This window comes from Gossypium arboreum, chromosome 13 (assembly GCF_025698485.1).
Source record: "Gossypium arboreum isolate Shixiya-1 chromosome 13, ASM2569848v2, whole genome shotgun sequence".
Classification (NCBI taxonomy): Eukaryota; Viridiplantae; Streptophyta; class Magnoliopsida; order Malvales; family Malvaceae; genus Gossypium; species Gossypium arboreum.
In genome coordinates this window covers 1,876,362-1,948,450 of record NC_069082.1, presented here as the reverse complement: position 1 = coordinate 1,948,450, position 72,089 = coordinate 1,876,362, and the positions used below count along the sequence as shown (strand labels likewise).

Here is a 72,089-nt window from a genome sequence, read left to right as displayed (position 1 = left end):
GTCTGAGCAAACTCAACTAGAAAAGGGAGATAGTATAGCTATGGGATACGTGTCGGAGCTGTCAGATTACACTCGTATTAGTGTCACGCAGAATAATCTCCAAGAGCTTAAGGAAATTTGGGATCAGTGGGGTAAAAAGACCAAGCAGTTATTCTACGATAATTACGGAGACTTACCTTACTTGCTCGATGTTCAGGTAGACGAGCACTTATTCCGGGCCCTTGCTCAGTTTTGGAACCCAGCGTACAGTTGTTTCACTTTTGGGGAAGTAGACTTGGTACATACTGTGGAGGAATACACTGCCTTACTTTGTTGTCTCAGGTTTCAGAACGATAGGATCTATTCTCGAGCTGCTTGTGTCCCTACCTTTTGGAAGAAATTGATGATTATTATGGGGATGAGCGAGCAGTGGATCACGGCCAGAATTAAAGAGAAGGTTGAGTGCAAGTGCATCTCGTGGGACGCTTTGAAAGATCTGATTCTGACACACCCTGATGAGACAAAGAAGGTAGATGTTTTTGCTTTAAGTTTGTATGAACTGATGGTTTTTCCTAGGGCTTTGGGATATGTGGACGAGGCAACCACGTATCTTTTTCATCGACTCAGTAAAAGGGTCACTTCTGTCCTTGCGATTTTGGAGGAGACATTCAGGTCCTTAGGCGCATGTAGGAGGACTGGTGCTAGCAGGTTTATAGGGTGTGCTCAGTTACTTTTAGCTTGGTTCTATAGTCATTTCAGATTGATAGATAGGGTGGTTTGTCGGGTTTTCTTCGAGGATTATTCACCGTTGAAGGACATAGTAGCTTTAACTAGGAGAGTTAATGTTCCAGAAGAGAATTGGATAACGCTACTTCAGAACCTTCAGTCGAAAAATGTTGAGTGGAGGGCTCCATAGATGATTCCTGGTGAGATTCTTTATCGATACGGCAGTTTCAATTGGGTCCCCCTGTTGGGGATTTGGGGTGCCATTGGTTATGCCCCTTTGCTTGTGCTGAGGTAGCATGGATTGAGACAGTTCGTATCGGTGACTCAGGGGTTAGCTCAAAGTGAGTTTGTATATAGAGGAGCCAATTACAAGAGGAAGGTTAGCAAAGTTTCTAGTGCTTGGAAAAAGGCTTATCGGTTGAAGGGAGTAGCTATTAGCCCTGCTACGACACCAGAATACGTCGAATGGAGAGGCAGAAAGGTTAATGATAATATCCCTAAGCCAAGCGAGGAAGGAGCTCGACCGATAGAGGAATATTTGCAAGTAATGCCTTCAGAGTTAGAAATTATGAAGCAAGAGTTCGAGAGAAAGAACTTGGAGTTCGAGAAGAGGGTAGCAAAGCTCGAAGAAGAAAAGACGTACTTGAGCTTGGACGTCGACGTTCAAAAGATGGAGGTCGAGAAAGAGAGGAAAGAAAAAAAGAAGATTGAGGAAGATCGAGATGATCTAAAAGAGCATTACAAAAAGGCACAAGTATCCTTGAGGAGAGCGAGAGTAGGAGGATCTTCAGATCAATTGCAGAAAGAGGTCCAAGAGGAAAAGGCTAGAGCCGAGTATTGGGAGAGGAAGTTCCAAGAGATGTAGTCATAGAATTTGGCGTTAGAGGAAGAGAATAAAGAGTTGAAGACCAAGGTAACTGAGTTTGGAAGATCCCTTCATTGGCATCGAAACCATGACTCTACGGTCAAGCTAGAAGAGCTAAAAAGTAAGGTTGAAGATTTGGAAGTGGCATTGCGTGATGGTGAACTTCGGATTGAGCAGCTCGAGGCGTAAGAAGATTGGCTCAAAGAAGAGCTCCATCAAGTTAAAGGTCAAGTCAGAGATAGGGATTACATTATTGGGGAGGCTATAGCCCGGATCAGGAGGTTCTTGAATATGTTCGAGACTTAGCGATCGAGTGATGCTTTGAGTATAATGTATGAGTCAGCGTCTGATAAAGGTCAAGAGTTAGCCCTTTTATTAGATAAAGTTAAAACTTTGGGCCTTAGGGCGAAAGCGTATTTGTAATCCTCTTATATGTAAAGATATTCTTTTTCTAAATAAAGTTTTCTAAATGAAGTTGAACCAGAATCGATATCCTTTTTGCATTCATGCATTTGCATCTCATAGCATTTCATCGCATCGCTTGCATTCAAAGTTATAGAAAGACCCTAATTAGTTAAAGTTTACTTACAAAGGTAGAAAAGAAAATCTGGAAGTCACACATCCTTACGGCACTCGCACTAAAACTAAGAGTATGGATCAAAGGTTCGAGCAATTACAAAAGGATATGCAAGACCAAATACAAGAGCAGTTGGCCAAAATGCAGAATAAAATGAGGGAGCAAATGCTAGAGGCTCAGAGGAACATGATGGCTGAAATGGCTCAGCTGCTGAGAGCCACTGATGAAGGAAAAGCTCCCATGGCAATCACTGAAGAGGAGAATAAAGGTCCTCCTCTGGGCTTTACTCCACCTCATGTGCCACTGAAAACCGAGGTACCTCTTAGAAGGTCATCTGTCACCGTAAGGCCTCTACATGGGCCAGTTGATGCTGGAATCCCTGTGAATTTCCCATCTAGGTTGGGAAATAATTTTGGTGATAGCTCGATCAACCCTATCACTCCTGATCTAGATCTGATGGAGAAGGAAAGAATGGCAACCGAATCCGCGAAACAATTGGAGGATCATTGCAAGTGGTTGGAGGAGAAGTTTAGGGTTTTGAAAGGTGCTGGCAATCATCATGAGATTGATGCCAAAGACTTAAGTTTGGTCCCAGATTTGGTGCTTCCTCATAAATTTAAGATGCCAGAGTTTGAAAAGTACAACGGGACTACTTGCCTAGAGGCACACGTAACAATGTTTTGTAGGAGAATGACTAGATATGTGAACAATGATCAATTATTGATCCATTGTTTTTAAGACAGCTTAGTAGGAGTAGCGACTAGATGGTACAATCAGTTGAACCGCGCAAGAATCGGTTCATGGAGAGATTTGGCGCAGGCCTTCATACAACAGTACAACCATGTGACTGATATGACGCAAGACATGATCACACTTCAAAACATGGAGAAAAAGCCTAATGAAAGTTTTAGGCAATATGCACAACGATGGAGGGAGGTGGCAATGCAAGTACAACCACCATTGTTGGAAAAGGAGACCACCATGTTATTTATCAACACTCTGAAGGCACCATTCATCACTCACATGATTGGAAGCACCACGAAAAGTTTCGCGGATATAGTTATGGCGGGAGAGATGATTGAGAATGTCGTGAGGGGCGGTAAAATCGAGGGGGAAATGGTTAAGAGATCGGCCCCAAGGAGAAAGGACAACAAGGTGAATAATATGAATAGCCTCAACTCGAGAGCAGTCATAATTAGTCAGCCCAAAGTAGAGCAACAAAGTACTCAAAGATAGGAATCGGGAACAAGACACAATTCGGAGAGGATACAATTCACGCCTATCCTTGTGACGTATCGTGAGCTTTATCAAAGCTTATACGATGCACATGCTATTGCTCCATTTCACTTGAAACCGCTACAGCCACCATATCCCAAATGGTATGATGCAAATGTTAAATGCGAATATCACGTGGGAATACCGGGGCATTCGATTGAAAACTGCACCGGATTCAAGAAGGTCGTGGAGAGGCTTATCAAGATGGGGGTGGTAAATTCGACAGTACCCCTAATACCGAAAATCCTTTACCAGATCATGGCAATCAAGGAGTGAATGCCATCGACGAAACAAGGGAAGGAAAAATCAAGGAAGATATTGCTGAGGTGAAGACACCCATGAAAGTAATATGGGAGGAGATGGTGAAGAGAGGTATGTTGACCTCTGGAAAAGGTAGAAGAGGAATAGAGAATTATTGCGAATTCCATGGAGAGATGGGTCATATGATCCAAAATTGTGAGGAGTTCAATGCCATGGTGCAAGGCCTTATGGTTAACAAAGAGCTACAGATTTTTAAGGGTAGTTCTTGCGAAGGACAAATATGCGTGCTGGAAAATGAACAACAAGGAATCAGCTGACCAAGAATTATTATTTCCTTCCCGGGGAATAATGAAGTGGGGACGCGAACTGGGCCCAAGGTTGTCATCCATAAACCCATTCCTTTCTCTTACAAGGATGACAAAAGGGTGCCATGGAGCTATGACTGCAGTGTAACAATACCTGAAGGGGAGAGCATAGCCAGTGCATCTAGGAGCGAGTAAAATGAAGGTTCCCATAAGCGAAGTGGGAAGCGTTATGATGGGAGGGCATCAGAGTAGAGCCCACGAAAACAAAGGATGTTGACATTGAGAAGGAGAAAGAGACCGAAATACCCATCAATGAGCCGGTGAAGGAGGAAGAGGCTAAGGAATTCTTAAAGTTCCTTAAGCATAGCGAGTATAGTGTGGTCGGCGATTGCGTAGCGACCGGTAGCGTATATCGATATTAGCCCTACTTCTGAGTTCTGAGGTGCATCGGGATGCATTATTGAAGGTGCTTAACGAAACATATGTCACCCACGATATACCCGTTAACAAGTTGGACCGGTTGGTAAATAACATCAGTGCTGACAATTTCATCTATTTCAATGATGATGAAATTCCACCTGGGGGCATAGGGTCAACCAAAGCCTTACACTTCACTACTCGGTGCAAAAGATATATACTGCCAAGTGTACTCGTTAATAATAGGTCTGCTTTGAATGTCCTGCCGTTATCCACCTTAAACAGATTACCCATTGACAGTTCGCATATGAAAACATGTCATAACGTGGTAAGAGCCTTTGATGGAACTGAAAGGAAAGTGATGGGACGAATTGACATCCCTCTGGAAATTGGGCCAAATACATATGAAGTTGATTTCTTGGCGATGGATATCAAGCCCTCCTATAATTGTTTATTGGGGAGGCCATGGATACACTCAGTAGGAGCGGTGCCTTCCTCATTGCACTAAAAATTAAAATTAGTGACAGATGGACGGTTAATAACAATCAATGCGGAGGAGGACATTATAGCAGTAGTCACTAGCAAGGCCCCTTATGTCGAGGCAAATGAAGAGGCTATTTAGTGTTCTTTTCACTCTTTAGAAATCATCAATGCAACCTTCATTTTGGAAGGAAGTGAAGTGCCTATACCCAAAATGTCTAGAGCCACAAGGATGGCCCTACAAATGATGATGGGAAAACGGGCATTGCCAGGAAAGGGACTAGGAAGACAGTTGCAAGGAGGGATTCAAATCCCAAAACTGTTTGAGAAGAAAGATCGCTTTGGTTTGGGCTTCAAGACAGACCATAAGCACAAGAGGCAAGAGATTGAGAAGCGCCAAGCGAGAAGAAAAGCGCGTTTGAACGGAGGAGAAGTGGAGTGGGAACCAATGACATTCTCACCTATATCCAAATCCTTTAAGTCGGGAGGATTACTGATAGAAGAAAGTCATCAAATTAATGCTGTACATGATAAGGGATTGGAGCAAGGAAACCTCGAGGGCATTCGCCTTTACGAACCGGGGAGCTCTCTGAACAATTGGACTGCGGAAGACCTTCCTGTAGTCTTTAGGAATTTTTCAGAGTAATTCTCAAAACATGTCTGTTACTCTAGGGCCTAGGAGTAGTAAGATTACATTTGTGAAATAGGCTTATGTTCATCTATTATTATTTAAATAAAACATAACTTTTATCAATTTAAACGAGTATTGTTTCACTTTTATCAACCAGTATTCCTTTAAATTTTGGCAATTCTTATTCTTTTATTCATAGTACATAAACAATCATTCTTAGATTCATTCATTCTTTGTATATTCTTTCATACCCCCACAGGTCCCTAGATATCAATGATATGAGCATCGATACTGCAACTCCTAATTTCTCTTGCGAGCAAGACATGTGTTTAGAGGAACCTCAGGATTTTGAAAATGTTCAAGATTATAACCTATCTCTTGATCTGTTAAGAATGGTAAAGCAGGAAGAGAAACAAATCATGCCACATGAGAAAGAGGCAATAGAGAATGTAGCCCTAGAGGAAGGGAAGCAATTGAAAATTGGAACACTGATTACCAAGGATACAAGGCGTGGTCTGGTTGAGCTGCTTCGAGAGTTCAAGAATATCTTCGCCTGGTCATATCAGGATATGCCCGGATTGAGTACCGACATTATAGTACATCGTCTTCCGATAAGACAGGATTGTAAGCCAGTCCAACAAAAGTTGCGAAGAATGAGGCTAGATATTGTTCTGAAAATAAAGGATGAAGTCAATAAGCAGTTCGATGCAGGATTCTTGCAAGAAGTGAAATACTCCGAATGGGTAGCTAACATTGTACCGAGTTCTAATAAAGGCGGGAAGAATGCGAATGTGCGTTGATTCTGATTTAAATAAAGCTAGCCCCAAAGATAATTTTCCTTTACCACACATAGACACTTTGGTGGACAACACAGCAGGATATTCGTTGTTTTCCTTCATGGATGGTTTCTCAGGATACAATCAGATAAAGATGCATCTAGAGGACATGGATAAAACCACCTTCATAACCTTATGGGGCACCTTTTGCTACAAAGTAATGCCGTTTGGATTGAAGAATGCAGGGGCAACATACCAACGGGCCATGGCAAATTTATTTCACGACATGATGCATAAGGATATTGAGGTATACGTCGATGATATGATTGCCAAGTCGCATATAGAAAAGAGTACATTGAGGTCTTGAGAAGATTGTTCTTGAGGTTGAGAAAATTTCAGTTGAAGCTCAATCCAGCGAAATGTACCTTTGGAGTTAGATCAGGAAAGTTATTAGGCTTCATAGTCAGTGAAAAGGCAATTGAAGTCGACTCAGACAAGGTCAGAGCCATACGAGAGTTACCTCCACCACGTACTCAGAAGGAAGTTTGAGGATTCTTAGGAAGGTTGAATTACATCGCTCGGTTCATTTCACAACTGACCGAGAAATACGATCCTATCTTTCATCTCCTCAGAAAGCACAATCAAGGTACTTGGGATGAGGAGTGCCAGAATGCTTTTGAAAAGGTCAAGCAGTATTTGTTGAATGCTCTGGTATTATCTCCACCAAGCCCAAATAAACCGTTGATACTGTACTTGTCAGAATTCAGTAATTCTATGGGATGTGTACTTGGCCAGCATGACGAGTCAGGGAAAAAGGAGAAGGCAATTTATTATCTCAGTAAGAAATTCACTGACTGTGAGATAAGATATTGTGTTGTGCGCTGATTTGGACAACTCAGAGATTAAGACAGTACATGCTATACCATACCACTTGGCTCATCTTAAAGCTTGATAAGATACTATGCCTAAGAAAAATTCAAGGATATGAATGGTTTAGTAAATTTGACTGTAAATCAGGATTTCATCAACTAAGTTAAAAGAAAAAAAAGCAAAGAATTAACAGCTTTTAGTATACCAGGAGATTTTTACCATTGGAGTGTATTACCATTTGGATATAAAAATGCATCTAGAAGATTTCTAAGCTTTTATGGACGGAATATTTAAAGACCATTATAATGAATTTATATTAGATGATATACTTATAAACGACACTTCCTTTTATAGCCTTCTGATTTTTGTAGACTATATCAAACTCTGAAAGTAAAATTTGCCATCTCGCCATTCTCCCATTTAGAGCCGTTGACTCCATCATGTATTTCAATGGATTAAGTTTTGAGATGAGCCAAGTGGTATGGTATAGCATGTACTGTCTTAATCTCCGAGTTGTCCAGATCAGCGCACAACACAACTTTTCAATTGGTGGATATCTCATCTCACAGTCAGTGAATTTTTTACTGAGATAATAAATTGCTTTCTCCTTTTTCCCTGACTTGTCATGTTGGCCAAGCACATATCCTATAGAATTACTGAATACTGACAAGTACAGTATCAACGATTTGTTTGGGCTTGGTGGAGATAATACCAGAGCATTCAACAAATACTGCTTGACCTTTTCAAAAGCATTCTGGCACTCCTCATCCCAAGTACCTTGATTGTGCTTTCTGAGGAGACAAAAGATAGGATCGCATTTCTCGATCAGTTGTGAAATGAACTGAGCGATGTAATTCAACCTTCCTAAGAATCCTCGAACTTCCTTCAGAGTACATGGTGGAGGTAACTCTCGTATGGCTCTAACCTTGTCTGAGTCGACTTCAATTCCTTTTTCACTGACTACGAAGCCTAATAACTTTCCTGATCTAGCTCCAAAGGTATATTTTGCTGGATTGAGCTTCAACTGAAATTTTCTTAACCTCAAGAACAATCTTCTCAAGACCTCAATGTGCTCTTTTCTGTATGCAACTTGGCAATCATATTATCGACGTATACCTCAATATCCTTATGCATCATGTCGTGGAATAAGTTTACCATGGCCCGTTGGTATGTTGCCCCTGTGTTCTTCAATCCAAACGGCATTACTTTGTAGCAAAAGGTGCCCCATAAGGTTATGAAGGTGGTTTTATCCATGTCCACTGGATGCATCTTTATCTGATTGTATCCTGAGAAACCATCCATGAAGGAAAACAACGAATATCCTGCTGTGTTGTCCACCAAAGTATCTATGTGTGGCCGAGGGAAATTATCTTTGAGGCTAGCTTTATTTAAATCTCTGTAATCAACACACATTCGTACCTTTCCGTATTTCTTAGGAACTGGTACAATGTTAGCTACCCATTCGGAGTATTTCACTTCTTGCAAGAATCCTGCATCGAACTGCTTCTTGACTTCATCCTTTATTTTCAGAACAATATCTGGCCTCATTCTTTGCAACTTCTGTTGGACTGGCTTACAATCCTGTCTTATCGGAAGACGATGTACTACAATGTCGGTACTCAATCCGGGCATATCCTGATATGACCAGGAGAAGATATCCTTGAACTCTCGAAGCATCTCAACCAGACCATGCTTTGTGTCCTCGGTCATCAGTGTTCCAATTTTTAACTCTTTCCCTTCCTCTAAGGCTATATTCTCTATTGCCTTTTTCTCATGTGGCACGATTTGTTTCTCCTCCTATTTTATCATTCTTAACAGATCAAGAGATACGTCATAATCTTGAACATCTTCAAAATCCTGAGGTTCCTCTAAACACATGTCGTGCTCGCAAGAGAAATCAGGAGTTGCAATATCAGTGCTCATACCATTGATATCTAGGGACCTGTGGGGGTATGAAAGAATATACAAAGAATGAATGAATCTAAGAATAATTGTTTATATGCTATGAATAAAAGAATAAGAATTGCCAAAATTTAAAGGAATATTGGTTGATAAATAAAGAAATACTCGTTTAAATTGATAAAAGTTATGTTTTATTTCAATAATAATAGATGAACATAAGCCTATTTTCACAAACATAATCCTACTACTCCTAGGCCCTAGAGTAACAGACATGTTTCGAGAATTACTCTGAAAAATTCCTAAAGACTACAGGAAGGTCCTCCGCAGTCCAATTGTTCAGAAAGCTCCCCGGTTAGTAAGGGCGAATGCCCTCGAGGCTTCCTTGCTCCAATCCCTCATCGTGTACAACATTAATTTGATGACTCTCTTCTACCAGTAATCCTCCTGACTTAAAGGATTTAGATATAAGTGGGAATGTCATCGGTTCCCACTCCACTTCTCCTCCGTTCAAACGCGCCTTTCTTCTCGCTTGGTGCTTCTCAATCTCTTGCTTTTTGTGCTTATGGTCTGGCCTAAAGCCCAAACCAAAGTGATCTTTCTTTTCAATCAGTTTTGGGATTTGAATCCCTCCTTGCAACTGTCTTCCTAGTCCTTTTCCTAGCAATGCCCCTTTCCCCATCATCATTTTCAGGGCCATCCTTGTGGCTCTAGACATTTTGGGTATCGGCATCTCACTTCTTTCCAAAATGAATGTTGCATTGATGATTTCTAAAGAGCGAAAAGAATACTCAATAGCTTCTTCATTCGCCTCGACATATGGGGCATTGCTAGTGACTGCTGCTATAATGTCCTCCTTAGTATTGATGGTTATTAACCGTCCATCTGTCACTAACTTCAATTTTTGATGCAATGAAGAAGGCACCGCTCCTGCCGAGTGTATCCATGGCCTCCCCAATAAACAATTATAGGAGGGTTTGATATCTATCACCAAGAAATCAACTTCATATGTATTTGGCCCAATTTCCAAAGGGATGTCAATTCGTCCCATTACTTTCCTTTCAGTTCCATCAAAGGCTCTTACCACGTTGTGACATGTTTTCATATGGGAACGGTCAATGGGTAATCTGTTCAAGGTGGATAATGGCAGGATGTTCAAAGCAGACCCATTATCAACGAGTACACTTGACAGCGTGTATCTTTTGCACTGAGTAGTGATGTACAAGGCTTTGGTTGACCCTATGCCTCCAGGTGGAATTTCATCATCATTGAAGTAGATGAAATTATCAGCACTGATGTTATTTACCAACCGGTCTAATTTGTTAACGGATATGTCGTGGGTGAGATATGTTTCGTTAAGCACCTTCAATAATGCATCCCGATGCACCTCAGAACTCACAAGTAGGGCTAATACTGATATACGCACTGGCTGCTTATGCAACTGCTTGACCACACTATACTCACTATGCTTAAGGAACTTTAAGAACTCCTTAGCCTCCTCCTCCTTCACCTGCTCATTGGTGGGTATTTTGGTCTTTTTTTTCTTCTTAACCTAGACACATTTTGTCTTTGTGGGCTCCACTCTGACACTCCCTGTATCATAACGTTTCCCACTCCGCGTATGGAAACCTTCATTTTGCACGCCCCTAGACGCATTGGCTATACTCTCCTTCTCAGGTACTATTACACTGCAATCATAACTCCATGGCACCCTCTTGTCATCCTTGTAAGGGAAAGGGTTGAGTTTATGGATAACAACCCTGGGTCCGGTTTGTGCCCCTATTTCATTATTCCTTGGCAAGAAAATAATAATTCTTGGTCGACTGGTTCCTTGTCGTTCATTTTCCAACACACATATTTGTGTTTTGCAAGAACTACCCCCAAAAATTTGTAACTCTTTATTAACCATAAGGCCTTGCACCATGGCCTTGAACTCATCACAACTTTGGATCATATGACCCCACTCTCCATGGAATTCACAATAGTTCTCTATTCTTCCTCTACCTTTTCCAGAGGTTAACATACCTCTCTTCACCATCTCCTCCCATATTACTTTCATGGGTGTCTTCACCTCAGCAATTTCTTGATTTTTCCTTCCCTTGTTTTATCGATGGCATTCACTCCTTGATTGCCATGATCTGGTAACGGATTTTCAGTATTTGGGGTACTTTTGAATTTTACAACCCCCATCTTGATAAGCCTCTCTACGACCTTCTTAAATTTGGTGCAGTTTTCAATCGAATACTCCGGTATTCCCGCGTGATATTCGCATTTAGCATTTGCATCATACCATTTGGGATATGGTGGCTGTAGCGGTTTCAAGTGAAATGGAGTAATAGCATGTGCATTGTATAAGCTTTGATAAAGCTCACGATACGTCACAGGAATAGGCGTGAATTGTATCCTCTCCGAATTCTGTCTTGTTCCCGATTCCTGTCTTTGAGTACTTTGTTGCTCTGCTTTGGGTTGACCAATTGTGACTTCTCTCGAGTTGAGGCTATTCATATTATTCACCTCGTTGTCTTTTCTCCTTGGAGCCAATCTCTTAACCATTTCCCCCTCGATTTTACCGCCCCTCACTGCGTTCTCAATCATCTCTCCCGCCATAACTATATCCGCGAAACTTTTTGTAGTGCTTCCAATCATGTGAGTGATGAATGGCACCTTCAGAGTGTTGATAAATAACATGGTGGTCTCCTTTTCCAACAATGGTGGCTGTACTTGCATTGCCACCTCCCTCCATCGTTGTGCATATTGCCTAAAACTTTCATTAGGCTTTTTCTCCATGTTTTGAAGTGTGATCCTGTCTGGCGTCATATCAGTCACATGGTTGTACTGTTGCATGAAGGCCTGCGCCAAATCTTTCCATGAACCGATTCTTGCAGGGCTCAACTGATTGTACCATCTAGCTGCTGCTCCTACTAAGCTATCTTGAAAACAATGGATTAATAATTGATCATTGTTCACATACCCAGTCATTCTCCTACAAAACATTGTTATGTGTGCCTCCGGGCAAGTAGTCCCGTTGTACTTTTCAAACTCTAGCATCTTAAATTTATGAGGGAGCACCAAATCTAGGACCAAACTTAAGTCTTTGGCATCAATCCCATGATGATTGCTAGCACCTTCCAAAACTCTAAACTTCTCCTCCAACCACTTGTAACGATCCTCTAATTGTTTCGCGGATTCGGTTTCCATTCTTTCCTTCTCCATCAAATCCAGATCAAGAGTGATAGGGTTGATCGAACTATCACCTAAATTATTTCCCAACCCAAATAGGAATTCACGGGGATTCCAGCATCAACTGGCCCATGTTGAGGCCTCACGGTGACAGATAGCCTTCTAGGAGGTACCTCGGTTTACAGTGGCACATGAGGCGGAGTAAAGCCCAGAGGAGGACCTTCATTCTCCTCTTCAGTGATTGCCATAGGAGCTTTTCCTTTATCAGTGGCTCTCAGCAGCTGAGCCATTTCAGCCATCATATTCCTTTGAGCCTCTAGCATTTGCTCCCTCATTTTATTCTACATTTTGGCCAACTGCTCTTGCATTTGGTCTTGCATATCCTTTTGTAATTGCTCGAACCTTTGATCCATACTCTTAGTTTTAGTGCGAGTGCCGTAAGGATGTGTGACTTCTAGATTTTCTTTTCTACCTTTGGAAGTAAACTTTAACTAATTAGGGTCTTTCTATAACTTTGAATGCAAATGATGCGATGAAATGCTATAAGATGCAAATGCATGAATGCAAAAAGGATATCGACTCTGGTTCAACTTCATTTAGAAAACTTTATTTAGAAAAATAATATCTTTACATATAAGAGGATTACAAATACGCTTTCGCCCTAAGGCCCAAAGTTTTAACTCTATCTAATAAAAGGGCTAACTCTCGTCCTATATCTGACGACGATGAATACATCAGACTCAATACATCAGCTCGAATTGCCAAGTCTTGGACATATTCAACAACCTCTCGAATCTGGGCTACGGCTTCACCAATGGCGTGATCCCTTTCTCTGACCTGTCCTCTAGACTGATGAAGCTCTCCCTTCAGATAATCTTCTTGCGCCTCAAGCTGCTCAACCCGAAGTTCACTGTCATGCAAGCCACTTCCAAATCCTCAACCTTACTTTTTAGCTCCTTTAACTCGACCGTAGAATTATGGTTTTGGTTCCAACGTAGGGATCTTCCAAGCTCAGTTACCTTAGTCTTCAACCCTTTATTCTCTTCCTTTAATGCCAAATTCTGCACCTGCATCTCTTGGAACTTCCTCTCCCAATACTCGGCTCTAGCCTTTTCCTCTTGGACTTCTTTCTGCAACTGATCTGAAGATCCTCCTACTCTTGCTCTCCTCAAGGATATTTGTGCCCTTTTGTAATGCTCCTTTAGATCATCTCGATCTTCCTCAATCTTCCTCTTTTCTTTCCTCTCTTTCTCGACCTCCATCTTTTGAACGTCGACGTCCAAGCTCAAGTACATATTTTCTTCTTCGAGTTTTGCTACCCTCTTCTCGAACTCCAAGTTCTTTCTCTCGAACTCTTGCTTTATAATTTCTAACTCTGAGGGCATTACCTGCAAATATTCCTCTATCGGTCGAGCTCCTTCCACGGTTGGCTTAGGGATGTTATCATTAACCCTTCTGCCTCTCCATTCTACGTATTCTGGTGTCGTAGCAGGGCTAATAGCTACTCCTTTCAACCGAAAAGTTTTTTTCCAAGCACTAGAAACTTCGCTAACCTTCCTCTTGTAATCGGCTCCTCTGTATACAAATTCACTTTGAGCCAACCCATGAGTCGCTGGCACGAACTGTCTCAATCCATGCTGCCTTAGCACGAGCAAAGGGGCATAACCAATGGCACCCCAAATTCCTAACAGAAGGACCCAATCAAAACTGCTGCATCGGTAAAGAATCTCACCAGGAATCATCCACGGAGCCCTCCACTCAACATCTTTCGACTGAAGGTTCTAAAGTAGCGCTATCCAATTCTCTTCTGGAACATCAACTCTCCTAGTTGAAGCCACTATGTCCTTCAACGGTGAATAATCCTCGAAGAAGACCCGACAAACCATCCTATCTATTAATCGAAAATGACTGTAGAACCAAGCCAAAACTAACTAAGCACACCCTATAAACCTGCCAGCACCAGCCCTCCTACATGCGTCTAAGGCTCGCAGGGACGGAAGTTGCCCTTTTACTGAGTCGATAAAAAAAATCCGTAGTTGCCTCGTCCATATATCCCAAAGCCCTAGGAAAAACCATTAGTCCATACAAACTTAAAACAAAAACATCTACCTTCTTCGTCTCATTAGGGTGTGTTAGAATCAGATATTTCAAAGCGTCCCACAAAATGTACTTGCTCTCACCCTTCTCTTTAATTCTGGCCGTGATCCACTGCTCGTTCATCCCCGTAATAATCATTAATTTCTTCCAAAAGGTAGGGACACAAGCAACTTGAGAATAGATCATATCGTTCTGAAACATAGGATAACGAAATAAGGCAGTGTACTCCTCCACAATACCAAGTCTACTTCCCCAAAAGTGAAACAAATGTACGCTGGGTTCCAAAACTGAGCAAGTGCCCGGAATAAGTGCTCGTCTACTTGAACATCGAGCAAGAAAGGTAAGTCTCCGTAATTATCGTAGAATAACTGCTTTGTCTTTTTACCCCACTGATGCCAAATTTCCTTAAGCTCTTGGAGATTATTCTGCGTGACACTAATACAAGTGTAATTTGACAGCTCTGACACGTATCCCACAGCTATACTATCTCCCTTTTCTAGTTGAGTTTGCTCAGACCATCTATAGACGTTGGCGTTGCCCTCCACTCTATAAAGAAGTCCGTTCTCTATAATAAAACTTCCTAACTTAGAAACTGACCGTGAATCGATACCTTTTAAATGCAAAATGACATGCACAAAATAAAAGAAAAGAAATTGTTAGTATCATATGATATCAATAAATCTCAACAATAATTTATAAGGGTAATATCTAAAGTTTTACTCTAACTAAGTTGGGATCTTACGGTTTTTCTATATGAGGTTGGTTCTATAGTTTGAGGTACCCGAGCCAGCAGATTCCTCGATTCTCACCCATTATAGGCTCATTTGAAACGAGTTCGATTCGAGGAATACATTTCTCTATGGCTACGGAGATGAAAATCTCACGAAACCATAGGTACGGATGTATTCAAAGTGATCCACTATCCTCTGCGGAGGCAAAAACCTCACGAAGGCGTAGTTTCTCACTCCCACTTAAGGGTGTGACCACAACGATCATGAAAATGCAATGCGTGTCGAATATAGCAACACATGCAATAATACAAACACATGTAATGCAAAGAGGATTAAATTTTAAAATTTTTAATTTCCGACATTAAGACAAGAGATAATCAATTACACAGCTTGACTCTCTTATTAGTCCCCAGCGGAGTTGCCAAACTGTCGAAACCATTTTTAAATCGAGTTTTGGAAAATGGGAATCAACTTTAAAAATGAAAACGGGAGTCGCCACCAATCTTTTTAGGTGTGATTGGATCACCTTTAAAACATTTTGTTTTAAAATCATTAGTTTTGGTCTCTGAAATAAAAGAACGGGTTAGAGTTTGATTACGTCTGAGGAATGATTAGCACCCTCGTAACTCCTAAAAATTGGTACCTAATTAATTATCAAATGTCTTTAAGGTCGAAAATTTTAAAAATTTTAAGATACAATCCTCTTTAAAATATCTTGATTTTGAAAATTGAGATTCACTTGTATCAAAACATTGACACTAGGTTAACCTTTTGGAAATCCCTATCTCGAAACGACAAATCGCCACATCCAATAAGTTAGGACACGACGCTTTGAAATTCCAAGACAGTTGCTCGTATTTTGAAAATCTTAAAAACTTAGAAGGGTACTTGACTATTCGAACTCAACGAGAAAAGTTGCAACCCGATAAGTTAGGACACTACTTTTCTCGAAGCTTCCAAATACTAAGCATTGCCTTTTTTATTTTTGAAAACTTTGAAGTCTCTTTTTAAAACTGATACATGATGGAACATATTATCATTATGGAATAGAATATTGCAATAATGAGTGAATAAAACATGCATTTAAACGATACAATGGCAATAATACAAAAATCATATACTAGATACATACATGTTTAAGATTACATAACATCATATATACAAAGATACACATAGCTTATATTGAAGATGGATAAGCAAAACATACAAACATACATAGTAATAATTAAGAAATGATGCATGATACACAATTAAAAAGAAAAATAATATCAATGTACATGTTCATAAAATATAACATTAAATAATAATTATAAAATAACATTTAATACGTAAATGATATATATAAAATATATAAAAGAATTAGTATATATAAAGATATAAAATAAAGTGAGTAATTGTTAATGAAGTATACTTATAATACAAATAAAAATATGATATTTAATAATTTAAAAATAGTATCTTATATACAATGTATAATATATAATAACAAAAATTTTACAAAAGAATAATTATTATATATAAGATAAAATATATTTGTTTTTAAGGAAAATAATATATAAAATAGAAAGTATATAAAATAATTTACAAAATAATTATATAATAAATACAAATATCACATAATAAATAATTAATAATGAAATATATACGTAATATGAATATAATTTAATAATAATAATTTACAAATTTTAAAATTAAATAATATAATGAGTAATATAAAACATATATAATATGATAGATAATATATAACATACATAACATAAAAAAATAATATATAATAAATGTTATATAATAAAATATAATATATCTAGGAAAATAATATATGATAAAAGTTTTAAATGTATAAATGGTATTTTTAATAATAATATATGTACAATTTTATCTAAAAAATAAAATAATTATATATATAAAAATAAAATAACAAATTTTAAAAATAAAAAAAAGGGTTAAAATTGAATTTAAATAAAATTATAAGGCTAGTTTGAAAAATAGTATAAATTCTGGGCCTGATTTGCAAGAGTTAAAAACGACAAAGGACTCACTGGGCAATTTGCCCTAATCCTAAACGACGCCGTTTCCCAGAATGTAATTTAATAACCGTTGGGACTAAATTGAAACAATTATAAAATATTAGGGTCAAATTAAAAAAATAAAATAAAACCAAACTGAAAATTCAGAAAACACGGGAGGATCAATTGGGCAATTTGCCCATTTTCCAAAAACACGCGGATCCTCCCCGAGTCACGGGTCAACGCGCGGATCCTGTGCTTTAAAACGACACCGTTTTGAGCTTATTAGGTTAAGCAGAAACGATGCCGTTTCTCTAAGGCTATATAAGCCAAACTTTTGGTTTTAAATTCATTTTTACACTCGGCTCTAAAAAAAAAGGGGTGAAATCCTCTGAATGAGGGTCTGGGACTGGCACCGGAGCTCCGTTGAGCCTCTGCTCTTAAGTGCACACGTGCCCACGCGCCACCTTTGATGCCGTCGCGTACGGCGGTTAGGGTTTTCAAAACTCCATTTTTCGCAGCAAATCAAAAAGGTAACTCCGCTTTTTTTGTTTTCTTTGATTATATTCTAAGATTTGTGTATGCATACTAGAAAATAAGCAGATAAATGGACAATAGTAAAAAGTGATTCGATTACCTTTAAGAAACAAAAACTGTTTTATTTCTTCTGCCTTTTATGAATACAACTTGTTTGTAACTCCCTATCTTTCTGTGTTTTTTTTTTGTCTCTCCCTGTGTATCTATGTAAAACGTAAGTCTTTACAGATTTGCGAAAGGCTTTATAGCCTTAAACTACTGCCTATTTTGGAAAGAAATCGGAGGATTTTTTTCCATTTCCTGTTCTAGTATATCTGCTGCCTTTTTTGCTTTGATTTCTTTCCTTTTCTTGCAGGTAACTTGCGAGGATCTCGATGGTGACCGTGCTGGGCACGACACAATACTGAAGTCACGGCCCACTAGTGATCGGTGGCCGAGCTGGTGTGTCGAAGGGCCTTGGAACAGTGCCTTGATGGTGGCCTCGATTTCGGGGATTGGACAGACACTCCCCGAATATTCCAGAAGCAGTTGCGGTGCGATAGTGTTCAAGAAACCCTAGGGTTTCTTGTTCCTCTTAAGTCATTTGGGCCTTTTGGGCCGCTAATGTATAAGGGTCAAGGGTGTGAAGGGGCTTACTGGGTAATGTTTGAGTTGGGTCGGCTATTGTGGGTTAGGTCGGGTTTGAGGGTGTAATTTGGGTCATACAGGTAGTGCTTTTTGGTTTTAAGTTTTGGGCCGATAGTGTTTGGGCTTTGTAACCTGGACTTGGACTGTTTAATAAATAAATATTTATTTATTTATCTATTTTCATTTGGTCTTAAGGCCCAGTTAAATTTGGGCTGTAATGTTATTACAGCGTTTTATAGTCAATAACTATCCTAGACTTTCCTCTTTTTATTTCATTATGAATCATTACAGTAAATACTGGTGATGAGTGTTTACTATTTGATTTTTCTATAAGGTTTAAACTTAGTAATTCTTTTACATGTTCGTTTAGTTGTCTACATTCGTCTTCGCTAGTTTTTAGTGGGTTTTAGTAATTATAGAATCTTTATTTATTAATTGTATCTTAACTTTAGTCTTATGTTTTTCCCAAAATTCTAATGGGTTTTCACTATAACATCTTTCTAATTTTTGTTAATCCTATCAATAGGGTTTATAATAAAATTTATCCTTTCTATTCTATCTATTCGTTTAATTTTTCTTTTTAGTTTTTGTTTTATTTGGTTTTTATCTTTTATCCATTCTTCATCTTGATATATTTTATTGTAAACTCTTTTTGCACATATTTTTAGCTGATTTTGGCATGGTGTAGTAAGATATACATTATTAATTAGTTGTAATAGATACTGGCATATACATTTCTAAAAACGGGGTTCCTAGTAGTATATTCTTTCCTGGTAATTTATAAGCATAAATTTCTTTTATTTTTTGTCTTACAAAGTTAACCGCTTTATAAGTTACATTACTAGTACTTTGTGAATCGTTAAATCCTGTAATTGACATCTTAGTTTGTAATTTTTCCCAATATTCGTCGCGTATCGTGTTTTTTCTACATATGTTTATACTACTTCCGGTGTCTATAAATGGTGTATAGGTTCTATATCTGTAGCCTGGTATTTTTAAATGTATTAGTATAAATATTTCTCTCATAATTAGTTTTTCTTATTCTATTTTTTCTAGTCTTACTCTCTCATCTTTTATCCAAATGATACATTCGTTATTTGTTACTTCAAAATTGTAATTGTCCAAAAAGTTTGTTCCAAATATCAGATCATAATCGTCTTTTTTGTCTTCTATTTCACATTCTATAATAATAAGTTTCTCTCCTAATTCTAGATTGGTAAAAGTTTTTCCTTTGCTTATTAAATATTCGTTTTGAGTTCTATATATATAGTAATTCTGATTTTTCTGTACATCTGACATTTCTTCCATTTCACCATTTCATAATCTAACTATCACATAGACAATATTTATACCATGTAACTTACTTATCAACATTTTCATAATCTAACTATCACATAGCCTAACACCATTTAGGCTAACTTAAAAGGCATACAAACCAACATTTTCAAGCCAAGTCTCATGGCTATAATCACAATACAAAACATACCAAAATAACACTAGCCTATATATGCTATATACTATATTTACAACTCTCAAAATGATACAAAAATAGATGACCGATAGTGTGAATGAGTCGCTGACGATCCCCGGATCCGAGCTAGCTTTATAACACTGTAAAACAGAGAACATTTCACACGGTAAGCTTTACAGCTTAGTAAGTTTGTACCAAATATAAACAACAGTTTATATAATACGAAATATCAACTAATAATCACCTAGCAGTTTACAAATCATCCTTCAATTCTATTCCATCACATTTAACATGTTCATACAAGTTTATCAAACTTCATACACATAGTATCATCTACCACAAATGTATTGTACCTACCTGAACTTTCCCGTATTTATTTCTTTCATTCTCACCTCTCGTTCAAATACATTAATTCATTCGGAAGTCTTTCCTTGCTTTAAGAATTCGCACACTTAGTGCATTAATGATTAGCTGAAGCTATATCGAACTCGCACACTTAGTGCCATCTCAACTAGCTGAAGCTATCTCGGTATCGCACACTTAGTGCCTCATATAGCCAAAGCTATTCCAATTCGCACACTTAGTGCTATTTATAGCAGAATTTGTTTGAATCGCACACTTAGTGCCGAACATGGTCGATTTATCATCGTGGTCAAAACATAATCAAATATCTATAATTTATACATTATCAAAGCATTAATACATAAATTGTAACCTCGTTTATCACGTACGAACTTACCTTATACTCGTAATTGACGATTCGGATTGTTTACTCGATAACCTTCGATTTCCCTTGATCTAAATCTGAATTCCTCTTTTCTTGATCTATATGTATTCAAAATTAACCCTTTTATTCTACAAATCATTCAATTCAATTCATATACACATTTAGGGTATTTTACAATTTAGCCCTTACATTTTCACATTTTAACACTTTATTCCCTATTTCATAAAATCACAAAATACACATAATTTCAAGAAACCCATATATAGCCTGTAATGGCCTAAATTCAAGGTTATCGGAACAGTGGTTTCGTAACCACAAATCCGATTTAAAGAGAAATTTATTTCAATATTTTTGCATGAAAATTGATATGATAGGAAAATCGTATGAAAATGTTTATAGAAAAATTTTACCAATTTAGTGGTTAGTTAGAAAAAGAAATTATTGAAGAAATTGAGTAAAAAAAAGATATTGGGACCTCTATCTTGTAAAACCGAGTCGAAAATAATTTTATAAATATTTATGAAATGTTATTAGTGTGGTATTAAAATTTCGTTAGGAAATTTTAATGTTTGGGTAGTCAATTAAATGAAAAGGACTAAATTGTAATAGGTGTAAAAGTTGCTGGAATGATTAAATAGCTTAAGAGTCTAATGAGAAAGGATTTAAAAGGTAATTAGACCCAAAAGTTATTTGGGCTGGACGGCAAGGGTATGAAATCAGCAGAAAAATTGATAAATTAAGGCTAGAATTGGAATATTGCAAAATTAACTAAATAAAGCTAGGACTAAATAGGAAATATCTAGATTTCTCTTCATTTCTCTTCAATTCCAGCAGCTAAAAATGCCATAGGAGGGTTCTCTAAGCTGGTATTTCATAATTTTTGCACCAAGTGAGTTAATCCTTGCCTTTTTCTTGTAATTTTTGTGTTTCTAAGACTTTTACAACTAGGTCCTACTATTAAATTCATTAGTTTTTGATTTCATGGATGAAATTGAAAGTCACCATGGTTGAGTGCTGTAAGTTTATGATGAAATAGAATGAAATTAAAGCTTTAATTTGTTTATGAGATGATTTTATTAGGTAATTTCAATAGAAATTGATTTTTAGGACCTAATTGTGAAAATGCTTGGAATTAAAGTCTATTGCTGAAATTATGATTCCTAAAGGTTGTAAACTAGTTTAAGGTGATAGAATAAAATATTAATTGAGAAAAATCAGCTCAATTGAGAGGCTAATTGAGTAGGGACGAAATTATCATTTATTAAAAGCTTAGGGGAAAAAATGGTAATAAACGCTTGCACAAAAACAGTTTGGACAGCAGCAGTAGACTAACTTTGAAGAAATCACCATAAATTTTAGAAATCGTATTAGAAGATGAAAAAAATATGGAATTAAAGCTTATTGAGTTTAGTTTCTCATAGAAGAAATAGTGTAAGCAATGGATTTGTAAATTTTGAGATATAATGAATTTTGTGAGACAAGGTCAGAATGAATTCGGGTTCCCCTGTTCTGACTTTGAAAAATTATAAAAATTGAATAAAAATAATTAGGGACTTAAATTTATATGTCAAGAATTCTGAATGAGTCTATTTTTAATAGAAACAAACGAGAACATCATTTGAATTCTGTATAAAGAGATAATTTATTTTTAGTGAAGAAGGGTCAGAACTGTCGACAGTAGAATAGGGGTGACTTTAAAGAATAAACTGTACTGATTGGCTAAAGCAAAAATTCTGAAAATTTTATGGTAGGAAAATATGTGAGTCTAGTTTCAGGGAAAATTATCGGATCCTAATTTGGAGTTCTGTATCTCAAGATAAAAATAACTATGACTCATGTAGACAGCTTTGAATGAACTATAAATAATAGTTGAATTATAGAGAATGTTGCATATGAACATGAAATGTATTAAATTGATAATTAAATTTATTTATTTAGATCCAGAAGATTCAAATACGAAGCTAGATCGAGGAAAGGAAAAAGTTCGAGATTAGTAGATTTTTTTTGTTTACAAACAAGTATCAAGGTAAGTTCATGTAACTTGAATTATATTTGTCGTAACCATTTTTTTGGAAAACGGGTATCAACTTGAAGAAAAACGAAAACAGGAGTCGCCACCAATCTTTTTAGGTGTGATTGGATCACCTTGTAAAAGTAGTTATTTTTAATAAATGGTTTAATTTATTTAAACAACGATTTTGGTCCACGTAAATCAAGAAAACAAGTTCGGGAGTCGGTTACGCACGAGGAAGGATTAGCACCCTCGCAACGCCCAAAAATTGGTACCTAGTTGATTAATTAGTGTCTTAGTGTCAAAAAAAAATGAAAGCTTGAAAGACATTGAAATACGATCCCTCTTCGTAAAAATGCTAATTTGAAAATGACCGAATAAATAAAAAATGTTAAAGACTCCATAATAATAGTAGTAATTATAATGAAAGTAAAAATAATACTAGATATAACAATAGTAATATTAGTAATAAAAATAATAGCTATAAAAATATTAACCGTGACAATAAAGAATAATAGTAATAATAATAATAGAGATAATAATATATATAAAATAATAATAATAGTTAGAGATAAAAGATAATGGAAGTAGTAATAATAATGGTATTAAAACAAAATATATATAGATACAAGTATAATAACAATAATGGTAATAAAAATAAAAAATAGTAATAATATTTAAAATATATGTATATAAAAACAGTAGTAAAAGGATATGTATATATATAATAATAAAAAATGACATTAGGATAAAATAAATATAAGTATAAATATGATAATAATAATAATAATAATGATAATGATAATAATAATAATATAGTAGTAATAATAAAAGTAAAATTAATAGTAAATTGATAATAATAATGTACGTTAATAATAATAATAATATATAAAGGACAAGAAATAATGAATGATAAAAAATGACAATAATATGATAATAAAAATAATGGTGATGGTAATAATGATTATAGTAAGAATATACAATACATAGTATTAGAAGTAAATACATAATACATACATATTAGAAATAATCATAATAAAAAAAACACTATTAATAACTATATAAATATATATACATGATATAGTTTGAAAAACATAAACATAAGATGATATGAAAAATAAAAATAAAAATGATATAGTATTAAAGTATATGCATAACAATAAAAATAATATTAAAATATATATACGAGTAATAAAAATGTATACGTATTAAAAATATATACATAATAAAAATACAATGTTTAAAATATTTACATAGTATATGCATAATAATATTAGAAAATAACTATTAATGATATTACATAGATATATACATATGTAAAAAATAAATACATGATAATATTAAAAGTATGTACATAACATAAATATCATACATATAATATCTAAATAAATACATACATATATATATAGTATTTAAAAAGAAATATACATAATATAATATTGATATATAAATATGTGTGATATGGAACATAATACATATATATTTATAGAGTACATAGGTGACATACAAAAATAAAAACAATAATAGTAAAACTATTAATAATACTATATAATATATATAATATACATATATATAAGTATAACAAAAATATAACAGTAATTAAAATATAATAGCATGAATAAAATTAAAATTAAAGTAAAATAATGAGAAAGAGTAGAAGAGGGATGAAAATCGAAGCAAAAACGAATTTTGGGGTGAATTTCAAAGAAAACAAAAAGAAAAACAACCAAATTGCAACATACGCATATCCTAGAAGTACTGAAAACGCAATATTCCCCATCTTAAAAAGCAGCGAGTGGTCGAGGACCAAATTGAAAAACGGGACATATTCCAGGGCTGAATTTAAAGTAGCAATAACTTGATTATAGAGACATGAAAAAGCGGAAGGGCTAAATGTGCAAATAGCCCTTCCGCTAAAAAAAATGCGTGGATCCTCTTTCTAGGCGGGTCGGGTCGCGAGTTCCCTACCCAAAACGACGTCGTTTTGCGTCTTGAGAGGGAACCCCAAAACGCTGCCGTTTCCTAAGGCTATGAAAGCCAAGTTTTTGGGATAAATTCATTTCTGCTATCTTCATTTGAAAAGAAATCAGTTGCTCTCTCTCATTCCCTCTCTCTCGCCCCCTAGCCAGAGTTAAAGTCCGGTGAACAAGCCGCCATATGCCCCGCCGGTCACCGTCATCGGCCACCGCGTGCGGTGGCTGGATTTCCGAAGGTACGTTTTTTGCTTCTTCTTTTTTTTTGTTATATGTCCTTATGATATATGGTATGTAGAGGTAAGCAAATTCGAAAATAAAATAAAAAGAAAAAAATAATAAATAGAAAGAAAATAATAATAATGTAATATCACCTTTTGTTTTAGATTTTGATTCTTGATATTTCAACTTTTATTTTCCTGTTTCTTTGGTGTTGCTTGGATCTCTGCTTTCTTTTGTGCTTAGATCTAAAAATTGTCAAATGCTTTTTTTTTTGTATTTGCTCAAAAAAAATTTCTTCCTCCCTACAATGGTTTTAGTATGGCCTTTTTATAGCCATTTACAAACTTTATTATATATATATATATATATATATATATATATATATATATATATATATATATATTAATGTCTTTTCTTCTTTTTTTGTATGGCGGGCAAGCAGTGGTGAAGGCAAGTGCTATTTGCACTATCAATGCAACTAAGGCAGTGGGATTAGGTGATTTAGGGTTTCTTTTTCTTTTTCTTTTTTTTTTGTTTTGGGTATTGGGCTAATTGGGCTAGGGTTAGGTATTAGGTTTGGGTTTAGTGGGTCATTTGGTTTAATCTGGGCTTGTAAATTGGGCTTGTACAATATTCTTAAATGCTTGAGATTGTATGTATTTATGTTAATATGATTTGAATGTTCATTGTATGAAAATTTATGAAACATTGATATATTTGATAAAAGGAGAAGAAATCCCGGTTGAATGAAAGGAAAATTCGATGGATCTCTGAAAAGAAATTGACGGTAAAAAGGATCTAGCAGGACGGGTGATCCTATCTGATATAGCCCTCCGAAGAATATGTGTAAAATGGATTTAGCCGGACGGGTAATTGAATTAGAGTCTGAATTTAGCTTTGGACTGGTAATTGAGATCCAAGCTCATTAGAATAATTGTCGTTCTGAGATTTAGCTTTGATGGTAATCCAACAATACTCTATGAGTTTATATTGCGAGGATTTAGCTTTGGACTGGTAATCCCATTGCAAGGTTGAGGTTCATGAGTGTGCTTTCGAAATGGATATGTCGCACATGAATATGAATTGACAGACGGAAATGTACACTAAAAGTGTATCTCTGAAAATCCATCGAAAATTCCAAGAAATTCAACGAGATAAATATGGAAAAATAACAAGGAAATGGAAATCATGGTATTGATGAGCTCATCAATCATAGTATATATTATTGGTACATGGAAATTATTGTACTAACTTGAATGTTGAGTTTGTGCATGTTAGGGTAATAATGCATTGAATGGATATAGGAATGTTTATTGTATTGTATTGAAAATATTAGGTAAGTATAATTCTTGTTACATGAGCTTACTAAGCACAAAGTGCTTACTCTGTTTCATTTTCCCCTGTTTTGTAGTGTTAAGAGCTTGGAGGTCGGATTTCGTCAGAGACATATCACACTATCAACCTCAGGACTTCGGTATATAAAGAAACTTTATTTTGGAAATCAATAGCATGTATAAGCTAATAAAGTAAATGATTCTGTGAAATGAATGTAGAGTTAGCCATTGGTATGGTTAACAAACCTGGTTTTGGGTATGTGATGACGTTATTTTATAAATATGCATGAATTTATCGAAAATATGTTGAATTGGATTGGTTGATTTGAATTGGTCTCGATATAATATTGCAGGGAAGGTTAAATATCTGTAAAGGGATTATATAGATGTTTTCCTAAAAAAAAAAATAATAATAAAAATAAAAAAATAAAAATAAATAAATTCGTAAACTCCGGTAATACCTCGTACCCTATTCCGGAAATGAATGCGGGTAGGTGGTATTACATAGCCGAATATCATAGAGACCTCTAGCAGCCCAAAACTTTCATTTATTTCAAATTTCAACCCCTCAATTTATACTTTTCTCAATTTAATCCCTAATATGCATTTTTACTAAAAATCACTTTACAAAACATGTATATTAAGCACAAAGCTTTCATAATTCATCATTAAACATCATAAAACACATGAATTCATCAATGGCATATTTCAAAATCATCAACAAATTTAAATATCAAGACACGGACTAGCTAGAACACTTAACGACGATCACAAAAACATAGAAATCATCAAAAACCGAGCAAAATACATACTTCAATCAAGGAAGACCAAGGCCGAACCCTAGCTTGAGTTTTTCTTTCTTTTTCTTTGATAGTTTCGGTTAAGAACAAAATAAAATGAACTAATTTTGGCTTTGGTTTTATTTAATTAACCTTTATTTAACAATTACCAATTTTGCCCTTTAATAAACCATTTAAAAACCATCATTTTTAATGTCCATTTATGTCCATTCTCACTATCAATGGACTAATTACAACATAAGGACCCTTAATTTAATAAGCCATGATAAATAAGCATACTTAACATATAGCATGCAACTTTTACATTTTATGCGATTAGGTCCTTTTTCAAAATTAAGCACACAAACGGTAAAATTTTCACACGAAACTTTCACAGATATCAATTCACATATTATAAGCATGAAAAATAATATTAAAATATTTTTTAACTCGGATTTATAGTCCCGAAATTACTATTCCGACTAGAGTCTAAATTGGGCTATTACACATCCCCTCCGTGAATTGTACACGACTTTTACTGGAAATCAAGAATAAAACCTTGATACAGGGGCAACACCTTTGATTGTTGGGACTAATAAAAAAATTATATAAATAAGAAATAACAAGCAAATTCCAATCCAACGTAAATATATATATATATATATATATTAAAAAAAGAATGTGAGAGGTGTTAATTGAAAAGTGGGGGAAAGTTATGGATTTAGTTATATACTTTAATTTATTTAGTTTTAGTTCTTGTACTTTTTGAATTTTGAAATTTTAATCCTGAATCAAATATAACAGTTAAATCCGTTCAGGTAAATTCAATTATTAATCCTGTACTATACTTACAGTTGTAAATTTAATCTATATTATCCAATTGAATCATTCTAAGTCCCTAAACTTTTTGTATTTTGAAATTTTAGTCTTGACATAAATGACAATCGTTAATTCATTAATTGGATTTTAGTGAGTAACGTGAAAATAATAAGCTAACATGACATTACAGATATGATAACATGTTTGCCATATCAAATTTGAAAATAGTAAAACTTAATAGATTTAACTATTGCAGTTTCATGAGCACTAAAATTTTAAAATTTGAAAAGTATAAGGACTAAAATGACCAAATTAAAATATTTGTTATAAATAATTTATTATTATAAAGTGAATGTCCACTAGGATAAAAAGATTGATATACTTCAAGACTTAAAAATTGGAGTAGGATAAAATTTTAAAATTTTGAAACCTAGAGCTAAGATTTCTAGGTTAAGGAGCTTAAATTATGATTTTTGTAAATGACCAAAAATTAGTTTATCAAATTTTTAGATTTAGAATTAAATAGACAAATTTTATAAATTTTGAGGGTTAAATTTATTGAAATTTTATAATTTCAACTAAAATGACAAATTTTGTAAACAATAAGGGCTAATTTTGTTGAATGTTTTATATTTAGGATCAAATTGATATAATGTGCAAGCGTTGGAGGCTAAATTTGTCATTATACCAAAAAAGGACCCAAATCAACTTATATTTGATTTCGATTTTGAAAAGTTGCAGTTACTAAATAAATAATAATAATAATAATTGTTCATTAGCCAAAATAGAATAAAGGCAATAATTTAGTGACCACTTTTGTAGTTTACCCTAAAATGAAATAAAAACTTAAATAGAATAAACTTAAAACTACAGGGACTATAAAGCATATTTACCTCTAAGGATTGAAGAGCATTTTTTCTTTTTTATTATCCGAGAAATTGTTACGAAATAATCACTTAGTAGTAAATTTCTTTTCTATCACCCATCTCGAAACCCTCTTATGAACTTTTGGCTTTCGATTCTCCCGTCTAAAACTGTTTACTTTCATTCTTTGGTTCTCTCTACCGGTCGAAGAAGAATGTAGAACTCGAACCAAGTTTGGGTACGTGTTGTATGTATATAGTTTTTGGCATGTAGTTAGATTGGATCTTGTGATTTAATGTCTACTTTGATGGTTTTGGTATCATTTTGTTAACTTAACTCGTAATGTTTTAAGTGATGGGTTTTGATTTTTAAGTGATAGGTTTTGATGCTTGAATTAGTAGGGTAATATGCATGATTAAAAATGATCTCTTATATGGTTAACTTTTGTTAAGTTGTGGTATATTGGATGTCTTGATTTGAGTAGTATATATTCACGTTTGGTGGGTCAATTTGGTGCATATGTGATAGATTATGTGCTGGAATGAGTTGGGACAAATTAGTTGTGAAATAAGTGGTAATGTTTAATTTAGGCACTTCTACGTTAGTATTTTGAGATAGCAAGAGCATGTCTCAAGACCACAAGAACAAAATTGACCATTGGGTGTGTCGTAACCATTTTTTTGAAAAAAAACAACGAGTATCGACTTGGAGAAGAAAAAAATGAAAACAGGAGTCGCCACCAATCTTTTTAAGTGTGATCGGATCACCTTAAGTTAATCATTTTAATAAAATTAAGATTTACTAAAACGATAATTTTTGGTCTACGAAAATCAGAAAATGAGTTCGGAGTCGATTCACGCGTGAGGAAGGATTAGCATCCTCGTCGCCCAAAATTGGTACCTAGTTGATTAATTAGTGTCTTAGTGTCGAGAATTTGAAAACTTGAAAGAATTTAAAATCGATCCCTCTTTGTAAAGAAAATGCTCAAATGTTAAAGACCTTCTCGTCTCAAAATATAAAATGTCACATCCAGTAAGTTAGAACACGACATCTTGAATTTTCGAGAGCGAGCTTGCCTTTTATATAAAAATTCGTGTATTTCAAAAGGATATTCGGTTAGTTAAGGTGAACGAGGAAAGTCGAAACCCAGTAAGTTAGGGCACGTTTCCTCAAATTCCCAAACACCGAATATTGCCTTTACTTGCAAAAATCTTATTTCGAGGTAACAAAATGTCATACCCAGTAAGTTAGGGCACCACACCTCGTATCTCCGAGAATAAGCATTTTTAAGACTTGCATCGTGATTTAAAAAGAATATTTCGTTATTTAGGTTAAATGAGAAAAATCGAAACCCGATAAGTCGGTAGCGATTTTCTCGAAATTCCAAACACGAGTATCGCTTTTTTGAAAAATGAAAATAATGAGTAAGCTAGAAACATTCGAAATTAAAAGGAACTAGTAATAAATAATCATTATATAAAACTGAAGAATCATAATATAGTAATGGTAATAATAACGTTAATAGTAATAATACCGATAATAATTTAGAATGATGTATGAAAGTGTATATATGCATGTGTATATATAAATAAATAATATATGATGTGAGTGAGAAAAGAATGAAATGAGTGTATTTTAAAAGTAATAGGTGAAAATGTAGTAATAAAATGATATAAATAATGGTATTAAAATAAAGTAATGAACAACAATAGTGAAAATAATAAGTATAATAATAAATATAATGGTATATATAAAAAAATAATACTACATATAAAGAAAATATAATAGGGTGAAAATAGATATAACAAGGATATGGTATTGGATATATATATACATATATATTATATGATATTAAAAATGTATACACAATATATGTTAGGAATAATAATAATAATAAAATAACCGTTAAGAAATAAATAGGTGTAGTAATGGTATATACATAATGTAGTTTTTTTAAAAGTGTACATAAGATAATATGAGAAATAAAAAGTACATAAATGGTACAATATAGAGGTATAAAAATATAATATTAGAAGATATATATGTATATATATATACGATATACACATATATTATAAATGGTGATATTAAAAGTATATACATATTAGAAATAATAATAATACAAAAAAACTATGAACAATATTACGTAAACATACACGTATATTTTAAAAATGAATATATGATAATATTAAAAGTATGTACATAAAATATATACATAATATATAAAAGAGAAATATATATAAATAATACTTAAAGAATAGGCATAATACAATATTAATGTAGATGTGTATAATATGGAGTATAATATATATATATATATATGTATATATAGTAAAAGAATACATATGTGGTCATCAAATACATTAACGAAAATAATGATATTAAAAATATTAATAATACTATATAATATATATGTATATAATACTAAGTAATAACAATAATAACGTCATGCTAATAAATAAAATATAATAATGATAGTGTAATAAAATATAATATGAATAATATTAAGGTTAAAATGAAATAATGAAGAAAAGTAACAAAATGGAGAAAATTGAATTAACAATGAAGTTAGAGGGAATTTAAAATATAAAAAGGACCCAATTGAGTGCGCGCACAACATGGAGGGACCGTGAAAGCAATTATTCCTTCTGATCAGAATGCAGCGCACCAGTAGGGACTAAATTGGAAAGCGCAATGAATTATAGGGCCAATTTAAAATACAAGAAAAACCTTATTGAAAATCATAGAAAAAGCGGAAGGACCGCGCGCACAATTAGCCCCTAAGAGCAAAAACACGCGGATCCTGAGTGGAGCGGGTCGAATCGGGTCGGGTTGCTTCGAAACGACGTCGTTTTGGGGCTTATGGACGCCAAGCCAAAACGACGTCGTTTTATCTGACCTATATAAATAAAAAATTAATGAAAAAAAGTCATTTGTCAACCATTCTAAAAAAAAAATTTCTTCTTTTTTCTCTGCGGTGTATTACTCGGCCAAGCACCCTCGTCGTCCGTCGTGCCCTCCCTGCTGTCGTTGTAGTACTGTGGTGGAAATCACCCATGGGTAGATTTTCCCCTTTTTATTTATTTTATTTATGTTTAATATATGTATGTTATTTTTACTTATATTATATGTTTATGTTTATAAAGAAACTCTAAAAAAATGGAAAAAGAAAGGGAAAATCACCTTAAATTTGGGTTTTGATTTACGAGGCCTTTGGCTTTATTTTGATGTCGATTCTCTTATTGTTTTGTGACTAGTATTGCAGTTTTTTTGCTAGAAAGATTGAATCTTTGTATTTTTGTATTTTAAAAATTTTCTTTCTTTATACAATGGTTTTGCTTGGCTTTTTATAGCCATTTCATTTCCTTTTTTCAATATCTATCTATTTTCCATTGTTGTTGCAGACAAGCGGTGGTGGAGCAGAGGCGTAGTGGATGGGACAGGCGAGTGGTGAGCGGCTAGGGTTTTAGGTCTCCTTCTTTTTTTTTTAATGTATTGGGCTAGGGATTTAGTGGTTTTGGGTTTAGGTCAAATGGGTTAGAGGGTTTTGGGCCTAAAAATTGGGCTTGTACAGCTGCCCCTCTTTGCTTGTTGTCGTGTAACGAGAACAGAGCAAAGACTTAAGAAAGACCAATTTTGCCCGATCTCACCGTGTCTAGACTTGTTTAGTGCTCCTTTTCCCCAGGTAGCTTCATTCCAATCTTGTTGCTTCACTCTGCTTCACTGCTCTACTGCAGCTTCAAGAAGGTAAGGTTTGTTTTGATCTGCTCCACTGCAACTCTATGGAGCTAAGACATGTGACTTCAATCTACTCCACTGAAACTCCAAGGAGATCTGCTGTGGCTTCGATCAACTCCACTGCTATTTCAGGAAGAAGATATTTAATTTTCAGCCTGTTACCCTACTGTTTAGGGGATTAAGGCTTGTCATCTTTGATCTGTTTCCCTACTGCTTAGGGTTTTAGATCTGTAATTCAACCTGTTACCCTACTGCTTAGGGGTTTAAGGTTCTTCGTCTTTGATCTGCTCTACTACTGCTTAGGGAGATAAGATCTGCAATTCAACCTGTTACCCTACTGCTTAGGGGTTTAAGGTTCTTCGTCTTCGATCTGCTCCACTCTGCTTAGGAGATAAGATCGCAATTCAACTGTTACCCTACCGCTAGGGGTTTAAGGTTCTTCGTCTTCGATCTGCTCCACTCTTGCTTAGGAGATAAGATCCGAATTTAACTGTTACCCTATTGCTTAGGAGTTTATGGTCACGTCATCTTCAATCTGTTTCCCTCTTGCTAGGGGTTAAGATCTGTAAATTTTCAATCTGCTTTACTGCAACTTCAGGAAGACAAGATTCGCTGGATTCGATCTGTTCCACTGCAACTTCAGGGAGACCAGATCTGTAATTTTCAGCCTATTACCCTATTACTTAGGGGGTTAAGGCCTGTAAATTTGGCTTGTTACCCTACTGCTTAGGGGGTTAAAGCTCATTATCCTCGATCTGTTTCCCTCTTGCTTAGGGTGATAAGATCAGTAAATTCTTGATTCTAGGGACATGACACAGTAGAGTCGGTTTCATGTATTTATACTTATGTCGAAGATTAGGATGCTATGATCGAAATGAATCAAATGCTCCTAAATAGATATGTTATGAATGTGTTAAATAATTAGGATGCTATGATTGAAATGAATCAACTGCTTCCTAATTAGATGCACTTATGAATGATCTATGAATGTATGAGTGCGAGCATGTAGTGGCGTGAATCCTGTTTAGGTTGCCATTGCTCTTCGTTCATCAAGGTTCTTTCACTGAAATGGTGCCCTGTCTTCTTGTTCAGCTCAAATTTTGAACAGAAAACCCGAAGAGGTAGTCCCAATTTAAACTCTTTCTTCTTAGATGCTTCCAATCTTTGAGTTTGGTTAGTTCTTAAATAATAGACCTGTTTCAGGTTCCTGTACTATTTAGAAACTTTCGGAGTAATGTGCAGAACTCTTTTTGCAAAAATGGTTTTAGTCCATTAATCATCATTTCAATGCAAAATGCTTGAAAAAGATTATAACAACGACAAAACCGAAATTTATCGAAACAACATTTGAAGGAATATATTAATCACAACAACAAACATTCTTTGGAATACAAAATAGATAAAAGGGAATAGGTGCCCCAGATATCGCAGCGTGAGTTTCTCTCAGATTGACTTCTTGAGGACTCCTTTTTGCCCAATATGTGTTTAGGGATCTAGAGTACTCTTGCAGATGCCCCAAGATGTAACATCTCTCCTCCTTGTTAATTTAGGTACCATAAGACCATCGCATGCCCCACCTTTGATCAAAATTTGAATTGCCCTTTACGGGTTTTCAATTCAAAATCCCTTTGGTCTCAAGATGCTCTTTGCGAATTTTCACCCTGGCCTCTCCTTTTTTTTTATTTTTTATTTTTTTTTAGGCGAAGTATTTCTTAACCGAATCTGAATTCACGGGATTGGATAAGGTCTTGCCATCCATTTCAGCCAATATCAATGCTCCGCCAGAAAAGGCTTTCTTCACCACATAAGGCCCTTCCCAATTCGGCATCCATTTTCCTCTGAGGTCTTTTTGTATAGGCAGGATCTTTTTCAGTACTAGGTCTCCCTCGTGGAACTCTCTGGGACGAACCTTTTTGTCGTAAGCTCGTATCATTCGCTTTTGGTATATCTGACCATGGCGAATAGCCCGTAGCCTCTTTTCTTCAATCAAATTCAACTGATCGTATCGGGACTGGATCCATTCTGCTTCGTCTAACTTTACCTCTGACAAAACTCTAAGGGAAGGGATCTCGACCTCGATAGGTAAAACTGCCTCCATTCCATAGACTAATGAGAAAGGCGTTGCCCCAGTAGAAGTTCTGATAGACGTTCGATAAGCATAGAGGGCGAATGGTAGCTTCTCATGCCAATCTTTATAAGTTTCTGTCATCTTTCCTACAATCTTCTTGATGTTCTTATTGGCTGCTTCGACTGCACCGTTCATCTTCGGGCGATACGGTGACGAGTTGTGGTGTCTGATCTTGAACTGACTGCAGACATCCGCTATCGTGCTGTTGTTCAAATTCAACGCGTTGTCAGATATGATCTTTTCCGGTATTCCATATCGACAGATGATTTCCTTTTTCAGGAACTTACTAACTGCTGATTTAGTGACATTGGCATATGAAGCGGCCTCCACCCATTTGGTGAAATAATCGATGACCACAAAGATGAAACGATGCCCATTTGAAGCTTTTGGCAAAATTGGCCCAATCACATCCATGCCCCACATCGAGAAAGGCCATGGCGAGGTTATGACATGCAGAGGTGAGGGAGGTACATTAATCTTGTCTCCATAGATTTGGCACTTATGACATCTTTTGGCGTAGTTAATACAGTCTCCTTCCATGGTGGACCAATAATAACCGAACCACATAATTTGCCTGGCCATTGTAAAACCATTAGCATGTGTCCCGCAGATGCCCTCGTGGACTTCTTCCAAGATTTTCCTACCCTCAATGGCGTCTACACATCTTAATAGTACCTGATCCTTCCTTCTTTTGTATAGGATCTCCCCATCTAAGACATAGTCACTGGCCAGTCTTCTCAACGTTCTCTTGTCATTCTCAGTAGCTTGGTTAGGGTACTCACGATTCTTCACATATCGTAGGATGTCGTGGTACCAAGGGTGATCATCATTTTCCTCTTCTTCTTCAAGGTTGTAACAATGAGCCGGGGCCTCGTAAATGCTCATTTGGATTGGTTTCACATCCTCTGGTTGGTTCACCTTGATCATAGAAGCTAACGTTGCTAGGGCGTCAGCCATCTGATTTTCTTCTCGTGGGAGGTAGTAGAAGACAATATCATCGAACTCTTTAATTAACTCAAGGATCAACCTCCGGTAATTGATCAATTTGGGGTCTCTTGTCTCCCATTCACCTTTGAGTTGATAAATCACTAGGGCAGAATCTCCATATACCTCTAACACCTTGATTTTACGTTCTATGGCCGCACGTATTCCCATGATGCATGCTTCATATTCTGCCATATTGTTCGTGCAGTCAAAATCCAATTTACTAGTGAATGGGTAATGATCTCCGTTTGGGGACACCAGAACTGCCCCGATTCTGTTACCCACGACATTTGATGCCCCGTCAAAGTTTAGCTTCCAAGGATGACCTTCTTGAGGGTCTTCTTCGGTGGTTGCTATGCACATTAGATCTTCATTTGGGAAATCAAAGTTCAGAGGCTCGTAGTCTTCTAGGGCCCTGCTGGCTAGGAAATCTGCTATCGCACTCCCTTTTACGGCCTTCTGGTTCACATAGACTATATCGAACTCAGAAAGTAGAATTTTCCATCGGGCCATTCTCCCGTTCAAGGCAGTTGACTCCATCAAGTACTTCAGAGGATCCATTTTAGAGATCAGCCAAGTTGTATGGTACAACATGTATTGTCTCAGTCTTCGGGTTGTCCAAATCAAGGCACAGCACAACTTTTCAATGAACGAGTATCTCGTCTCACACTCAGTAAACTTTTTACTGAGGTAATATATCGCTTTTTCTTTCCTTCCCGATTCATCGTGTTGGCCAAGTACGCATCCCATAGAATTTTCAAATACCGTCAAATACAGTATCAATGGCTTATCTGGATTAGGTGGTGTCAATACTGGGGCATTAGACAAATATTGCTTAACTTTGTCGAAAGTCTTCTGGCATTCCTCGTCCCAACCACCAGGGTTGTGTTTCTTAAGGAGACGGAATATGGGGTCACATTTTTCAGTTAGTTGTGAAATAAACCGAGCGATGTAATTTAATCTTCCTAGGAATCCTCGGACTTCCTTTTGAGTACGTGGTGGAGGTAACTCTTGTATGGCTTTGACTTTATCTGGGTCAATCTCAATCCCTTTTTCACTAACTACGAATCCAAGTAGTTTTCCAGACCTGGCTCCAAAGGTACACTTCGCTGGATTGAGTTTCAGCTGGAATTTTCTCAACCTCAAAAATAATTTCCTCAAGACTTGCGCATGCTCCTCTTCAGTCCGAGATTTGGCGATCATGTCGTCAACATAGACTTCAATTTCTTTATGCATCATATCATGAAATAGGGTTACCATGGCTCTCTGATATGTTGCTCCCGCATTTTTCAATCCGAACGGCATTACTTTATAGCAGAAGGTTCCCCACATGGTCACAAATGTGGTTTTATTCATGTCTTCAAGATGTATTTTGATCTGATTGTACCCCGAGAAACCATCCATGAAGGAGAAAAGTGAGTAACCTGTCGTGTTGTCCATTAAGGTGTCGATATGAGGCAATGGGAAATTATCTTTCGGGCTGGCCTTGTTTAAGTCTCTGTAGTCTACACACATCCGTACTTTTCCATCTTTTTTAGGGACGGGGACGATGTTGGCTACCCATTCTGAGTACTTAACTACTTGTAAGAAACCAGCATCAAATTGCTTCTTGACCTCCTCTTTTATTTTCAACAGAACATCGGGCGCATCCTTCAAGCTTTTCTTTGAACCGGCTTGCATTCTTCTTTGATGGGGAGCCTGTGTACCACAAGGTCAGTACTTAGCCCAGGCATATCCCGATATGACCATGCAAAGACATCCTTGAACTCTTGGAGTAACTCAATAAGGTCCTGCTTTATCTCTGTGGTGATGCAAGCTCCGATCTTTACTTCTCTCCTTTCTAGTTCATCTCCCAAGTTCACGACCTCTACGGTCTCTTTGTAGGGTAAAATTTGTTTCTCCTTGTGTTCCACCATCCTTAACAAGTCAGGGGACAAATTACAGTCTCCATCATCTTCAAAGTTTTGAGATCCTTCTAGACACATATCCTGCTCAAAAGGAGACTCTGAATGAGTCGCAACATCACTCACATCATTGATATCTGAAGACCTGTTGTACGTACAAAGGAAGATACAAAGAACAAGAGAATCTAAGAACAAAGATGTGTATGGTATGATGAACGAAGAATATTTGCATGGAATAAGTCTAAAGGATGCATTTTATTGAAATAACGACTTCGAACATAAGCCTATTTCACAAAATGACACTTCTTACTCCTAGGCCTAGAGCAATAAGTGTGTTTTGGACATTACTCTGAGTTAGTTCTAAAGACTATAAGAATCTCTTCCACAGTCCAATTATTCAGAACGCTTCTCGGCTCATAGGGGCGAATGCCCGACAAATTCTCTACCCCAGTTCCTTCTTCATATGTGGCATTGATGTCCAAACTCTCCATCATTCCTTCCAAGATTTCCTTTTCCGACGTCTTCCACTTAGAGTGAATGAACCCTCCAGATACAAAAGTCTTCGATATATGGGGGAAGATCATTGGTTCCCATTCGATTTCTCCCCCGCTCGATCGCGCTCTCCTTCTTTCTTGCTTCTTCTCAAGTTCCTTTTTCTTTTGTCTTGCATCTGGCTTGAATCCTAAGCCAAAGCGGTCCCGTTTGTCTGTGGGCATAGGTACTTCGACCCTTCCTTGTAGGCTTCTTCCAAGTCCTTTCCCTGGCAAGGCTCCCTTCCCAACCATCAGTTGTAGTCCCATTCTTGTGGTTTTGGAAAGTCTGGGTGTCGAGACTTTATTTCCTTCGACAACAAAGGTCGCATTTACAAATTCCAACGATCAAAAAGAACCTTCTATGGCTTCATCATCTATCCTCACATATGGTGCATTGCTGGTAACAGATGCAATAATGTCTTCCTCCGCATTTATAGTCACCAATCGACCCTTCGTTATAAGTTTGAGCTTTTAATGTAATGATGACGGCACTGCCCCTTCCGAGTGGATCCATGGTCTTCCCAATAGGCAATTGTAAGAGGGTTTGATGTCCATTACTAAGAAGTCTACCTCGTACGTGCTAGGACCGATTTGAAGGGGTAATTCAATCCTCCCCATTACTTTCCTTTCAGTACCGTCAAATGCCCTTACTATATTTTGGCATGTTTTCATATGGGAACTATCCACGGGCAACCTATTCAGTGTGGATAGGGGTAAGACGTTTAATGCTGATCTATTATCGATCAATACCCCCGGTAATGTGTATCCCTTGCAACGCGTGGTAATGTGCAGGGCCTTTGTGGACCCCATGCCTCCTAGTGGTATTTCGTCGTCGTTAAAGAAAATAAAATTGTCAGCGCTGATATTGTTGACCAGGCGGTCCAGTTTGTTGACAGAGATGTTGTGCGCGACGTATGTCTTGTTCAGCACTTTTATTAACGCGCTCCGATGCCTTTCTGAGCTCAAGAGTAAGGCTAGCACCGAAATGCGAGCTGGTTGCTTATGTAGCTGTTCAACGACGCTGTACTCACTATGTTTTAAAAATTTTAAGAATTCGCTGGCTTCATTCTCGGTTACTGACTCATTGACAGGCGATTCGAACTCGACCATCTTTTCTTTCCTTTGCTCTATTTTCGGGATTCTTTCTTCGATAATTTTGGTTCCTGTACCCTCGGGAACATAACGTCTCCCACTGCGTGTAAAAAAACCTACATCTTGGTTTTGTTGTGAAGCACTGGCCGGGCTCTTCTTTCCTAGGATCATCACATTACAGCTGTAATTCCATGGTACCCTCTTGCTATCTTTATAAGGGAAAGCAACGGGCTTCTGGATCACGACTTTTGGTGCGACTTGTGCCCCAGCTTCATTCATTTTTGGACGTGATATGATAACCACTGGGTGGTGGACTTTGTAAACATCCTTCGTCGACCTCTCTTCGGAGGCACACACATCTGCTTCTTCCTAGTTCTTGACATATTCGAAGAATTCCAGCTCCTTATTATCCATCAATCCTTGTACTAAAGCCCTGAATTGGCTGCATTTCTGAATCTCATGGTCCTCTTGATCGTGGAACTCACAATAATTCTTCGCTTCTCGAGGCCTGACCCCCGAATTCTGCGCCATCAAACCTCTTTCCACCATTTTCTTCCATACTTCTTTCAACGGGGTATTCACTTCTGCAATATTCATCTTAATTTCTCTCCCCGAACTCTGGATTATCGCATTTATTCCCTTATCCCCATGGTTAGGTAATGGATTCTCTGCACTGGATGTATCATCAAATTTCACAACCCCCATGTTGATGAGTCTTTCAACCAGCTTCTTGAAAGTGGTGCAGTTTTCTATTGAGTGCCACATGGCTCTGCATGGTATTCGCATTGGGCGTTTATGCGTACCACTTGGGGAATGGGGTTGCATTGGCTTTAGATAGAAGGGCGACACTACATGGGCATCGAATAAGCTCTGGTACAATTCCTTGTAGGACATCGGGATAGGAGTAAACTGGACTCTTTCCGTGTTAGGCCTTGGGTTGAAGTCCCGTCTTGCGGAGCCCTGATGGCTGGTAGTCACCACCTTTGGTTGGCTCATGGTGACTGGCTTATTATACATACACGTGTTGTTCATATCGTTCTCTTTCCTTCTCGGGGTTGATCTCTTAGCACTTTCCCCTGCTTCAATCCTTTCACATCTTATCGCGTTCTCTATCATTTCTCCAGACATTACTATGTCTGAGAAGCTTTTAGTAATGCTCCCTAGCATGTGGTTAATGAATGGAGCCTTCAGCGTATTGATAAAGAGCATGGTCGTTTCTTTCTCCAGAAGAGGTGGTTGAACTTGCGTTGCTACCTCTCTCCATCTTTGGGCGTATTGCCTGAAACTCTCATTTTGTTTCTTCTCCATGTTCTGTAATACGACTCTATCAGGGGCCATGTCTGTCACGTGACTATACTGCTTCATGAAAGCCTGTGCTAAATCCCTCCATGAACTGATATGGTTACGACTCAATTGGTTGTACCATCTAGAAGCGGCCCTAACTAGACTTTCCTGGAAACAGTGGATCAATAGTTGGTCATTATTGACATAGCCTGCCATGCGTCTGCAGAACATAGTGATGTGAGCTTCGGGACAGCTAGTCCCGTTGTATTTCTCAAATTCTGGAGTTTTAAACTTGGGAAGGAGTACCAGGTCTGGAACCAAACTTAATTCCTTAGCGTCGATCCCACCACGATAGTCGGTGCTTTCCATTTCTTTAAATTTTTCTTCCAACCATTTACATCTTTCTTCAAGCTCTCTCGAGAATTCTACCCTTGTCTTTTCTGTTTCTATTACTTCATCGAGATTGAGGACCACAGGGTTGGTCGGATTGTCCCCCGGATTAGAGCCCGAACCAGTCGATAATTCATCCGTGCTTGAGACACCGCTTGAAATGGTTGAGGCCTGATTGTGATGATGGCCTTCTTGGGTACACATCGGGTTGTGTCTAAACGTCCATGGGACGAACCCCGAGGGTAGACGGATCTTCGTTGTCATCTCCATTATTGGTTATGGGGCTTTTCCTTTTCTAATCCACCACCAATAGACGCGTTAATTGATCCATCATACTTCTTTGGGACTCCAAAGATCGGTCCCTTACATCTTCTTTGGATTTTGGCCATTTGTTCTTGCATACGTGTTTGTAGTTGATCCCGCATCTCTTTTGCATTTGTTCCAATCTCTCTAACCTTTGATCCATTGCTCTTGTTTTTCCCCTTGTACCGTAACGATGTTCCAGGGTAACTGCCATAATTTTTAGGGTTTCTTGTGAGTTTTAGTGCGTATGATGCAATGCTGATGCATGAATGCAATGAATGCGATGAATGCAAAAAGGCGTTGATTCCAATTCGATTTCATTAGAGTAACTTTTCTAGAAAACAAGTTTCTTTACATAAAATAGATTACATATAAGGCTTGGCCCTGATACTTAAGGCCTTGACCTGTCTAAGAAGCCAAGCTAGCTTTTGGCCTCGGTCCGACTCTGACTCGTATTTTAAACTCAGCACATCGGCTTGTACCGCTAACGTTTGCAAGTGGTCAGCCACTTCTCGTACTTGAGTCAAAGCCTCGCCCATGATGTAGTCCCTGCTCCTGACTTGGTCTTGGGATTGATGAAGTTGCTCCTTCCATCGCTCGTTATTTACCTCGAGGAGTTCTATCCAAGTTCACGATTTTGCGTATTGTTTTGAGTTCTTCTATATTCTTTTTAATTCTTCGATTACATTCGACTAGCTTTCAACTCGATTGCAGAGTTACGCGAGCGATACTGGTACAATAACCTCTCTAACTCTGATATCCGGATCTTTAACCCTTCTTTCTCATTCTGACTTTCTACCAAACTTCTTTTCAAAGCACCTTCTCGAGCTTGAGCATCGCGAAATTTTTCCTCCCACTGGTTGGCTTTGCTTTGTTCTTCTTTAACTTCATGTCGCCATTGTTTGGATGTTTTTCCTAACCCAGCGGTTCTCATTGATCTGCAGCTTCTTATAGTCCGTTTTCAAACTGTCTAAGTCCTCTTGACCTTGTTTTTCCCTTTTACGAGTCTTTCACTTCTAGTTTCGGGCATCGACGTCTAACCCTAATCGCATCTTTTTTCTTCCAAATGCTCGATCCTTTTTTCTAGCTCCAGACTCTTTCTCTCGAAATCTTGCCTGATGATTTCCAGCTCAGATGGGATTACTTTCAAGTGCTCTTCTATCGACTGAGGATTCCTTGATCTGATGTAGGGATGTTGTCGTTAATCCTCTGATTCCACCATCGGTCGTACTCAGGAGTAGTCATGGGATTGGCAGCAAACTTCTTTATTTTACGAGTTTGGTTCCAGGCATTTGATATCTCGCGAACTTTCTTTTTGTAATTATTCCCTGTGAACGTGAACTCGCACTGGGCTAACCCGTATGTTGGTGGTGTAAACTGTCTGGATCTGTATTGTCGCAATGCAAGCGGAGGCGTATCCGACGGCTCCCCATACTCCTAACAAGGAACCCAATCAAAATCTCCGCATCGATATAATATTTCATCAGGGACCATCCACGGGGCTCTCCATTCAACATCTTCTTCTTGCAGATTTTGGAGAACCGTCATCCAATTTTCTTCTGTTACATCATCTCGCCTCGGTGTAGCCACTAACTCTTTCAGCGGAGAGTAATTCTCAGAGAAGATACGATATGAGACCTTTTCCACTTTCCAAAATGGTCGTGGAACCAGGATAGCAAGAGTGTGCACATCCAATAAATCTCCTTCACCGCTTCTTCTACAAGCATTTAATGATCTGAAAGTTTCCGCCAAGATTGCGGGTGCAGTGTGGTTCCTTTACCAAGCCTATCAAAAGGTCAACAACGACCTCGTCTACATGCCCCAAAGCCTTGGGAAGATGACCATCCATAGATGCTCAAGGCAAAGACATCTACCCTTTTCTTCACGTCGAGTGCGCTAAGATTAGATCCTCGGGTTCCTCCATGGGATACATTTACAATCTCCTTTTTGTTTGATCCGGGTTGTCACCCACTGTTCGCTCATCCCCGTGATGTTCATCAGTTTTTTTGAAAATGCTGGGACGTTGGCAGGTCTGGTATAAATTCTGTCTACCTGAATCTTTGGGCAATGGAGCAAGGTCGTGTATTCTTCTATAGTGGGTACCAAATCTACCTTCCCGAAAGTGAAGCAACTGTAAGTAGAATTCCAATATTGGGCAAGGGCTCGAAACAGGTGCTCGTCTACCTTAACATCAAGCAGATAAGGTAAATCACCGTAATGACAATAGAATAATTGTTTGACCTCGTCGTCCCACTGGTTCCATATTTCTTTCAACTCTTGGAGATTATTCTAGGTTACGCTGATCCGAGTGAAATTCCATAGCTCTGACACATACCCTTTGGTAAGACTGTCACCTTTCTCTTGTTGTGTTGTCTCAGCCCATATCCGGACAGCCGCGTTGTCTTCTACTTTATCAAAAAACCCCTTTTCCATGATAAGCTATCTATTTAGGAACCGAACACGAATCAACACCTTTTATGATGAAAATGCCATGCAAATACAAATGAAAGTAAAACAAAGCAAGTCAGTAGTTTATGCACAGTTCAAAGCAAACGAAGAATAATAAATATAACACTTGCTCAGGTAACCACTAGGGTTTCGGAGTGGCTCTACCTAGGGTGGGTTCTTAAGGCTCGCTACATGGAGTTTGATTCTAGAATAAGGGTACCTGAACCAGCAGATTCCTCGATCTTCACCCATTATAGGCTCATACAGACCGAGTTCAGTTTAGGGGAATACATTTCCCTATGGCTGCACGGAGATGAAAATCTCACGAAGACATAGGTACGGATGTATCCGAAAGCAATCCACTATCCTCGCACGGAGGTGAAAACCTCACGAAGGAATAGTTTCGCTCCCACTTAAGAGGTGTGACCACAACGGTCATGCAATGCAATATGCAACACTATTTAAAGAATCGGACCAACGTGGCGTGTATTATTTAGACCACAAAATAGCGATGAAATGCAATGAAAGGATCGTATTTCAAAACCAAATTTTCAATTTTCGATAAAAGACAAGAGTTAATCAACTTGTGGCTTGACTCTCTCATTCGTGTCCCCGATGGAGTCGCCAAGTCGTCAGAACCATTTTTTGAAAAAACAACGGTATCGACTTGGAGAAGAAAAAATGAAAACAGAGTCGCCACCAATCTTTTTAGGTGTGATCGGATCAACTTAAGTTAATCATTTTAATAAAAGTTAAGATTTACTAAAGCGATAATTTTGGTCTACGAAAATCGAAAATGAGTTCGAGTCGATTCGCATGAGGAAGGATTAGCATCCTCGATACGCCCAAAATTGGTACCTAGTTGATTAATTAGTGTCTTAGTGTCGAGAATTTGAAAACTTAAAAGAATTTAAAATACGATCCCTCTTTGTAAAGAAAATGCTCAAATGTTAAAGACCTTCTCGTCTCAAAATATAAAATGTCACATCCAGTAAGTTAGAACACGACATCTTGAATTTTCGAGAGCGAGCTTGCCTTTTATATAAAAATTCATGTATTTCAAAAGGATATTCGGTTAGTTAAGGTGAACGAGGAAAGTCGAAACCCAGTAAGTTAGGGCACGTTTCCTCGAATTCCCAAACACCGAATATTGCCTTTACTTGCAAAAATCTTATTTCGAGGTAACAAAATGTCATACCCAGTAAGTTAGGGCACCACACCTCGTATCTCCGAGAATAAGCATTTTTAAGACTTGCATCGTGATTTAAAAAGAATATTCCGTTATTTAGGTTAAATGAGAAAAATCGAAACCCAGTAAGTCAGGGCACGATTTTCTCGAAATTTCAAACACGGAGTATCGCTTTTTTTTGAAAAATGAAAATAATGAGTAAGCTAGAAACATTCAAATTAAAAAGGAACTAGTAATAAATAATCATTATATAAAACTGAAGAATCATAATATAGTAATGGTAATAATAACGTTAATATTAATAATACCGATAATAATTTAGAATGATGTATGAAAGTGTATATATGCATGTGTATATATAAATAAATAATATATGATGTGAGTGAGGAAAGAATGAAATGAGTGTATTTTAAAAGTAATAGGTGAAAATGTAGTAATAATAATGATATAAATAATGGTATTAAAATAAAGTAATGAACAACAATAGTGAAAATAATAAGTATAATAATAAATATAATGGTATATATAAAAAATAATACTACATATAAAGAAAATATAATAGGGGTGAAAATAGATATAACAAGGATATGGTATTGGATATATATATACATATATATTATATGATATTAAAAATGTATACACAATATATGTTAGGAATAATAATAATAATAAAATAACAGTTAAGAAATAAATAGGTGTAGTAATGGTATATACATAATGTAGTTTTTTTAAAAGTGTACATAAGATAATATGAGAAATAAAAAGTACATAAATGGTACAATATAGAGGTATAAAAATATAATATTAGAAGATATATATGTATATATATATACGATATACACATATATTATAAATGGTGATATTAAAAGTATATACATATTAGAAATAATAATAATACAAAAAAACTATGAACAATATTACGTAAACATACACGTATATTTTAAAAATGAATATATGATAATATTAAAATATGTACATAAAATATATACATAATATATAAAAGAAAATATATATAAATAATACTTAAAGAATAGGCATAATACAATATTAATGTAGATGTGTATAATATGGAGTATAATATATATATATATGTATATATAGTAAAAGAATACATATGTGGTCATCAAATACATTAACGAAAATAATGATATTAAAAATATTAATAATACTATATAATATATATGTATATAATACTAAGTAATAACAATAATAACGTCATGCTAATAAATAAAATATAATAATGATAGCGATAATAAAATATAATATGAATAATATTAAGGTTAAAATGAAATAATGAAGAAAAGTAACAAAATGGACAAAATTGAATTAACAATGAAGTTAGAGGGAATTTAAAATATAAAAAGGACCCAATTGAGTGCGCGCACAACATGGAGGGATCGTGAAAGCAATTATTCCTTCGATCGAATCACAGCACCAAATGAGGACCAAATTGGAAAGCGCAATGAATTATAGGGCCAATTTAAAATACAAGAAAAACCTTATTAAAAATCATAGAAAAAGCGGAAGGACCGCGCGCGCAATTAGCCCCTAAGAGCAAAAACACGCGGATCTTGAGTGGAGCGGGTCGAATCGGGTCGGGTTGCTTCGAAACGACGTCGTTTTGGGGCTTATGGACGCCGGCCAAAACGACGTCGTTTTATACGGCCTATATAAATAAAAAATTAATGAAAAAAAAGTCATTTGTCAACCATTCTAAAAAAAAAAAATTTCTTCTTTTTTCTCTGCAGGTGTGTACTCCGGCCAGCACCCCTCGTCGTCCGTCGTGCCCTCCGCCGCCTGCGTCGTTGTACGGTGGCCGGAAATCACCCATGGGTAGATTTTCCCCCTTTTTTTATTTATTTTATTTATGTTTAATATATGTATGTTATTTTTACTTATATTATATGTTTATGTTTATAAAGAAACTCTAAAAAAATGGAAAAAGAAAGGGAAAATCACCTTAAATTTGGGTTTTGATTTCTGAGGGCTTTGGCTTTATTTTGATGTCGATTCTCTTATTGTTTTGTGACTAGTATTGCAGTTTTTTTTGCTAGAAAGATTGAATGCTGTATTTTTGTATTTTAAAAAATTTTCTTTCTTTATACAATGGTTTTGCTTGGCTTTTTATAGCCATTTCATTTCCCTTTTTTTTCAATATCTATCTATTTTCCATTGTTGCTGCAGACAAACGGTGGTGGAGCAGAGGCGGTAGTGGATGGGACAGGGGTGAGTGGCTGAACGGCTAGGGTTTTAGGTCTCCCTTCTTCTTTTTTTTAATGTATTGGGCTAGGGATTTAGTGGTTTTGGGTTTAGGTCAAATGGGTTAGAGGGTTTTGGGCCCAAAAATTGGGCTTGTACAGGGTGCATTTCGTTAGCTTAAGTTTCAAGACTAATCATACAAGTCTTAAGATAGAGTGGTCTATTCCTCAAGACAAAGGCACATCAAAGCTAAAATAAATTTGTCCTGTTTTAGGTCTCGAGACAAGAACCTCTTCTCTTAAGACTTCCAGACATCGAAGCTAAATTAAAAAAAAAATAGAGGAAGTTCATCTTGTGACAGGTATAGTCTCGAGACATATTCACATCGAATCAAAATAAAATGCATTACGTCTTAAGACATGAAAGCTATGTCTTGAGATCTCCAATAGAATCTAGTCACATGAGTTTAGATTCGAATCCTAACTATGTTTTTAATCTCATACAATTCTTGAATGAATGCATATATATATAATGTGATTAAATGGGCAAACATTAAATTTATTGTGTGTGATAGAAATGCATGGCAATTTAATTGCTTGAATGTTGTGTTACTTGATAAAGGAGATTGACTTAGGTTAAGTTGTTCAGACAATGTAATGTGGTGTCACACATTTGAATTTAACAATTGAATCGGATGTTGGGACATTCCAAATTTTTTTAATTGCAAATTAGCAATGGATGATTTTAAGTGTAACATTCTAAAATTTTTTAGTTTTCCGTCATTTTGAGAAATTTACCTGTATTTTGATGTGTTTCATAATTTAATTGAATTTGGACTTTAGAAATGTCATCACTTAACATTTAGTTTAGGATTTAATTAGGTAAGCATGTGATTTTGTCCATTGAGGTCATTTTTGTCATTTGCAACATATAAGTTGTCGAAACTATTTTCAAATCGAGTTTCTGAAAAATGGGAATCGATTTTAAAAAACAAAAACGGGAGTCGCCACCAATCTTTTTAGGTGTGATTGAATCACCTTTAAAACATTTTGTTTTAAAATCATTAGTTTTGGTCCACGAAATAAAAGAACGGGTGCGGAGTCGGTTACGTCGAGGAAGGATTAGCACCTCGTGCGCCCAAAAATTGGTACCTAATTGATTATCAAATGTCTTTAATGTCGAAAGAAAAAAAAATTTAGGATGTAGTCCTCTTTAAAATATTTTAACTTTGAAAATTGGGATTCACTAGCATCAAAGTATTGACATTAAGTTATCCTTTTTTTGAAATTCCTATCTCGAAACAGCAAAACGCTATATCCAATAAGTTAGGACATATTGCTTTGAAATTCCAAGATAGTGGCTTGCATTTAGAAAACCTCTAAAAAAACTTAGAAGGGTACTTAATTATTCGAATTCAACGAGAAAAGTGGCAACCCGATAAGTTAGGGCACTGCTTTCTTGAAATTTCCAAACACCAAGCATTGCCTTATTTGCAAAAAAATCTTATTTCGAGGTAACAAATAAATGAATAAAACGAATAAAAGATAATAACAAATAAGCTAGGAAATATTCGAGATTAATAAAAACTAGTAATAAATAAACAATCATTATGTAAGACTAAAGAATGATAGTATAGTGAAGATAATAATAATATTAATAGTAATAATACAAATAAAAATTTTGGAATGATGTGGGAAATTATATATATGTATGTGAATATATAGATAAGTAAATAATATATATAGTGAGTGAAGAGTAAAAGGTAAAGCAAGTGTATTTAAAGAGTAATAGGTAAAAATATAATAATAGTAATAAATATAATAGTAATAAATAGGAAATAATAGTATATTAATAATAATAGTATATGTTGATATCAATAATGATATATATAAAAAAAGGAAATAATAATATGGTAAAAAATATGTTAATAAAAATAACAGTAGTAGTAATAAAAAAATAAAAATAATATAATAATGATATTAATAATAGTAATAAAACAGAGAAAAGAAAAAATATATATATATATATAATGATGAAAAGTAATGATAATAATTATTATAATAGTAAGGATATAAAATTAATGATGTAATAAGCAAATGAGTATAAAAAGAAAATATAATCATAGCAATAATAGTTGTAGTAATAATAATAGTAAGAAAAATAGTGATAATATAACAATAATAGTAATATAACAAAATAATAATAATAGTCACGGAGATAATAATAATAATAATAATAATAATAATAATAATAATAATAATAATAATAATAATATAAATAAAAATATAAACAACAAAAAAAATAGCAATAGCAATAATAATAATGAAATGAAGGTAATAATAATAATAGTAAATAATATGCAAGAAAATAAAATACAATTATAATACCATAATGTTAAATAATAAAATAAAATACAAAAGAAGAGGACGAGAAAGGGGCTAATTTGAACTCTAGATAGAAATTTGGGGCGACAATAATAAAGTAAAAAGAAATGGGACCGAAATGCTAATATACATAAGTATCAAAGCCAAATTAAAAAGAAAAGAAATAAATGAGGTATGATTGAGTGTTTGCGCAAATGGGAGGGACCTAATGCACAATTTCCCCATTTTCAATTAAAAGGCACATATTAGGCCCGTTAAACGGGTTAAAGTGCAGGCCTTCACAATCCCCCCCTCCCTTTTCTTTTCTTCTTCTTTTTATTTCTTGTTCTTGAAGCTTAAAAGCAAAATCAAAAAATGAAAAAAAAAGGAAATAAAAGAAATCAAAAATTAAAAAAAACGTAACATTTTCTCTCTTTTTTTGCTCTTTTTTTTTTCTGAAAAATCTGTAATACAATGCTCCTTTTTTGTTCCAAAAAAAAAACCCCTTCTTACATTGAGATTGTGGCTTTTTATAAGCTTTTACAACTTGTTCTTCTTTTTTTTTTTTAATTTATTTGCCTTTTCCATTGTAGGCAAGTGGAGTAAAATGGGGGTGGGTGGCTAATTATGTAACGCGCTAATTTTCGGGAATTCTGTGAATGTTGGCAAAATTTCATGCTTTAATTTTGTCATTTGTGAGTGAAATTATGAAATAGGACCTATGTGAAAATGTTTAAAAATGCTATAGGCTAAATTGAAGTGACCAAATAAATAGGAGTGCAAAATAGGAGGATTTGCATGACAAACCTCTCATTTTACATGAAGTGGCCAGCCATCATGTTGTTGTAGACAAAATGTACACTTGATAACCATAATTTATGGTACAAATTGATACAAATTGATAAAAGGTTAGGTAAATGTTCCATGATAATAGGTTAGGTAAATGTTTCATGATAATGGGTTAGGTAAATGTTTCATGATAAGAATTTCATGTCTTTTGTATTAAAGAATTAAATGGATGAAATATGAAGTTTTATTAAAAGAAAAAGGGGTGAAAAGAACAAAGTTTTGTCCATCTTTGTTCATCATAGCTGAAAGTTAGAGAAGAGAAAGGAGAGGAGAAAGCTCTTGAGTATTCGGTCATTAGGAGGAGGAAAATTGAAGGTAAGTTCTTGGTACCTTGCTTCTATTTTGAGGTTCATGAGTTCTTCTTGATTCTACCTTAACTCTTGAAGTATATTTTTATTTTTAGTTGTGTTGTGAGCATTTAGTCATGAATTAAAATGAAGGAAATGGTTGTTGTTTCATGTTCTTTTGATGAAACATGGAAGATAGGTGAAGTTGAGCCAAACAAATGAGCATGCATGTGCCTTAGATGTTAAAGGGAAAAATCAGCTAACATGTTGTGCTTTAAAATGATGAAATGGAGATTATACTTAAGTAAAATCATAGATATGTGATGATTGATTGGTGATATACATGTTTAAATAACATGCATGCAAGGTATGTGTGAAAGAGTGATTTGGTAATAAATCTGCTTGGGATAGCAGCAGTAACGTGACTTTGGAAAATCACCATAAATTGTGGGAGATGAATTAGAAGCTGAATAAATTATGTAATTAAAGCTTGTTGAGTCTAGTTTCAAATGAAATAAACGAAAACATATTTTGAATTCTGTACAATGAGAAATTTGATTTGTAATGAAGAGTGGTCAGATTAGTCAGACAGTGAAACATGCGAAACTTTGAGAAAAATCTGGTATTGATTGGACAAACCAAAAATTCTGAAAATTTTATGGATAGAAGATATATGAGTATATTTTTAAGGAAAATTAACGGAACTTGATTTGGAGTTTCGTAGCTCCAGTTATAAATGATTTAGTGACTGTTGCTCAGGAAGACAGCTTGCAGTGAAATTATGATTATGTGGTAAACATTGACAAAAATTTGTTAATGAGTTGCTTATTGATTTCTTATAAGCTTACTATGATCTGTAGGTGTGGTTGGCCGAATATTGTAAGGGGTTAATACGTAGTTTGTATTTGAATAGTGAGATTAACGTGTTAGTAATCCAATTGTAGGCGGTTCGTGTGTGGATCTCGTTAGCATATCGTCGCAAACAGGTGTGTAACTGACACCCTCTCATAGACTAGATTGGCAAAAGCCGAAATGCCGAAAAGTCAGTATTTTGGGAATTTGCGAATGTGCGAATGCTCGTAAGATAGTTGGGTTTGTATATTTGGTAATCTAAAGTAATAAACTGCAGTATGCGCGATTTCGTACATTTTGATAATTTGGGCTTAATGGGCCAAAGATCGGGTTCATGGGCCAACGGGCCCAATTCAGTAAGTATGTGCGGTAAGTGTTCTGATAGTACGTAAATAGTTAGGATATACATGAAAACCCTAAAAGTAGCTAAATTACTATAATACCCCTATGTATGGAAAATTACTGTTATACCCCTAGGTGCAAAATTACCGTTATACCCCTAGGGTTAATTTTGACTGAAAGCATGACGATCTGATTCTGTATGATGTATGCCATGATTATATATCTGTTGCATGGGGACATGGGTTATATTATGGAGGAAGCGTTCTGGTGGCTATGCCACAAATATTCGATCTGGTGGCTCGCCACATATATCTGATACGGTGGCTCGCCACGATTATTCAGATCTGTGACTCTGTCACATTATTCTGCTCAGCAGCCATGCTGCAAATTCGTGGTGTGTAGCGATTGGGTGGGTCGAGTTGTCTCCCCACACGTGTAAGGTTGGTACGGGGTGTATACGGTTGGATATGGTTGGGTTTACGCATAAATATGTAATATATGTTCGCTACATTATGGGCCTATGGGCTTTATTTTGAATTGCTTCGGGCTAAGGCCAACTTATTCTATTTCTGTGGTTTAAGCTGATATAGGCTATGGTTGGGTTAATTTACACACTGAGTTTCCCCAAACTCACCCCTTTTATTTTCATCCACGCAGGTAATCCCCAACCATAGTGGGCTTGGAGCTGTGAGGGAATTCGGAGTGGCCACCTGTTCTGAAAGTTTGATTTTCTTCTGGTGAACTGGACATCCTTTTATTTACGTTTGAAGTTTTGGGTTTTTAAATGTAATAAGGCCGCTTATTTATTTTTGATGGTTTTTAATATGTATTACTAAGATAGGTAATACTTATTTTAACTGTTGAAATTGGATAGCTTTAGGGCGCGTTTTCAAAAACAACAGTTGATTTCAAAATAACACGACAACAAGCAAAGCTTCCGCAATGAAAGTATTTTCCAAAATTAATCACTTTTCCTAAAAATGACTTAATCAAATCGGTTTCCTAGAAATATCCATGACGTTAAAGTGTGGCAATGGCGGTATGCATGTCTAGGATTGGATCCAAGAGAGCTTGGTATTTAAGCGATCAGATGGACTCACCACCTCTTTTCCTGGTTTCCTACCGGTGCATGACTTCCATTCACTTTAACCCTTAATGAATTAATCTTTTGAACATCAAGTACGATTTTCTGGACTTAGAATGGAATTTTTTTTAACGTTTTTGATGTGGCATGCCGGATCCGACCATAACTTCTGGGTCGGGTTTGGGGTGCTACAAATTATGGTGGTAGAGTAGGTGGGATTAGGGTTTTCTTTTTCTGATTTTTTTTTTGGGTTGGGTTAGTGTTTTGGGCTAAGTTTTGGGCTAAGGGTTTTGGGTTTGTATTGGATTTTAATTGGGTAGTTAAGTTATGTTTATTTGGGTTTGATTTTATTGGGCCCTGGGTAAAATTTGGGCCATACATAAGTGTCAAAATATTAATATAGTGATGAAATGATAATTGAGCCATCAAATCTTGTTTTAATGATGGAAATTAATAATGGCCGATAATGCCTGTGGTACAGAAAAAATCAACTCTCTTAAATCAATTTTGATGTTCTTATCAAAAAATTTATTTCGATACAAATTTTTTTTTTATTATCTAAATACTAATTTACCATATCAAATATTCATATTAATTTTTGGCATTTAGTTTGATTTAGTTTTAGGTTGATTTTTTATATGAGTTTTTAGTATCGTGAGATTTGAAATCATGCTTAAAATTTTTTATTTCGGTATTCATTTTTTCTCCAATTTAGGAGATAAATACAATCATTTCACAAAGTCGTAATAGTATCAAGTCAAAAAGTATTCGTTGATTCGGTGTTGTTCGGCATACAGTTAGAAGAACTGATACAATTCGTAATTGTCGTAACTGAACTATCAAAGAACAAATTGACGTGACCAACTGAATGAGTGGTTGGATCCGTTAAGGGAAGTAACAGTCGGATTTAAACGGCCCGTGTGATTGAGACCGTTGATTCAAGTTAGATCCTTCTAGTTTACAAGGTTACCAAAGAGCTAAATTGTAGATGCATGTTTTAGAGTTGTTCATTTAGTAAGGGTTAACTGTCGGGCGTTTCCACAGTTAATTTACACAAGGAAGGGTTGGTGATTTGAGGCATCTTCGATTACTATAACCTACATATAGATTGAAGTAGAAAATTCATTGTTCAATTTGCTAGAGCATGATCAATTCAATTTATTTAATTTTTATTTTTATTTTTATTTTTATTTTTAATTGGATTTAATCACCCTTTTATTTTCGTACACATTGATACATATCGTGAGCACAACCATTGCCTATTATACATCTAGGTTAAATGAAATGATAATTCTAAATATCTCAATCCCTTTGAGATTGACCTTCCTCTCATACTTCTATTTATATATTGTTGAGGCGTATAAATTTATTTTTGGTGTACTCCACGCCAATCAAGAATGTTAAGCAATTAATATAATTTTATGTATATATAAATAATTATATTTATTTAATATAAAAGAATTTTATGTGTTTATACATGAATCAAAATTAAAGTTGATATATAAGTTTAATTTTAATTTATAATATATACAAAGAACCGATTGTCGGTAGAATGAAACAAAAATTAAGATTCTCTTTAGATTTGGATATTCCTTTGATCTTTTCGAACCAATAAAACCAGCAATAGACCATGGTATAATCGGTTCCAGCAGTGCAAGGTCACACAGCAAAACATCCCTACAAGTAAATATATATAATACCATCGTGAATTTCATCTTCTGATTCCCAATTAAAACGTATTCAGTCTTTTGCAATCTGCACCCAAAATCGCCATGGACAGAACAGAAAAGCTTCACATAGCTATGTTCCCATGGCTAGCTTATGGTCATACAATGCCGTTTCTCGACGTTTCCAAATTCTTAGCTCAAAAGGGTCATCGAATATCCTATATTTCCACCCCTAAAAATATTAGTCGCCTCCCTAAACTTCCCCCACATCTGTCCTCTAACATAAGTTTCGTCGAGTTTTCCCTTCCCCATGTTCATGGCTTACCTCCAGGAGTTGAGTCCACTTCTGAGGTACCAATCCACAAAGTCCCTTACCTTAAAAGGGCATACGACAAGCTTCGAGACCCTTTAACTGATTTCCTCGAAAACTCAAACGTCAACTGGATAATCCATGATTTTGCACCTTACTGGTTACCTGGTATTGCAGCTCCATTAGGCATCAACTTGGTTTTCTTCAGCATATTCAATGCCAGCACGTCTACTTTCGGAGGTCCACCATCAGCTTTGCTCGGTGATCATCGAAAACAACCGGAAGATTTTACGGTCGTCCCTGAGTGGATAGATTATCCTTGCAACAACGTAGCTTTCACGCTCTATGAGATAGTGAACTACCAGCAGTGCGTGGACGACGATGTGCCTGATAGCCACCGGATAGGACGACTTATTCAAGGTTGCCAATTTGTAACCATGCGCACCTGCTTCGAGTTCGAACGGGACGCGATTAAATTGCTTATCAAGCTTCACCAGAAACCTGTGGTTCCGGTAGGCCTGTTGCCTCCGTTATTATCACTGCCATCAAATGAGGATAACAAATGGGAAGCTATAAAAAGCTGGCTTGACAGTAAAGGAGAGAAATCAGTTCTCTATATTGCTCTTGGTAGTGAAGTGAATCTAAGTGAAAAGTCCATGCACCAATTGGCATTTGGGATAGAGAAATCCAACTTGCCCTTCATTTGGGTGGTAAGGAACCGTCCAGTGGATGAAGGACAGATGAATGACATAATTCCTCCAGGGTACGAAAAACGAGTGTCTAACAGAGGTTTAGTGTTGAGGGATTGGGCACCTCAGTTGCGGATATTAGCCCACTCTTCTGTTGGGGGTTTCTTGACTCACTGTGGTTGGAGTTCCATAATCGAGGCACTCAAGTACGGTCGAGCTTTGATCTTGTTTTCTGGGGGAAATTCGGACCAAGGGTTGAACGCTAGGTTGTTGCATGGCAAGAAGGTTGGGTTAGAAATCGAGAGAAATGAAGTGGACGGTTCGTTTACAAGCGACTTGGTGGCTGCAACCATTAGGCGGGTGATGGTAGAACCAGAAGGTGAGGAGTTTAGGGCAAATGCGCAGGCAATGAGAGAGATTTTTGGTAATGAAGAGTTGAGCAACAATTACTTGAATGAATTCACTCGGTTCATTGAAGAGTTTTCACCATCAGCTTGCCATTGTTAGGTTGAAGTGGAAATGGCTTTCTGGTTAAAAAAAAAAAAGAGTATCTAACTTAGAAAAGAGTTGTTTTTGGCAAAATAAAATTACCCCTACATTATTGTTACATGTTAAGTTAAATATAAAACTAAATAATATTTAATGCGTAGATAATGGTACGATACATTATCATTAAATTAGATAAAATAAAGTAGAAAGCTTATAAATAAATAAACATTAATTGGGAACAAAGTAAAAATTTTGTTTAAAAGAATCATGATGAGATTATAAATTTCCATTTCAAAAAATGCTATTGTATTTAAATATGTAATATGAGAAATGGTCCATCAAGCATACATCCATACCTCATTTGAGGTGATAAACACTCTTAATTATTAGATTATTATATGGGGTTCAAAAAATTTATATAACTTTACATGTTAATAATTTGTTTTATGCCTATATTTAGGATAATTATATTTTAAGCCATTTTATAAGTGTGTTTGATTACTATACATAGAATGAATGTAAATAAATAAATATATTGATTGAAAATATAATGTAACACCAATAAAAGTATTTTTCATTTTTTATTTTCTTCTTTTTTTTTCTTCCTCTTTCATTACCCAATATATTAATTTTGATTTTCAAATGTTACGATGTAACAAAATATTCTCTTAATGAAATTTTGTTAAACTTCAATTAAACCTTTGTGAAATTAAGTAAATTTTGACAAAGCTTAGGGTGTATTCCGATGCATTATTAATGGTATTGTAATGACCCGAACTTTACAGTTATCGAAAAAGTGTATTTTCGGGTCTCCGTTTCTGAAAAATGGATTCGTAAACATTTATTAAAAATATTTACGAAGTAAAATGAGTGGTTAATTAAATTTTAATTAAGTGAATTTAATTTAATTAAGAGTAATTAAGTAAAAAGACCAAATTGAATAAAGTGTGAAAATTTAATTGTAGATTAAAAGAAAATAAAGAGGACCAAAATGGAATTATGCCATTTGTCCTAAGTGAGGCGGCAAATGCATAAAAATCTTTGATTTTATGCATAAATATGTATCTTAAATTATTATTATTATTTATTATGGTTTTATATTTGATATTTATTAAGGTTATTTTATTAAATTGATATTTGTTATGAAATAAATTAAAAGTTGACAAATATATGGTTAAAATAACTTAAATGTGTATAAATATAAATGGTACACATGAATTATACATGTGTAATTACTTAATATAAGTAAAATGATAATAATTAAAGTATATTATATTAATATAATATTATAAAGTAATTAAAATAAAAGAAATAAAGAAATGAAATAAAGAAGAAGGAAAGAAAGAAGGCCACGGTTAGCAGGGAAAGAAAGAAGAAAAGAGAAAAGAAAAAGAAAAAGGGAAAACTAGTGATTTAGAGCTTGAAATTTAAATTGGTAAGTCAATCAAGTCCTTTTTTACTTAATTCTGATGTTTTAGAAGTTTTAGAATAAAGTTTTGATAAAATTAAGTTGATATTTTGAAGGTTATTAGATTTCTAGATATTATTCATGTTGAATAAAATGATGAATTATGAGTTTTATTGATGGGAATTTAAGTTAGAAGTGGAAAAAGGATTAAATTATAAAGAGAAAGTTAAGTTTTGACATAGTAAGGACTAAGTTGAAAGAAATTCAGAATTTAAGTTTTATGTTGAATATGAAAAGCTGGAATTTATTTTAAGCAAGTATAAAGATGAAAACTTAAGTTAATTTTGAAGAAAAAGAATCGTTATGGTGGAAGGACTAAATTGAAATTTATGAAAAAGTTACATGAAAATCTTAAGAATGTGATATTAATGACTTTGAATGAATGTAAATTTTTCCGTAGCTAACATAGCGTAGGAAATGTCATCGAAGAAGGGAAAAGAGCAAGTTGACGAGGATATCGAGTAAACTCGAGAATTACGATTTGTATTTCTATAAACCGAATCTAATAATTATTTGTTGAATTTATTATTTATATGAATGCTAAGTATTATTATTATTATTATTATTATTATTATTATTATTATTATTATTATTATTATTATGGTATTGAATTGAATAAAAATTCATGAATTATTAGTGATTATTGATATTGAATAGAATACGTGAATATTGAGTGGAAAATTAAAAAATGTATATTGTATTGAAATTGATTTGCATGTGGATTGATATGGAAAAATGTATTAAATTGGATTGAAACTAAATTACAAATGAAATTGAAAAGTTGAAAGTTTATTGAATACCCTATTAACGGTATCGGGCTAGTCGGATATAGTTGGCATGCCATAGGATTGGAAGTGTTTAGGGATATTCCGATTGTGTGTCGATGAGAACTATATGTGTCGACTACTGTGACTGTTCCGGATTTATTCTGAAGAGGTACTCCGTACCTAACTGTTACTGTTTCGGCTTTGTTCCCAAATCACAAGTGAAAAACCAAGCAGAGCACAATTACTAAAAGAAACAGTTACTTTGGACCCAAAAGAACATTAAGGATTTTACTTTATATAAAAAATGACATTCTGGGTAAACTTTTTTTCCTTAGAAGAAAGAACTAGAAAATCTTAGATAATAGATTCAAAGAAGCTAAATACCAAATTGACACATTAAATATTTTTTTTCCCATTTTGTTTAAGCTAAATAAAGTTTCTTCCTTTTGTTTAAAAATTAAAATGATTTGTTATTGTCTGAGTTAGTGATCTTTTCCTAGAATGTATCATCAAATTCATAGAAAACCAAGCATCAAAAAGGAAATATTTAAGAAAATGAAAAAACAGAGAAAGAAAATTTTACCGGAAATAGAGACGAAGAGCCTAAATATCAAAGAAGGGTAAGTTTTTTCAATCTAATACAAATAGAATTGAATCTCAGCCCTCTTCCTGGAAAGCCAACTTACTTGAACAAGTTAAGTTTTACATTTGCTTTTACAATCGAAAAAGAAACATTGAAAAAACAGATAGTTCGAATTAAAACTTACAAAATCTTGGATCTTGTGAGACGACTCAAATAACACTTCACTTCTGTTTTTCAATGGATGAACTATTAGGGTTAGGAGGAAATAAGATTAAAAAGAAAATTTTAAATTAAGTGAAGAAGAAATGAAGTTTACAATGGTGGAGGGAAGAAGAATGAAAAAAAAAAATTAGTTAGGGATTGGGGATTTCAGGTGTGAGAACGAGAATATATGAGTTGGGGATTTCAGATTGTGAGAAAGAGAGAGAATGGTGAGGGTAAAATTGAAACCGTTCTCTAATTTGTTATTCCACTCATTCCCTGAATCACCATTCAGTGGGGGAGCATGGAATGGCTTGATGCATTTTCACGCTGAATAATCTTGTAATGAATATGGCTGTAATAACTATTACAGCCAACCAAACAATGGTTTAGTTATAGGCCCACCGAATTAAGCTGTAATATAATACTATTAAGTCAACCAAACATACCGTAAATTTATTATGTGTGATGGAAATGCATGGCAATTTAATTGCTTGAAAGTCGTGTTACTTGATAAAGGAGATTGACTTAGGTTAAGTTGTTCAGACAATGCAATGTGATGTCACATATTTGAATATGACGATTGAATCGGATGTTGGGAAATTCCAAATTTTCTTAATTGCAAATTAACCCTGTATGATTTTAAGTGTAACATTTCAACATTTTCTAATTTTCCGTCATTTTGAGAAATTTACCTGTATTTGGATGTGTTTCATAATTTAATTGAATTTGGACTTTAGAAAAGTCATCACTTAACATTTAGTTTTGGATTTAATTAGGTAAGCATGTGATTTTGCCCATTGAGGTCATTTTTGTCATTTGGAACATATAAGTGTCAAAATATTAATATAGTGATAGATGATAGTTGAGCCATCAAATCTTGTTTTAATGATGGAAATTAATAATGGCCGACAATGCCTGTGGTAGAGAGAAAATCAAACCTCTTAAATCAATTTTGATGTTCTTATCAAAAAATTATTTCGATATAAAATTTTTATTATCTAAATACTATTTTACCGTATCAAATATTCTTATTATTTATCAAATATTCATATTATTTTTGGCATGTAGTTTGATTTAGTTTTAGATTGATTTCTGATTTGAGTCTTTAGGATCGTGAGATTTGAAATTATACTCAAAAATTTTTATTTTGGTATTTATTATTTCCCCAATTTAAGAGATAAATATGATACATTATTATTAAATTAGATAAAATAAAGTAAAAAGCTTATAAATAAATAAACATTAATCGGGAGCAAGGTAAAATATTTTGTCTAAAAAATCATGATGAGATTATAAATTTTCATTTCAAAAAACGCTATTATATTTAAATATGCAATATGAGAGATGGTCCATCAAGCATACATCCGGACCACACTCGAGGCATTAAACATCCTCAACCATTAGACCATCACATGGGGTTAAAAAAAATTATATAATTTTACATGTTAATAATTCGTTTTATGCCACTATTTAAGATCATTATATTTTTAAGTCATTTTATAGTTTTGTTTGATTAGTATACATAGAATGAATGTAAGAATAAATAAATATATTGATTGAAAATATAATGTAAACACCAATAAAACTATTTCTCACTTTTTTTCTTCCTCTTTCTTTATGCAATATATTAATTTTGATTTTCAAATGTTTTGATATAACAAAATATTCTCTTAATGAAATTTTGTTAAACTTTATGTTAAATCTTTATGAAATTAAGTAAATTTTGACAAGCTTAAGGTGTATTCGGATATTGAAACACATTAAATCTATAAGCTACTGACTTAGAGTATCAAAATATTTGGCCTAATTGCCTACACATATGGCTATGTATCGGGCCTCTGCCTTCTTTGGTCATGTACTTGACATGCAAAATTGTTTTGTGAGAATTTAAGAGTACCAAACCCCAATATAAAGGTATTGGAACTTCATATTTTCAGTAGAGTATCAAAACATAAGCCTCTGCAACTACATTTTATGCCGAGTAAATGTTTTTAATGGTTCAATTTTCCTTCTAACTACTTCAAATGACTAGAAATCATTGAGATGATATAAATAGAGTTCATGAATAAGACAAGAAACAAGTTTACAAAGTTTATTGTGCAAAAATTCAATCTTTCATTTGAAATTCTCTTCTTGTGTATTTTCTTTCATTATTTCTAAGTGTTGTAATTTATTTGAATTACTTCGAATAATTTTATATCAACTTTTGAGAGAGGTATTCCTCGTTCTATTTTTACTTCTCAAATTTATAAGTGATTACTTAAGGTTCACTTAAATGACAATTTTGTAAAGGTTAAAAGGTTTCAAATTAATGGATTTGAGAATTGGCTCTAAATCATTATGTCATTTTTTATTTGTCTTCTTTCTTCAAATTATAAAAGGGACTGGTTTGGTCCCTAACCCCAAACAAAAAAATTGAATAGCTGAAGGTACCTCTCCCACCACCACCGAAGGTAAGTTCTTCCTTTGCTTTTATTTATTTAATATTAATTAATATTTTACTACTAATTATATTTTACTTACTAAGAAGTTAGTATTTAATTTATTATATTCGAAAATCAAATAAAAATATAGTTATATTATTTTATATATAATTTTGTAGTTTTATAATTTTATAACTTTTATCCTATTTTAATTTTTTATAATTTTTAAAAATAATTTTTGTAATTTTTTTTATAATTTCTTTTCCATTTAAAAAGTTCAAGCGGTTCAAGACCACACAGCAAAATATCCCCACAAGTAAATATCTATAATACCCTCTTGAATTTCACGTTCTGATTCCCAATTAAAACGTATTCAGTTTTTGCAATCTGCACCCAAAAACCGCCATGGACAGAACAGAAAAGCTTCACATAGCTATGTTCCCATGGCTAGCTTATGGTCATACAATGCCGTTTCTTGAGGTTTCCAAATTCTTGGCTCAAAAGGGTCATCGAATATCCTATATTTCCACCCCTAAAAATATTAGTCGCCTCCCTAAACTTCCCCCACATCTGTCCTCTAACTTAAGTTTCGTCGAGTTTTCTCTTCCCCATGTTCATGGCTTACCTCCAGGAGCTGAGTCCACTTCTGAGGTACCAATCCACAAAGTCCCTTACCTTAAAAGGGCATACGACAAGCTTCGAGACCCTTTAACTGACTTTTTCAAAAACTCAAACGTCAACTGGATAATCCATGATTTTGCACCTTACTGGTTACCTGGTATTGCAGCTCCATTAGGCGTTAATTTGGTTTTCTTCAGCATATTCAATGCCAGCACGTTAGCTTTCTTAGGTCCACCATCAGCTTTGCTCGGTGATCGCCGGAAGCGACCGGAAGATTTCACGGTCGTCCCTGAGTGGATAGATTATCCTTGCAACAACATAGCTTACAAACTACATGAGATGGTGAACCACCAACAGTCCATGGATGACGATGTGTCTGATTTCCAACGGATTGGCCGACTGATTCAAGGTTGCCAATTTGTAACCGTGCGCACCTGCTTTGAGTTCGAACGGGACGCGATTAAATTGCTTATCAAGCTTTACCAGAAACCTGTGGTTCTGGTAGGCCTGTTGCCTCCGTTATTATCACTGCCATCAAACGAGGATAACAAATGGGAAGCTATAAAAAGCTGGCTTGACAGCAAAGGAGAGAAATCAGTTTTGTATATTGCTTTTGGTAGTGAAGTGAATCTAAGTGAAGAGTCCATGCACCAATTGGCATTTGGGATAGAGAAATCCAACTTGCCCTTCATTTGGGTGGTAAGGAACCGTCCAGTGGGTGAAGGACAGATGAATGACATAATTCCTCCGGGGTACGAAAAACGAGTGTCTAACAGAGGTTTAGTGTTGAGGGATTGGGCACCTCAGTTGCGGATATTAGCCCACTCTTCTGTTGGGGGTTTCTTGACTCACTGTGGTTGGAGTTCCATAATCGAGGCACTCAAGTACGGTCGAGCTTTGATCTTGTTTTCTGGGACAAGTTCGGATCAAGGGTTGATTGCTAGGTTGTTGCATGGCAAGAAGGTTGGGTTAGAAATCGAGAGAAATGAAGTGGACGGTTCGTTTACAAACGACTTGGTGGCTGCAACCATTAGGCGGGTGATGGTGGAACCAGAAGGTGAGGTGGTTAGGGCAAATGCGCAGGCAATGAGAGAGATTTTTGGCAATGAAGAATTAAGCAACAATTACTTGAATGAATTCACTCGGTTCATTGAAGAGTTTTCACCAACTTGTCCTTATTAGGTTTATGTAGAAATGACTTTCTGGTAATATAAATATATATATATGTATCCTAGAAAAAGTTATGTTATTTGTTGTTTTTGGCAAAATTATTATACATCTACATTATTGTTACATGTTAAGTTTCTTATTAGGTATAAAATATTCACTAATAATACATTAAATCCACATCAAAATATTACTCTAAAATCTACGTGAATGAATGTCAAAATTTATTTTCCATTTCATAAACAGTTATTTTATTTAATTACGTAATTAGTGATTTAGTCTTAATTGCTTAATATAAATATTGTTATCAATAAATATATAAATTTAAATATACTAAAATATATTATTCTTCTATGTATGAATTAAATAATTTTAAATATCATATTAAAACACAAATATAATAAAAATATTAAAAGAAAAATCCAATTGAAGCATACAAACAATGAGAAATGGTCAATCATAAGGAAGCATACAATTCTGTCCAATTCCAACTCAAATTATTGTATTTATTTTCAGATTTTACTTTATTTTTGCCAAAGTACTTTGATTTTTATATATCTCATTCCAACGTAAAAGAAGTATACAATTCTAGTTCCACCTCTATTCTTTTGTCAATTGTCAAAATCAAAGACTAATATAAGTTGTATTTTAATTTTTGTCGAATTTTTGAAATTAAATGTTAAAATATATCATAAATATATTTTATTTGTTAAATTTTAATATTTAATATTTATTTTTAAAATTTAATTTCATTATCTTTTAAATTTTAAAATTTAATTCTAATTATTAATACTAATATTTTTTATTAAATTTACTTTTATAATATTTTGAAATTAAAAAAACTTAATTGAAATTCTAATTCCAACTCCACGGATTCGTCAATTTTGGCTTTTATTGACTTTTCATGCCACCGACGATTCTAAATCAAAAACTAATTGGATTTGAATTTAGGCTTTTGTCGAATTTTGAAATTAAATTTATTTTCATAATTTTTTATTTTAAAATTTAGTTTTAATTATTAATATTGTTATTTTTATTAAATTTATTTTTATGATATTTTGAAAATTAAAAATGAAGTTGTAATTAACTTATATTTAATAAATAAAATTTAATAGTATTGAAACTAAATTTTAAAATCTAAAAATATAAAGAGTTAAATTAAAGAGGTGATGCAAATTTTGTTAAAACTTAAAATATGGTGGCTCCTATGTAAAAGCTGATTAAATTTTAAAATATATTATATATTATTAAAATGTTTTTATAAATTTAACCTTAAAAATAATTAATTATGTAAATGATTTATTTTTGATAAAATACATAAATAACCTAAAATTTATAATAAAAGTTGGTGGAGTCAAAGTGTTTGGCGCCACTAATATGTTACATCAGTAATCAGGATAAAAAAATTAATCTTTTGGTGGAACTGTATAGAATAGCGCTACCTGTATAAATACTAAGAAAATACTATAATTTTTAATAAAATAGAGGGCATTAAATGAATTTTCCTTTTCTTAGTGGAGCCAAATAATTTGACACCACAACAATTCAACGTACATTTTTATCTTTTTTTAATTTTTTATTTGTTTATTATTATTTGTTTTTTTGAAAATTGTTCATTATTTATTTTATAATATTTTAAATGTTTTATAATATTTATTTATTCAAATATTTTTAAAATTCATTTTAAATTATTTTTTATAATATTTTAAATGTTTTATAATAATTTCCAAATAAAATATGGCTCTGTATCAAGCCTTTGCCTCCTTGGCAAGCAAAACTGTTATACAAGAGAATTCAGGAGTATCAAACCCCAACATAGAGGTATTGAAACATGAGCCTTAGGGTCTAGTACCTAAGACTTGAACAGTCACATATTTTAAGTAGTGTATCATAACAAAAGTCTCTGTACGAGTTAATGTCTTCAACCGCTAAATTTTCTCTCTAACTACTTCAAATGGATAGAAACCATTGAGGTGGTCTAAACAGAGTTCAAGAACATCAAAAAAAAAGACACTAAACAAATTTGCAAAGTTTATTGTGTAAAAATCGAATCTTTCATTTGTAATTCTCATCTTACTTTTGTACATACTAGGGGTTCCAGCCTCTTTCGTTATTTCAAGTGTTGTCATTTTCTTTACTTAACTTGAATCATTATATATCAACTTTTTGAGAGGTATTCATTGCTCTATTTTCGTTTCTTAAATTTATAAGACGTTTCTTAAGGTTTTAAGTATTCCTTGTATATCAATCTTGAATGTGCTACTTGTTTGATATTTTCTTCATCATCGATGATATGACCATTGATCGATGACATGGCCATCAACTGAATATTGGACATCGTTGCTCGGCGTAGATTATTGATCGATTTAATATATTTTTTTAAATTTCTTTTTTAATTATTTCTATTTTATGTGATCTTTTATAAATTTTATTTTATATAATTGATGTATTATTAAAAAACTGTAATTTTTAAAATTTATTAAAATTATGTATTTTATATTTTTGATGTTTTGTATATATTTTATATTTACATTTCATATAATGTTTTATAAATTTGATTTTATGTAATTTATATATTATAAAAACTGATTTTTTAGTTTAATGATTTTTTTATAATTTTTGAATTTATATATTTTTAATGGATGTTACGTTATTAATTAGTATATGTCAAGGACTGTCTTGTAGGTGACATATTCTCATTAGTTCGGATTGTTTAATACAGTTAATTTTGGACCAAAAATTATAATAGAATGATAGTTTAGGTACTAAAATGAGACAAAAATGTTTTAATACCATAATAGAAAAAAGTATAGTTCAAAAGTAATATCGTGACGTAAATCTTAATGATAAATTTGACCACTAATTTTTATATATTTTGTCAAAATGACTCTTAATTGTATTTTTAAATTTTTTACATCAGCCTTTATCTTTTTTTCAAATTACTTTTTTAACAAATTTAATAAAATATCGTTAAAAAATCAACCTGGATGATGTGGAATATATCCTACTTAATTTCTATATCATCATCATCATTATTGATTTCTATATCATCATCATTATTGTTGCTGTTTATAACATGGGTTAGAGTTTACGTACATTTAAAGGCCTAATACTACCATTTATTCTTATCGGAGGAATAGTGGGCGTACTTTTCCTCAACAAAAGCTTCAAGAACTGCATTCTTCTCCCCAACATCTTTGAACTCGATTCTCCTACCGTGGCCTGTAGATACATGTCAAGCTTTCCAGATTATATCAGCCATTAATCACGATAGAACGCGAAAACGGTAATGATATTGAACTAACACCAAAGCGAAAACGGTAATGATATTGAACTAACACCAACCTGGTATTATCCAATTGAAATCCAAATCTAACAGCTTTTTAACGCTATTCAGTTGCGTACCAACTGTGAAAAACAACATGCTATGTAATTTCACAATTTTAATAGCATCTATTTTTATATATTTTAAAGGAATAAGGAATAAAATAAAAAATTTTGTTTAAGAAAATCATGATAAAATCATAAAATTCCATTTCAAAAAACTGCTATTGTATTTAAATATGCAATATGAGAAATGGTCAATCATAAGGAAGCATACAATTCTATGCCCAATTCCAACTCTAATTATTGTAGTTATTGTCTAATTTTAGTTTATTTTTGCAAAAAGTATTTTTATTTGTGATACACTTCATTTAATGCATCATATTTTTTAAAAAATATTTTTAAATAAAAATTAATTTAAAAGAAAATCAAATATAAGTGGCGAGTCGGGCTTGAATTTACATCTATTAAATTGAATTAGATTTGGATAAAAAAGTAAACCCACTTTCGAGCTGGGCTTGAACATAAAAATTAGTCCAAAATAATTTGCATGTACACGAACAAATATGTAAATTATCTCATGACACCAAAAAAAAAACATACATGAAAATACAAATTTTCTTTGGATTGAATTAGACAAACAAATTATTGAAAATAAGAAATTAATAAAGACACCAAAAGAAAATAACATAAAATAATTAAAAGAGTAGGTTAAAAATAACATGAAAGTAATACAAATACTTGAAAGGCATCAATATATGCATAAAACCAATTATTAGTGTGTAAAAAATATATATCTTGTTGTGAATCGACTCGATTAAGCAACGAACAGGTAAAAATAACAAAAGAAATTGAGAAATTGAACACACAAATTTAACATGGAAAACTCCCTCCAAAGAGGATAAAAAACCACGAGCAAAGAAAATTTTACTATAACGGCAAAAGAACAAAAAGTAAAAAAAATGGAGATAAAAACTAGACCTCGAAAACCCGAAAACAAAAAACCCTCAAAACATAAACACAAAATTCTCTAAATGTGTTATGAGTTCTAATCTCTAATGGGTGTATTTTCTAAGGTTGTAAAAGAGCCTATTTATAGGCTAAATTCATAGGTCAAATAATAATAAAATAATCTATACTAATCAGATTTTGATTGAAACAAATAAACAGAGTTTAACTAAAAGATTATTTCTTAAATTTAACTGAAATATGAGTCATACTTGACAAATCTCCACCTTGACTCATATTCCACAACGCCGTCTTTGCGAAAGCTCGCCATGAGCCTATCTTAAACTATGCAGGGAATTAACTGAGTCGAGTCTGTGCTTAGAAATTGGAAGACTTAATGTTCAAGGAATTAACATTTAGTTTGATGACCAGGAAGAGCCAGAGGACATTACTGATGATGTATCCCCTTCATGAGGACCCACCTCCACCACCATCATAGAGTCACCACCCCACTGCTACCACTCTGATAAATATATCCGAGCGGCTCACTCGATTTGAGCAGCAGTGTTTAGCGGTTCGACAGCATCGATGCCACTCTTCGACAGATTTGCCACCACCTCCACATCTCTCTTTCGGCACCGTCGACCCACGAGGCATCCGATGATGAGGACCTTTGAGTCTCTTTATTTATTTATTTATTTATTATTATTATTTTCATTTAAATTTTATTTTGACTTTTATCTATTTTTTTTACAAAACTTATGTTTTATATTTTGAACTATATTTATCTTTATGGTTTTGCTTGAGTAACCCTTGATTCTCTTCCACGGTTGTGTTTATTTTCTTACTAGTAACTCAGAATCATGCTTTTCATTGGCCTTATCTACAATTCTAGCTTTCACTATTCCAAGGATTTCACCCAAACAGTCAGGACAATTTCGCTTCTTTCTCTCTTTGTTGATATTATGCTTATATTTCTATTATCTATCTTTGTACATTGAGGACAATGTACATCTTAAGTGTGGGAAGGTTATTTATGTGATTATTAGAAAATATCTGAATTTTTATCTTGTTCTCAAATAATCTTCTCATATCACTATTAGAATGAATTTTGATTGATTTATGATTTTTATTGATATGTTTTGAATTAAATCATAGGTAATTGTACATTGATTGTTTAAACTTTAAGACATTAAAGGATCAAGCATGATAAGTTAACTTTCGAGAATTAAAATTGCTAGGTTATTTCCCTAAATTGAGGTATTATCTTAAAGTTTTGAATTTACAGGATTGACATCAATTACCCATAATTTTCGTGAGACTTTGAGCCTTTTAGAGCATATATTCTTCTTGCTCACTTATTTTATTGGTTATGAGTGTATCAACATTAATTTTCTATTCTAGAACTTGCATCGATTATGTATATCAAGACCACACCTTTGACTTGATATATATTAAGATGATAAAGGCATTTAGGTTTTAACCCACTTTCTCCATCAAAAGCCTACCCACATAATTGATCCCTAGTGAACCCCTTTGAGCCTTAACCATTATTTCTTGATGTTCCCTTAATATTAACCCACAATTTAACTCTTTTTGATTCGTTAAGAATTTCTCCCTTTTTATTGACTCCTTTTTATCGAGAATTGATTTGACTAGTTACCTAACTATGTTCGTTCATTCCAGTTGCTGAATTATTTCTTATTATGTATTACCCATTATTGTACTTGTTCTTATTCTTAAAAAAAAATGTATATTTATATTCATTCAAATTATATATTGTTCTAAAGAGCTTGGATAAGTTAAAGTCATTATATTGAGAGAAAAGCTCACTTCATTAATTTTGGTTAGTGTTAATTCTGGCACTTGTTTGTAATTCAGTAATTAGCTTTGTTTTTCTAAGTTTGGTAATTTATTAAATTAATCTCGATTCTAACCTTCTTTTTCAGCCTTTATCCACACTTTTAACCCAAGCCCCATTACAACCCTGTTAAAGGCCTTTTGATTTGTGTATCATCTCATTTATAGTGGTGGAGATTTGATTTTCATGCAAGCCTATGGTAATAACTTTTCATGTTTGACTATTGAGTGCTTAATTATTGAACCTTAAACACTTTAAGTGATTTAAGTGAATCATTAGTGAGGATGTCAACGTAATTATTTAGATAAAGAGGGATACCTATGTTTTATGATTGAAATGCTCAATTTGGATTGTTTGAAACTTTAATGTTCTTTTAGTTGAGCTTTTAATGTATGATTACTTGTGGATTATTTCGAGCATTATTGATGAGAATTATAAGTTGAGAAGAATTTATTTTAATTGTGAGTTGAGGATTTTGCTTGAGGACAAGCAAATGCTTAAGTGTGGGGATATTTGATAAACCATAATATATATATTTCTACCTTATGCTTGGCATATTTTGTAACACCCCAAACCCGGCCAAGACGTTATGACCGGATCCGACATGCCACATCGAAGTCAAAAACCCGTGTTCCCTTTTCAGTGTTTTAAAAGCCGACTTTTGTCAAACTAACTAAGTGAATGGAAGCTGGGCACCAGGTAGGTATCCATAACAGAGGAGGTGAGCCATGAAGGCTACTTAAGTACCAAGCTCTCCGATTGGATCCAATCCTAGACATGTCCACATCCATTTCCACGCTTGGTTATAACAAGTTGAAATTTATTTGAGTGGTTATCTTTGGTAAATTGAATATTCGTGACATCGTGTTATTTAAAAAAAAACAAGTATCGTTTTGAAATCGTGCCCTAAGTCTAGCCCATTTGGATTATTATCCATTAATTTAAAGTTGTTTAAAATAATATAATCCCAGAAAATCAAAGAAGAAAATAAAGTTAAAATGGCCTTATTACAACCCAAAAATTAAATAGTAATTAAAAATAACTTAAGAAAACCAGTCTCTTTTTCAAACCCAAAAGTGTTCACCATGGCCACTCTGAATCCCTCCTACTCCAAGTCACCCACATCAAGGCTCACCAAGGTTAAAGAAGGGGTGAGTTTGGGAAACTCAGTGTGTAAGGAAAACCCATTCAAAGCCCAAGTCAGCTCAAGCCCATTGGGCCTAAGCCCATTCAGTAATATGGTACTGGGCGAGCCCTTTTCAGACATAATAAACCGGGCCTTAGCCCTTATTCAGATAATGATGGCCCATAGGCCCATTTCAAAATACATGCAACATTAGTAAACATATGCAAGCCCATTTGGGAGACTACTCAACCCACCAACCACTACACTCCACCCGTACTAGCCATACACTCCATGTGGGAATAGCTCAACCCACCCAAATTTAACACTCCACAATTTGCTTGCCTTGTTGCTCGCTATCAAAGAATTGAGGCAAAGCCTCCAAGACGTAGACAAGCCACTTTCAGACTTCCTCCATCAATATCCCAGTCCCATGCATCGATAATAACAACATGGCATGCAATAAATAACAACAATCAAACATGCATTTAGGTCAATTTAACCTAGGGTATTTGGTAATTTACCTCCTAGGGGTAAACTCGTAAATTTTTCACTTTTAAAGGTATTTCAGTAATTTATCTATTTTAGGATTTTTCATGCATATTCCTACCTTTCACGTACTAACAGAATCACTACCGAGGGTTCTTACAAAATTGGGCCCGTTGGCCTATCATTCCAATTTTGGTCCATTAAGCCCAAAAATATAGGGCACAAAAATCATGCACTTTGCAGTCCAAACATTGCACTTACCAAAAACATTAATCGATTTACCTCACGAGCATTCGCACACTCGCAAATCTACAAAATACCGGTTTTCGGCATTTCGCTTTTGCCGATCTAGACTAAGAAAGAGGGTGTTAGTTACACACTGCTTTGCGACGATATCTTGATGAGATCCACACACGAACCGCCTACAATTGGATTACTAACACGTTAATCTAACTATTCAAATACAAACTACGATTAACCCCTTACGATATTCGCCAACCACACCTACAGATCATAGTAAGCTTATAAGAAATCAATAAGCAACTCATTAACAAATTTTGTCAATGTTTACCACATAATCATAATTTCACTGCAAGCTGTCTTCCGAGCAACAGTCACTAAATCATTTATAACTGGAGCTACGAAACTCCAAATCAAGTGCCGTTAATTTTCCCTGAAAATAGAATCATATATCTTCTATCCATAAAATTTTCAGAATTTTTGGTATGACCAATCAATACCAAAATATTTCTTAAAGTTTCCCATGTTTCACTATTTGACTAAGCTGACCACTCTTCATTATGAATCAAATTTCTCATTGTAAAGAATTCAAAATATGTTCTCGTTTATTCCATTTGAAACTAGACTAATTAAGCTTTAATTACATAATTTATGCAGCTTCTAACTCATCTCCCACAATTTATGGTGATTTTCCAAAGTCACATTACTGCTGCTGTCCCAAGCAGATTTATTACCAAATCACTCTTTCACACCTAACTTGCATGCTTGTTATTTAAACATGTATATCACCAATCAATCATCACATATCTATGATTTTACTTAAGTATAATCTCCATTTCATCATTTTAAAGCACAACATGTTAGCCGATTTTCCCCTTAGCATCTAAGGCATATGCATGCTCATTTGTTTGGCTCAACTTCACCTATCTTCCATTTTTCATCAACAGAACATGAAACAACAACCATTGCCTTCATTTTAATTCATGACTACATGCTCACAACACAACTAAAAACCAAAATATGCTTCAAGAGTTAAGGTAGAATCAAGAAGAACTCATGAACATCAAGATAGAATCAAACTACCATGAACTTACATTCAATTTTCTTCCCCAAGTGACCGAACATTCAAGAGCTTTCTCCTCTCATTTCTCTTCTCTAACTTTCAGCTATGATGAACAAAGATGGACAAAACTTTGTTCTTTCCACCCCTTTTTCTTTTAATAAAATTTCATATTTCATCCATTTAATTCTTTAATACAAAAGACATGAAATGCCCATCATGGAACATTTACCTAAACCATTATCATG

At 34.5% G+C, this 72,089-nt stretch overlaps 3 protein-coding genes and 1 long non-coding RNA gene across 4 annotated transcripts; 3 read left to right on the top strand and 1 right to left on the bottom strand.

Annotated features, from left to right (window-relative positions):
- Positions 1–33,873: 33,873 nt before the first annotated feature.
- Positions 33,874–40,762, bottom strand: LOC128286687 (uncharacterized). Its single transcript, XM_053024073.1, is given in 5 exon segments — positions 33,874–36,944; positions 36,947–37,378; positions 38,083–39,187; positions 39,671–40,393; positions 40,574–40,762. Coding segments are annotated over 5 exon segments (5,520 nt in total).
- A 9,213-nt stretch (positions 40,763–49,975) lies between these two features.
- LOC128286922 (uncharacterized) lies at positions 49,976–52,223 on the top strand. The gene is made up of 3 exons (XR_008277610.1): positions 49,976–50,158; positions 51,075–51,116; positions 51,982–52,223. It is a non-coding gene; the product is annotated as an uncharacterized LOC128286922 (long non-coding RNA).
- Positions 52,224–54,051: 1,828 nt separating this feature from the next.
- On the top strand, positions 54,052–55,728 carry LOC128286771 (UDP-glycosyltransferase 91C1-like). The gene has a single exon (XM_053024448.1). The coding sequence runs from the start codon at positions 54,181–54,183 to the stop codon at positions 55,579–55,581; it is 1,401 nt and encodes a 466-aa protein (XP_052880408.1). The 5' UTR covers positions 54,052–54,180; the 3' UTR covers positions 55,582–55,728.
- A 5,591-nt stretch (positions 55,729–61,319) lies between these two features.
- LOC108463251 (UDP-glycosyltransferase 91C1-like) lies at positions 61,320–62,897 on the top strand. Its single transcript, XM_017763196.2, has one exon. It carries the CDS (start codon positions 61,414–61,416, stop codon positions 62,809–62,811), a length of 1,398 nt encoding a protein of 465 aa, XP_017618685.1. The 5' UTR covers positions 61,320–61,413; the 3' UTR covers positions 62,812–62,897.
- Positions 62,898–72,089: the final 9,192 nt, after the last annotated feature.

What these genes read in the sequence shown, in the direction of transcription:
- LOC128286771 (XM_053024448.1), top strand. Translation starts at nt 54,181, where the DNA reads ATGGACAGAACAGAAAAGCTTCACATAGCTATGTTCCCATGGCTAGCT.
- LOC108463251 (XM_017763196.2), top strand. Translation starts at nt 61,414, where the DNA reads ATGGACAGAACAGAAAAGCTTCACATAGCTATGTTCCCATGGCTAGCT.